The 72,089-nt window shown below is 46.9% G+C and overlaps 1 protein-coding gene across 1 annotated transcript; it reads left to right on the top strand.

Annotated features, from left to right (window-relative positions):
* The first annotated feature begins 16,058 nt into the window (after window positions 1–16,058).
* OLFML2A (olfactomedin like 2A) lies at window positions 16,059–50,594 on the top strand. The gene is made up of 8 exons (XM_038745174.1): window positions 16,059–16,214; window positions 29,297–29,560; window positions 31,700–31,807; window positions 36,760–36,957; window positions 38,275–38,533; window positions 41,095–41,367; window positions 42,172–42,357; window positions 46,337–50,594. Exons 1-8 carry the CDS (start codon window positions 16,113–16,115, stop codon window positions 46,936–46,938), a joined length of 1,992 nt encoding a protein of 663 aa, XP_038601102.1. The 5' UTR covers window positions 16,059–16,112; the 3' UTR covers window positions 46,939–50,594.
* The last annotated feature ends 21,495 nt before the right edge of the window (window positions 50,595–72,089 follow it).

Here is a 72,089-nt window from a genome sequence, read left to right as displayed (position 1 = left end):
GTGATTGGGAAGGACAAGTTGGCAACCTATAGAGACAGTCCCTACCCAACAGTTGGCTCACAGTCTAGAAAGGGGAGACAGAGAACAAAGCCAAACATATTAACAAAATAAAATAAATAGAATAGATATGTACAAGTAAAATAAATAAATAAATAGAGTAATCAATCAATCAATCATATTTATTGAGCACTTACTGTGTGCAGAGCGCTGTAGTAACCGCTTGGGAAGGACAAGTTGGCAACCTATAGAGACAGTCCCTACCCAACAGTAGGCTCACAGTCTAGAAGGGGGAGACAGAGAACAAAACCAAACACATTAACAAAATAAAATAAATAGAATAGATATGTACAAGTAAAAGAAATAAAGTAATCAATCAATCAATCAATCATATTTATTGAGCGCTTACTGTGTGCAGAGCACTGTACTAAGCGCTCGGGAAGTGCAAGTTGGCAACACATAGAGACAGTCCCTACCCAGCAGTGGGCTCACAGTCTAGAAGGGGGAGACAGAGAACAAAGCCAAACATATTAACCAAATAAAATAAATAGAATAGATAGGTGCAAGTAAAATAAATAAATAAATAAATAGAGTAATCAATCAATCAATCAATCAATCATATTTATTGAGCACTTACTGTGTGCAGAGCACTGTACTAAGCGCTTGGGAAGTACAAGTTGGCAACATATAGAGACGGTCCCTACCCAACAGTGGGCTCACAGTCTAGAAGGGTGAGACAGACAACAAAACCAAACATATTAACAAAATAAAATAAATAGAATAGATATGTACAAGTAAAATAAATAGAGTAATAAGTACATACAAACATGTACATATATACAGGTGCTGTGGGGAAGGGAAGGAGGTAAGACGGTGGGTATGGAGAGGAGGACGATGGGGAAACGAAGGAGGGGGCTCAGTCTGGGAAGGCCTCCTGGAGGAGGTGAGCTCTCAGTAGGGCCGAGAGGAAAAAAAGAGAGGAAAAAAAAAGACAGATCGACCGAATGAAATAATAATAATAATAATAATAATAATGGCATTTGTTAAGCGCTTACTATGTGCAGAACACTGTTCTAAGCGCTGGGGGGGAGATACAAGATGATCAAGTTGTCCCACGTGGGGCTCACAGTCGTAACCTCCGCTTTACAGATGAGGTCACTGAGGCTCAGAGAAGTGAAGTGACTTGCCCAATGTCACACAGCAGACATGTGACGGAGTCGGCATTCGAACCCATGACCTCTGACTCCAAAGCCCGGGCTCTTGCCACCGAGCCACACTGCTTCTCTAATGGTCTCTAATGGTCTTCATTCATTCAATCGTATTTATTGAGCGCTTACTGTGTGCAGAGCACCGTACTAAGCGCTTGGGAAGGGCAAGTAGGCAACATATAGAGACGGTCCCTACCCAACATTCATTCAATCGTATTTCTTGAGCGCTTACTATGTGCAGAGCACCGTACTAAGCGCTTGGGAAGTACAAGTTGGCAACATATAGAGACGGTCCCTACACAATATTCATTCATTCATTCAATTGTATTTATTGAGCGCTTACTATGTGCAGAGCACCGTACTAAGCGCTTGGGAAGGACAAGTTGGCAACATATAGAGACGGTCCCTACCCAACATTCATTCATTCATTCAATTGTATTTATTGAGCGCTTACTGTGTGCAGAACACCGTACTAAGCGCTTGGGAAGGACAAGTTGGCGACATATAGAGACGGTTCCTACCCAACAGCGGGCTCACAGTCTAGAAGGGGGAGACAGAGAACAAAACAAAACATATTAACAAAATAATGGAAATAGAATAAATATGTACAAATAAAATAAATAAAGAGTAATAAATACGTACAAACATATATACATATATACAGGTGCTGTGGGGAGGGGAAGGAGGTAAGGCGGGGAGATGCAGACGGGGAGGAGGGGGCGAGGGACGAGGGGGCTCAGTCTGGGAAGCCCTCCTGGAGGAGGTGAGCTCTCAGTAATAATAATAATAATGACATTTATTAAGCGCTTACTATGTGCAAAGCACTGTTCTAAGTGCTGGGGAAGTTACAAGGTGATAAAGTTGTCCCACAGTGGGCTCACAGTCTTAATCCCCATTTTACAGATGAGGGAACTGAGGGACAGAGAAGTTAAGTGACTTGCCCAAAGTCCCACAGCTGACAATTGGTGGAGAAGGGATTCGAACCCCTGACCTGTAACTCCAAACCCCGTGCTCTTTCCACTGAGCCACGCTGCTTTGAGATCATTAGGGGGTACAGCCATGTCATGGCAGTGAACTTTTGGCTTTAACCGTGAAAGGACGGAACGAGGGAGCCCTGATTTAAGCAGGCTTTAGGCAACCAGATGTAGGATTATTATGAGTAGTAATAGTAATGAATTAGCAGTAGTAGTAGTAGTAATAATAATAATGATGGCATTTGTTAAGCGCTTACTATGTGCAAAGCACTGTTCTAAGCACTGGGGAGGATACAAGGTGATCAGGTTGCCCCATGGGGAGCTCACAGTCTTCATCCCCATTTTACAGATGAGGTAACTAAGGATGGTATGTGTTAAGCGCTTACTATGTGCAAAGCACTGTTCTAAGCGCTGGGGAGGATACAAGGTGATCAGGTTGCCCCACGTGGGGCTCACAGTCCTCATCCCCATTTTACAGATGAGGTAACTAAGGATGGTATTTGTTAAGCGCTTACTATGTGCAAAGCATTGTTGTAAGCGCTGGGGAGGATACAAGGTGATCAGGTTGCCCCACGGGGGGCTCACAGTCTTCATCCCCATTTTACAGATGAGGTAACTAATGATGGTATTTGTTAAGCACTAACTACTATTAATAATAATAACAATGATGGCATTTATTAAGCGTTTACTATGTGCAAAGCACTGTTCTAAGCGCTGGGGAGGTTACAAGGTGATCGGGTTGTCCCACGGGGGGTTTCACAGTCTTAATCCTACTTCATTAACAAAATTAAATCCATCAGGTCCGACCTCCCCAAAGTCACTCCCCCCACCTTCTCCAACCCCCCCGGCTCTCAACCCTCTCTGCTACTCTCCCATCCTTCCCAGCAGTATCCTCAGAGGAGCTCTCCTCCCTCCTCTCAAGTGCTACTCCAGCCACTTGTGCTTCTGACCCCATTCCCTCTCATCTCATGAAATCTCTCACTCCATCCCTTCTCCGCTCCTTAACTTCCATCTTCAACCGCTCACTCTCCACCGGTTCCTTCCCCTCTGCCTTCAAACATGCCCATGTCTCTCCCATCCTAAAAAAACCCTCTCTTGACCCCACCTCACCTTCTAGTTATCGCCCCATATCCCTCCTACCATTCCTTTCCAAACTCCTTGAACGAGTTGTCTACACGCGCTGCCTCAAATTCCTCAGCACCTACTCTCTCCTCTACCCCCTCCAGTCTGGCTTCCATCCCCTACATGCCGGGGAAACTGCCCTCTCGAAGGTCACCAATGACCTCCTGCTTGCCAAATCCATCGGCTCCTACTCTATCCTAATCCTCCTCGACCTCTCAGCTGCCTTTGACACTGTGGACCACCCCCTTCTCCTCAACACGCTATCCTACCTTGGCTTCACAGACTCCATCCTCTCCTGGTTCTCCTCTTATCTCTCCAGTCGTTCATTCTCAGTCTCTTTTGCAGGCTCCTCCTCCCCTCCCATCCCCTTACTGTAGGGGTTCCTCAAGGGTCAGTTCTCGGACCTCTTCTGTTCTCTGTCTACTACACTCACTCCCTTGGTGACCTCATTCGCTCCCACGGCTTCAACTATCATCTCTACGCTGATGACACCCAGATCTACATCTCTGCCCCTGCTCTCTACCTCCCGCCAGGCTCGCATCTCCTCCTGCCTTCAGGACATCTCCATCTGGATGTCTGCCCGCCACCTAAAACTCAACATGTCCAAGACTGAACTCCTTGTCTTCCCTCCCAAACCCTGCCCTCTCCCTGACTTTCCCATCTCTGTTGACGGCACTACCATCCTTCCCGTCTCACAAGCCCGCAACCTTGGTGTCATCCTCGACTCCGCTCTCTCATTCACCCCTCACATCCAAGCCATCACCAAAACCTGCCGGTCTCAGCTCCGCAACATTGCCAAGATCCGCCCTTTCCTCTCCATCTAGACCACTACCCTGCTCGTTCAAGCTCTCATCCTATCCCGTCTGGACTACTGCACCAGCCTTCTCTCTGATCTCCCATTCTCGTGTCTCTCCCCACTTCAATCCGTACTTCATGCTATTGCCCAGATTGTCTTTGTCCAGAAACGCTCTGGGCATGTTACTCCCCTCCTCAATAATCTCCAGTGGCTACCAATCAATCTGCACATCAGGCAGAAACTCCTCACCCTGGGCTTCCAGGCTGTCCATCACCTCGCCCCCTCCTACCTCACCTCCCTTCTGTCCTTCTCCAGCCCAGCCTGCACCCTCCGCTCCTCTGCTGCTAATCTCCTCACCGTGCCTCGTTCTTGCCTGTTCCTCCATCGACCCCTGGCCCACGTCCTCCCCCGGGCCTGGAATGCCCCCAGTCCCTCTGCCCATCCACCAAGCTAGCTCTCTTCCTCCCTTCAAGGCCCTACTGAGAGCTCACCTCCTCCAGGAGGCCTTCCCAGACTGAGCCCCTTCCTTTCTCTCCCCCTCGTCCCCCTCTCCATCCCCCTCATCTTACCTCCTTCCCTTCCCCATATATATGTATATATGTTTGTACATATTTATTACTCTATTTATTTAACTTGTACATATCTATTCTATTTATTTTATTTTGTTAGTATGTTTGGTTTTGTTCTGTCTCCCCCTTTTAGACTGTGAGCCCTCTGTTGGGTAGGGACTGTCTCTATATGTTGCCAACTTGTACTTCCCAAGCGCTTAGTACAGTGCTCTGCACACAGTAAGCGCTCAATAAATATGATTGACTGATTGATTTGACAGATGAGGTAACTGAGGCACCAAGAAGTGAAGTGACTTGCCCAAAGTCACACAGCTGACAATTGGCAGAGCCGGGATTTGAACCCATGACCTCTGACTCCAAAGCCCATGCTCTTTCCACTGAGCCACGTTGCTTCTCTTCCGCTACTACTCCCAGTAGTAGCATTTGTCAAGCACTTACTATGTGCCAGGATGGATATTAGGGAGAGGTTTTGGGGGTTCCAGAGAGCCGACAGACTTCTGCCTGTGTCCCAGATGCCCACAGCTCTGGGGCCGTCCTCGATTCCTCTCTGTCTTTCATATCTAGTATTCATTCTACTGCCAAATCGTAGTCGTTCTTCCTACATTTCCCAGACCAGCTCCTCCTTTCCACCCAAACAACTCCCAAGCTCTAATCATCTTACAACGAGGCTATTAAATCAGCCTCCCCACTTCGATCTATAGTACTCACTGCCGAGATCACCTTTGAAATGTCGCTTGGCATCTACCTCTCTGCAATTTATTTATTTACATATATATCTGTAATTTATTTAGATTAATGTCTGTCTCCCCTTCTAGCCTGTAGACTCATTGTTGGCAGGAAATATGTCTGTTTATTGTATTGTACTCTCCCGAGCGCTTAGTACTGTGCTCTGCATACAGTAAGCACTCAATAAATATGATTGATTGAACGAATGAGTGAATAACTCTACACTGGCGTTCCATTCTTTTCCCATTTTCCTTCTCAGCAAGCAAAAATTCATCTCCATTTTGCATGTTTACTCTCTTCACCTTCTACTCCCCAGTTCACTCTCTTCATTCCTCCCAAGCTAACCCCGTAACTATACCTCAATCAATACTATTTTGGAGTACCTACTGTGTTCAAGAACACCAATTAAGTGATTGGGAGAGTACATTAGTACTAGTAAACATGATCCCTGCCACCATGGGGCTTTCAGTCTAGTAGGGGAAACCAATTTAGAGGAGAAGAACCTCCCTCTCTACTCTCTTGCCCCCTTCCCTGTACTAATGCTTCTTCCCTAGGCCTGGAACTCCCTCCTTTCCCAAATTGATTCATTCAGTCATATTTATTGAGCACTTACTGTGTGTGGAACACTATACTAAGAGCTTGGGAGAGTAAATGGACAATAAGCGGACATATTCCTTGTCCACAACAAGCTTAAAGTCCGGAGGGGGAGACAGACATTAATACAGATAAATTACAGATATGTACATACATACATATGTTTATTACTGATATGGGGCTGGGAAGGGGAATGAATACCCACTGTTGGGTAGGGACTGTCTCTATATGTTGCCAACTTGTACTTCCCAAGTGCTTAGTACAGTGCTCTGCACACAGTAAGTGCTCAATAAATATGATTGAATGAATGAATGAAATGCATACAGTAAGCGCTCAATAAATACGACTGAATGAATGAATGAATGAATGGGGAGAGCAATCGTTTGCCAGTTATGAAAGGGGAGGAAATTCCAGGCAGGATGCATAGAATGAGCAAGGGGTCAACTGCAGAAGAGGTGAAACTGAGGCACAGTAAGTAGGTTAGTGTCAGAGGAGTGAAGTATCGAGCTGGGTTGTAGTGGGAGATCAAGGATAGAAACAGGAGAGAGAGCTGATGGAGTGCCGCAAAGCTGATGGTGAGGAGTTTTTGCTTGATGCGGAAACGGATGGGCAATTATTGAAGGGTTTTGAGCACTGGTGAAATGTATACAGAAGGATTTTTTAGAAAATGTCCTGTCCTGGGCTGGTTCCTGCCAACTGATATTTTACTTGCACATATCTATTCTATTTATTTGATTTTGTTAGTTTGGTTTTGTTCTCTGTCTCCCCCTTTTAGACTGTGAGCCCACTGTTGGGCAGGGACTGTCTCTATATGTTGCCAATTTGTACTTCCCAAGTGCTTAGTACAGTGCTCTGCACACAGTAAGCGCTCAATAAATACGAAAAAAAAAAGTATCTGGGCAGCAGAGTGTAGAATGAACTGGAAAAGAGAGAGACAGACAGGTAGGTCAGCTAGGAGGCCGATGCATTATTCAAGGTGGGATACAAGTGCTTAGTCCAGCATGGTAGCAGTTTGGATGGAGTAGAAATGTAAAGGTAGAACCAACAGGATTGGGGACAGACTGAATATGCAGGTTGGATGAGAGAGAAGTCAAGGATAATGCCAAGGTTGCAGACTTGTTAACAGGAAGGATGGCATTGTCAACAGTGATGGGAAAATCTGGGGGAGGAGAGGGTTTGGGTGGGAAGATGAGGGGTTCAGTTTTTAGATGAAGAGTTCAGTTAAGTCTTTAAAAGACACCTGTCTACATGGTTTGTTTTGTTGTCTGTCTCCCCCTTCTAGACTGTGAGCCTGTTGTTGGGTAGGGACCGTCTCTATATGTTACCGACTTGTACTTCCCAAACAGTACAGTGCTCTGCACACAGTAAGCGCTCAATAAACACGATTGAATGAATGAATGAATGAATGAAAAGGTTTTTATGGGGAGTATCTGGCTGGAATACTAGTGTAGTATCCAGCCAGATACTATATTTCCTTCGAGTACAGGATAAGAAGAAATGAACCTAAACTGCAGCAAAATGAAGTTGCGGTTATATACAAGAAAGAATTTCAGTGTCAAGGGGATGGAGGTTGGTTGGGGAAATTCCATTAATAGTAGAATTAATAATAGTAGTAGTATTAATAGTAGTAGCAGTAGTGCTACACACTTGTGTGCAGAACCCTGTACTAAATACTGAAGCAGAAGCAACATGGCATAGGGGATAGAGCACGGGCCTCGGAGTCAGAAGGTCATGGATTAGGCTAGGGAAGCAGTGTGGTCTAGAGGAAAGAGAAAGTGCCTGGAGTCAGAAGACCTGATTTCTAATCCCAGCTCTGCCACTTGTCTGCTGGGTGACCTTGGACAAGTCACTTCACTTCTCTGGGCCTGAATTACCTCATCTGTAAAATGGGGATTGAAACAGTGAGCCCCACGTGGAACAGGGACTGTGTCCAGCCTGATTTGCTTTCATCCGCCTCAGTGCTAAGTACAGCGCCTGGCACGTAGTAAGTGCTTAACAAACACCATAATTATTAAATACTGGGAGAAAATGCCTAGGTGGGAATTAGACATGGTTCCTGCCCCTCGGGTGGCTCCCAATTACCAAATGTTTTTAAGAAAATAATAGACTCCCATATGCTCTAAAGGCAGATGACTGGTTGAGATGACCTCTAGAGAGTAATAATAATAATAATGGCATTTATTAAGCACTTACTACGTGCAAAGCACTGTTCTAAGCACTGGGGAGTTTACAAGGTGATCAGGATGTCCCACAGGGGGCTCACAGTCTTAATCCCCCTTTTACAGATGAGGTAACTGAAGAACAGAGAAGTTAAATGACTTGTCCAAAGTCACACAGCTGACAATTGGCAGAGCTGGGATTTGAACCCATGACCTCTGACTCCAAAGCCCGGGCTCTTTCCACTGAGCCACGCTGCTTCTCTAGAGAAGTCCTTTATGGCTTTAAGAATGGAGCATTCTCGGTGCTCTGCACACAGTAAGCGCTCAATAAATACGACTGAAGGAATGAATGAATGAATGAACCATTCACTCCCCTTAAATCAGAGGTAAATCTGCTTAAATCATCTCCTCCAGGAGGCCTCACCTCCTCCAGAAGACCTTCCCAGACTGAGATAAGGCTCAGGCTTGTACTTCTCAGGCGCTTAGTACAGTGCTCTGCACACAGTAAGCGCTCAATAAATACGATTGAATAAGTGAATGAATGAACCACTGTAGATGAGGTGATGCTTGAAGATGACGGCTCCCCCAGGAGCCTCCCAGTTGAGGCCTGGAGCAGTGGCCTGGCCTATTTTGGGTGGGATAAGTTTGGGTAGGGACTGTCTCTATATGTTGCCAATTTGTACTTCCCAAGTGCTCAGTACAGTGCTCTGTACATAGTAAGCGCTCAATAACGATTGATAATGATGATGATAAGGGGGCCACACACAGAATCCAATTGTTCCGACCCTCAGTCTTCAGTTCTGGGCAATACCTGGTCTAAGGTATTCCAGGTCTAATACCTGGGATAAGGGGGAGCCCTTATCCTCTGCTCCTCCTCCCTTCCCCATCACCCCCACTCCCTCCCTCTGCCCTACCCCCTTCCCCTCCCCACAGCACTTGTGTATATTTGTCCATATTTATTACTCTATTTTATTAATGATGTGCACATAGAATTCTATTCATCTATTTTGATGGCCTGTCTACTTAATAATAATAATAATAATAATAATAATAATCATGGCATTTGTTAAGTGCTTACTATGTGCAAAGCACTGTTCTCAGTGCTGGGGAGGTTACAGGATGACCAGGCTGTCCCACAGGGGGCTCGCAGTTTTAATCCCCATTTTCCAGAGGAGGTCACTGAGGCCCAGAGAAGTGAAGTGGCTTGCCCAAAGTCACACAGCTGACAGTTGGCGGAGCCGGGATTTGAACCCATGAAGTCTGACTCCCGAGCCCGGGCTCTTTCCACTGAGCCACGCCGCTTCTCCGGCCTTGGTCTTGTTGTCTGTCTCCCCCTGCTAGACTGTGAGCCCGCTGTTGGGTGGGGACCGTCTCCGCATGTTGCCGACTTGTCCTTCCCAAGCGCTTACTACAGTGCTCTGCACACAGTCAGCGCTCAATAAATACTCTGTGGCTTGGTTGAAGTGCCTGCTTAGTAAACAGGAGGTCTTGGGTTCCAATGCCAGTGAGGTCTTCCGTTTCCCAGCGCTTAGAACAGTGCTTTGCACATAGTAAGCGCTTAACAAATGCCATCATTATTAAATACGGTTGAATGAATGAATGAATGATTGAATGAATGAATGAACTACGCAAACTGCTTCTTTACTAGCGTCACCGGATGGCGCTCGCTCACCAACAACACGGGGCAAGGGACTCAGGCCTTTTTCAGCTAATAATAGAAAAAAGAATGTAGTTTTGAAACGCTGAGCACTGTACTAACTGCTGAGCTAGACACAAGAGAAACAGGTAGGACACAGTCCCCTGCCCCACGTGGGGCTCACAGTCTAAGAAGGAGGGAGAACAGGTACTTAATCCCCATTTTATAGGTGAGGAAACTGAGGCACAGAGGAGTTAAGTGACTAGCTTCAGGTCACACAGCAGGCAATTGGCAAAAACGGCATTAGAACCCAGGTCATTCATTCAGTCGTATTTATTGAGCGCTTACGGTGTGCAGAGCACTGGACTAAGCGCTTGGGAAGTCCAAGTTGGCAACATATATTCATTCATTCATTCAATCGTATTTATTGAGCGCTTACGGTGTGCAGAACACTGGACTAAGCGCTTGGGGAGTCCAAGTTGGCAACATATATTCATTCATTCATTCATTCAATCGTATTTATTGAGCGCTTACGGTGTGCAGAGCACTGGACTAGGCGCTTGGGAAGTCCAAGTTGGCAACATATATTCATTCATTCATTCAATCAATCGTATTTATTGAGCGCTTACGGTGTGCAGAGCACTGGACTAAGCGCTTGGGAAGTCCAAGTTGGCAACATATATTCATTCATTCATTTATTCATTCAATCGTATTTATTGAGCGCTTACGGTGTGCAGAGCACTGGACTAAGCGCTTGGAAAGTCCAAGTTGGCAAAATATATTCATTCATTCATTCAATCAATCGTATTTATTGAGCGCTTACGGTGTGCAGAGCACTGGACTAAGCGCTTGGGAAGTCCAAGTTGGCAACATATACTCATTCATTCATTCATTCAATCGTATTTATTGAGCACTTACGGTGTGCAGAGCCCTGGACTAAGCGCTTGGGAAGTCCAAGTTGGCAACATATATTCATTCATTCATTCATTCAATCGTATTTATTGAGCGCTTACGGTGTGCAGAACACTGGACTAAGCGCTTGGGAAGTCCAAGTTGGCAACATATATTCATTCATTCATTCATTCAATCGTATTTATTGAGCGCTTACGGTGTGCAGAGCACTGGACTAAGCGCTTGGGAAGTCCAAGTTGGCAACATATATTCATTCATTCATTCATTCAATTGTATTTATTGAGCGCTTACGGTGTGCAGAGCACTGGACTAAGCGCTTGGGAAGTCCAAGTTGGCAACATATATTCATTCATTCATTCATTCATTCAATCGTATTTATTGAGCGCTTACGGTGTGCAGAGCACTGGACTAAGCACTTGGGAAGTCCAAGTTGGCAACATATATTCATTCATTCATTCATTCAATCGTATTTATTGAGCGCTTACGGTGTGCAGAGCACAGGACTAAGCGCTTGGGAAGTCCAAGTTGGCAACATATATTCATTCATTCATTTATTCATTCAATCGTATTTATTGAGCGCTTACGGTGTGCAGAGCACTGGACTAAGCGCTTGGGAAGTCCAAGTTGGCAAAATATATTCATTCATTCATTCAATCAATCGTATTTATTGAGCGCTTACGGTGTGCAGAGCACTGGACTAAGCGCTTGGGAAGTCCAAGTTGGCAACATATACTCATTCATTCATTCATTCAATCGTATTTATTGAGCACTTACGCTGTGCAGAACACTGGACTAAGCGCTTGGGAAGTCCAAGTTGGCAACATATATTCATTCATTCATTCATTCAATCGTATTTATTGAGCGCTTACGGTGTGCAGAGCACTGGACTAAGCGCTTGGGAAGTCCAAGTTGGCAACATATATTCATTCATTCACTCATTCATTCAATCGTATTTATTGAGTGCTTACGGTGTGCAGAGCACTGGACTAAGCGCTTGGGAAGTCCAAGTTGGCAACATAGAGAGGCGGTCCCTACGCAACAGCGGGCTCACAGTCTAGGAGGGGGAGACAGACAACAAAACGAAACATATTAACAAAATAAAATAAATAGAATAAATATGTACAAATAAAATAGAGTGATAAATACGTACAAACATATATACATATATATACAGGTGCTGTGGGGAGGGGAAGGAGGTAAGGCGGGGGGGATGGGGAGGAGGGGAGGCCCCTGCTCTTTCCATTAGGCCGCACTGCTTCCATAGCCTAATCCAAAAATAATCTCCATCCTGCCTCTTTTTCCCTTTCCCTTTGTCTCACAACTGGGAGAGGCAGAGGTAATCTTTCCTGTCCTCAAAGGTCTGGGCAGGCAGGGAACAAAAAATCGAATCATACATCGTGAGGAAGGGAAAGGGGGTAAGAGGGGAGGGAACTCTGGTGGGAATAATACAACCCGGAATACCTGCAGAGGCCTGTCGAGTGGCCACCACGGCCCCAGTAATCCTCCCTCCTGCGGCTCCCGGAAGAGTTTCAGCAGTCTCCAACATCTTGCAGTTCCTGAGTCCATCTCTTCCTACAGATCTGGTCAAGAAGTTAGTTAAGGGAAGGCACACACAGGGTCTCTACCTTTTATTTACTCAGAGGACAGATGGGATGAACAAGGGTGGGTACGACATAGGAAAATGGGAGTCTAGGTATGTGATTTTTCTCCCCTTCTCCTTTAAAGACCTTAATAAAACCTATGTTGCTTCGTACAGAAGTCTAATCTTCAGACCTGAATGGCAATTGAAGCTCTGTGCTCCATGATTATCTCTAGGGAAATTACTAGAATTCCAGGGACCCCACAATATGGGTTTAACGGGAGAGAATGTGAGATTTTTTTTGTCCTAAAAACCGAGGGTGTGAAAATTTGGCAAGGAAAACCAAGTCTCACTGGTGACAAGCAGGCCCGCGCTAGGTAGGGGCACAAGGCCCCTGGGCCCCAGGATCATCATCAATCGTATTTACTGAGCGCTTACCGTGTGCAGAGCACTGTACTAAGCGCTTGGGAAGTACAAGTTGGCAACATATAGAGACAGTCCCTATCCAACAGTGGGCTCACAGTTTAAAAGACTGTCTAAAAGTCTAAAAGACTCCCCAGGATGGGGAGGTAAGAGTCTCCTAGCTGGCCCCTGTCATTCAATCATATTTATTGAGTGCTTACTGCGTGCAGAGCACTGTACTAAGCGCTTGGGTGGAGACCTTTGGTGTCGGACTAGATATTGCCCAGAACAGAAGGCTAAGGGTCGGAACAATTGGATTCTCAGTGTGGCTCTCTTATCCCACCCAAGATAGGCCGGGCCACTGCTCCAGGCCTCAACTGGGGTGCTCCTGGGGGAGCTGTCATCTTCAGCATCACCTCATCTTCAGTGGTTATTGAGCATCTATGGGGTGTAGAGCTTTGCACTCATTCTTAGAAACACTTGATGATGGGATCTCTCGAAGACCGATGGAATCAATCAGTCAACAGTATTTATTGAGTGCTTACTGTGTGCAGAGCCCTGTACTAAGCTTTTCGGAGAGTAAAGTCCAATACAGTAGATGGAGAGAAGCAGTGTGGCTCAGTGGAAAGAGCACAGGCTTTGGAGTCAGAGGTTGTGGGTTCAAATCCCAGCTCTGCCACTTATAAGCTGTGTGACTTTGGGCAAGTCACTTAACTTCTCTGTGCCTCAGTTCCCTCATCTGTAAAACGGGGATGAAGACTGTGAGCCCCACGTGGGACAACCTGATCACCTTGTATCCTCCCCAGCGCTTAGAACAGTGCTTTGCACATAGTAAGCTCTTAACAAATGCTATTGTTATTCTTCTTCTTCTTCTTCCCCACAAGGAGCTTACAGATTATGGGGGGGAGACAGATATTAAAATGAATTATAGCTGAATATGTACATAGGTGCTGTGGAGGTGAGGTGAAAATTAAAGTGCCTAAGGATTACAAACCTAAATGCATAGGTAATGCAGAAGTGAGGGTTAATAAGTGAAGGCTGAGTCAGGGAAAGCCTCTTGGAGGAGATATGATTTTCATAGGGCTTTGAATATGGGGAAAATGGTGGTGGGCAAGGGGTGGGTGGTGAGGCAGAAGAGACTGAGGTACAGTACAGCGGTTGGTGTTAGGGGAGTGAAATGTGTGGGCTGGGATGTAGTAGAATATGAGTGTGGTGAGATAGAAAGGGGAGAGGTGATTGAGTGCCTTAAAGCGGACAGACAGGAGCTGTCAATATTACAAGGTGGTTTACGCAGTGCCACTCACACTCTTGCCCCTCCACAAAATGGTCTTTAACCGGAAGAGCTGAGGACGGGAAAGAGAGAGGTAGAGGGAAGGTGAGAGGGATGGAGGGAGTAAGAAAGGGGGAAGGAGGGTGATGAAGACCAATGGAATCGATCAGTCAACAGTATTTATTGAGTGCTTACTGTGTGCAGAGACCTGTACTAAGCTTTTGGGAGAGTAAAGTACAATACAGTAGATGGAGAGAAGCAGCGTGGCTCAGTGGAAAGAGCCCGGGCTTTGGAGTCAGAGGTCATGGGTTCCAATCCCGGCTCTGCCAATTGTCAGCTGTGTGACTCTGGGCAAGTCACTTCACTTCTCTGTGCCTCAGTTACCTCATCTGTAAAATGGGGATTAAGACTGTGAGCCACCTGTGGGACAACCTGATCGCCTTGTAACCTCCCCAGCACTTAGAACAGTGCTTTGCGCATGGTAAGTGCTTAATAAATGCCATCATATAAAAGGAGGGGGAGGGAGGGAGGGAGAGAATATGGGAGGGAGAGTCAGGGGAGGGAGGGAGAGAGAAAGGGAGAGACAGACTGTGACCCTTTTAGACTGTGAGCCCACTGTTGGGTAGGGACTGTATTTATATGTTGCCAATTTGTACTTCCCAAGAGCTTAGTACAGTGCTCTGCACATAGTAAGCGCTCAATAAATACGATTGATGATGATGATGACAGGGAGGGAGGGAGAAAGGGAGAGAAAGAGGGAGGGAGAGAGAAAGAGAAAGAGGGAGGGGGAAAGGGAGAGACAGAGGGAGGGAGAGAGAGAGAGGAAGGGAGGGAGAAAGAGGGAAGGAGGGAAAGGGAGAGACAGAGGGAGGGAGAGAAAGAGAGAGAGAGGAAGGGAGGGAGAAAGAGGGAAGGAGGGAAAGGGAGAGGGAGAAGGAGAGAGACACAGAGGGAGGAAGGGAGGAAAGAAGGAGGGAGGAAAAGGGAGAGAGACAGAGGGAGGGAGGGAAGAAGAGAGGGAGGAAAAGGGAGGAGGGAGAGAAAGACAGAGGTAGGGAGGGAAGAAGAGAGGGAGAATGAGGGAGAGGGAGGGAGGGAGAAAAGGGGAGATAAAGAGAGAGGAAAGGGAAGAGGGAGAGGGAGAAGGAGGGGGGAGGAAAAGAGGGGGGAGAGAGGGAGGGAGGGAGAAAGAGGGAAGGAGGGAAAGGGAGAGGGAGAAGGAGAGACAGAGGGAGGAAGGGAGGAAAGAAGGAGGGAGGAAAAGGGAGAGAGACAGAGGAAGGGAGGGAAGAAGAGAGGGAGGAAAAGGGAGGACGGAGAGAGAGACAGAGGTAGGGAGGGAAGAAAGAAGGAGGGAGGGAAGAAGAGAGGGAGAATGAGGGAGAGAGAGGGAGGGAGAAAAGGGGAGGTAAAAAGAGAGGAAAGGGAAGAGGGAGAGGGAGAAGGAGAGGGGGGAGGAAAAGAGAGGGGAGAGAGGGAGGGAGAGAGCGGGGGAGGGAAAGAGGGAGGGGGAGAGGGGCAGAGGGAGAGAGTGGGAGGGAGGGAGAAAAGGGGAGATAAAGAGAGAGGAAAGGGAAGAGGGAGAGGGAGAAGGAGGGGGGGAGGAAAAGAGGGGGGAGAGAGGGAGGGAGAGAGCAGGGGAGGGAAAGAGGGAGGGGGAGAGGGGCAGAGGGAGAGAGTGGGAGGGAGGGAGAAAAGGGGAGATAAAGAGAGAGGAAAGGGAAGAGGGAGAGGGAGAAGGAGGGGGGGAGGAAAAGAGGGGGGAGAGAGGGAGGGAGAGAGCAGGGGAGGGAAAGAGGGAGGGGGAGAGGGGCAGAGGGAGAGAGTGGGAGGGAGGGAGAAAAGGGGAGATAAAGAGAGAGGAAAGGGAAGAGGGAGAGGGAGAAGGAGGGGGGGAGGAAAAGAGGGGGGAGAGAGGGAGGGAGAGAGCAGGGGAGGGAAAGAGGGAGGGGGAGAGGGGCAGAGGGCGAGAGTGGGAGGGGAGATGGGGTGTCCGGTGGGGCCGTTGGTCCCGCCCCCCCAGCCCTGGCTGGGCTTCCCCGCCGGCGCGGCCCAGGCTGCAGCCCCTCGGGGACGGAGAGCCGGCCCTCTCCGGCCTCCTCCGCAGCCGGCCCTCCTCTCCGCACTCGGCCTGAGCCGCTGGCCCGACGGCCCGGCCTGCCAGGGCCATGCCCGGCCCGGGGCTGCTGCTGGCCCTGCTGCTGCTGCTGCTGCTGCTGATGATGATGACGACGGTGATGGGCGCCTCCCCCGTGCCAGGCCACGGCAAGGTGAGGACCGGCGCGGGCCGGGGGGGGCTGGGCAATAGAATAATAATAATACTAATAATGGCATTTATTAAGCGCTTACTATGTGCAAAGCACTGTTCTAAGCGCTGGGGAGTTACAAGGTGATCAGGTTGTTCCCACGGGGGGCTCACAGTCTTCATCCCCATTAAGGGAGGCACAGAGAAGTGAAGTGACCTGCCCAGAGTCACACAGCTGACAGTTGGCAGAGCCGGGATTGGAACCCACGACCTCTGACTCCAAAGCCCACGTTCTTACCACTGAGCCACGCTGCTTCTCCAGTACCGAACAACACTGTTCAGTATTCGGGCCCAGGAGAGGTGCGAGAGGGAGCCAGGCACCTGGGTCCCAACTCCAGTCCAATGCCTTCACATCCCGGCTCCGCCACACGTCTGCTGTGTGACCTTGGGCAAGTCACTTAAACCTCTCTGAGCCTCAGTTCCCTCATCTGTAAAATGGGGACTAAGACTGGGAGCCCCACGTGGGACAACCTGATGACCTTGTAGCCCCCCAGCGCTTAGAACAGTGCTTTGCACAAATGCCATCAGTATTATTATTATCCTGGGCCGCAGTCTCCCTGTCTTCGAAATTGGCTGAACCAGCCCGGGCGGGCTCCACTGACATGGGGCAGAGGGCACAGGGCAAAATAACAATAATAACAACAATGATGATGGTATTTGTTAAGCGCTTACTATGTGCCAAGCACTGTTCTAAGCGCTGGGGGAGATACAAGGTCATCAGGTTGTCCCACATGGGGCTCACAGTCTTCATCCCCATTTTACAGATGAGGTGACTGAGGCACAGAGAATAATAGTAATGATGGCACTTATTAAGCACTTACTATGTGCAAACCACTGTTCAAGTGACTTGCCCAAGGTCACACAGCTGACAAGCGGCATGGCCGGGATTAGGACCCCCGTCCTTCGACTCCCAAGCCTGGGCTCTTGCCACTGAGCCGCACTGCTTCTCCGCTCTCCCGACTTGAGCTAGAAAGGTGATTGGTTCAAAGTTCAGGGGAGGTGATTTTCCAAAGTGTCTGCAGTTTCCCATTCCTGCTTTTTAAAGTGATTGGAAAACCCTATCCAAGAAGCACCTCTCCCTCTGCCCTCACCTCCCACATCATCCAGGCTGGAAAACCATCTCGATGTGTCGTGTGTCGGTCCAATCCTGCGGCTGGGCCTGGGGAGGAGCAAGAAACCTCCGTTTTAGTGAACCCCTGGGAAACACCAATTGGTACTTAAAAGTCTGAAACTTTGTTAAACTAAAACCAGGTCCTGAGCTTCCATCCGCACAGTAGAATGATCGTTAAAATTAAGTTTACTCTTGTGGGGTTTGTTCAAAAGAGAGTCAGTGGGACTTAGGAAAGGGTTTTTGCAGTTCTCCCCCAAGACCGCTTCACAAAAATCCTCTCCACCGCCTATCCCCTTCAGTAGCCAAAAGAGAACGGATGATCTAATTTCTGCTCCACCACTCTTCTGTCAACACTGGGCAATCACTTCACTTCTCTGTGCCTCAGCTCCGTCATCTGGAAAATGGGGTTTAAGACTGTGAGCCCTTTATGGGACATGGACTGTGTCTAACCTGATTACCTGGCATCTCTCCTGACACTTAGTACAGTGCCTGGCACCTAGTAAGCACTTAACAAATACCATTAGAAAAATCATCCAGGGAGGGAAACTGAAACTGATAAGGACCTGGAGTCTTTTCCCGGTTGATTGTCTGAGGAGGTAGCAGGGGGTGGGAATGGGACAACCAGATCTTTTCCCATCTCCCAGGCTGTTTTCCACTCTGAGAATCAGCCCTGGTCAGCCGCCAGTGATCTAAAGCTGGGTAGAAAGGGAAGGAAAGAAATCTAGCTAATGGAAAGTTTACAAAGAGGCAGATCACGACCTCTTACAGAATAAACTCCTTTTTGGTCTAATTTTTACTTTTATTTCACTCTGGTTTTCTTGTTTATAACAGAACCTCTAATTCCCAGATACTGGGGAGGAGAGGAGGGGGGAGAGGGGCTCTAAAGGAGGAGACTAGTCCTGCTGACATGCCCTAACAAGGCACTTTTGCCTCCATGGTGCTTCCCTGACTTTTCACCCTACAGCTGCTCTATTTTCTAGCGAAGGGAGAGCTGGGCTCCGGCAGCCTCCCCTCAACCCAACAAATACAAGCGTGAAGAAGATTCAGCTTGAGTCCAGAGCTGAGAGTTAGGAGGCTCTTCCCCTCCCAGCCGGGTGACAATGGGAGAGACGCTCAACTCCTCTGCGTCTCAGTCTCCCGTTTCTGTTCAAAGCAACCTCCAAAACTACCCGAAAGGGTGGCCACGGCAATTACGCAAGGGTCCGGTTTAGAGAAGCCTGGGATTTTTATGAGTCACTGCAAATGTGAAAGAAATATCAGCTATGCTATCTAATAACATTAATTATAGTATTTGTTAAATAATAATAATGATGGGATTTGTTAAGCACTTACTATGTGCAAAGCACTGTTCTAAGCGCTAGGGAGGTTACAAAGTGATCAGGTTGTCCCTCGGGGGACTCACAGTTTTCATCCCCATTTTACAGATGAAGTAACTGAGCCACAGAGAAGTGAAGTGACTTGCCCAAAGTCACACAGCTGACAGTTGGCGGAGCTGGGATTTGAACCCATGACCTGCGACTCCAAAGCCTGTGCTCTTTCCACCGAGCCATGCTGCTTCTCCAGTAAATTAAGTGCTTACTATGCGCCAGGCACTGTACTAAGAACTGGGGTGGAAACAAGCAAGTTGGGTTGGACACAGTCCCTGTCCCACGTGAGGCTTACAGTTTCAATCCCCCTTTTACAGATGAGGCGACTGAGGCTCAGAGAAGTGAAGTGACTTGTCCAAGGTCACACAGCAGACAAGTGGCAGAGCTGAGATTAGAACACTTGACCTTCTGACTCCCATGCCTGTGCTCTATCCATTAGGCAATGCTGCTTCTTTGCAGCAGCATGACCTGATTTCAGATAAGACCTTTGGTCCATCCATCTGTCTGCCTCAGTGGCAACAAGATGTTGCTTTGTCGCCTTGAACAAGCCACTTAACTCCTCTGTGCCTCAGTTATTTCATCTGTAAAATGGGGATTAAGATTGTGAGCCCCATGTGGGACATGGACTGTGTCCAACCTGATTAGCTTGTATCTGCCCCAGCACTTAGTACAGTGCCTGGCATCTGGTAAGCACTTAACAAATACCATTAAAAAAAAGATGTTGGAAGGACAGAGTGATGGTTGTCCTTCCTGACATCCGATGTCTGGGAGCTTGTACTGAGGGATTTAGAGGTTAGGAGAGCTTCCGATACTCCTGCTTAAGTCCCAGGAGGTGCCCCCAGTAACAAAATGATCATAATAATCATAATAATCATAATGGTAATAGTAGTGGTATATGCTAAGCACTTACTATATATCAGGCACTGTGCTAAGTCTTGGGGTAGATACAAGATCATCAGGTTATCAAAGTCTTGATCAGGAAACTGAGGCACAGAGAAGTTAAGTGCTTTGCCCACGGTCATGCAGCAGGCAAGTAATAATAATAATAATGGTATCTGTTAAGCACTTACAATGTGCAGAGCACTGTTCTAAGCCCTGGGGAGGTTACAAGGTGATCGGGTTGTCCCACATGGGGCTCACAGTCTTCATTCCCATTTTACAGATGAGGTAACTGAGGCACCAAGAAGTGAAGTGACTTGCCCAGAGTCACACAGCTGACAATTGGCAGAGCCGGGATTTGAACCCAAGACCTCTGACTCCAAAGCCCGGGTTCTTTCCACTGAGGCATGCTGCTTCTCTAGCAGCACAAGTCACGTATTTAACAGTGATGTTGGGTTACCTGGGAGAGAGAGAAGCAGCGTGGCCTAATGGATAGAGCATGCGGAGTCAGTGGAAGTCAGAAGGACCAGGGTAATAATGCCACCTCTGCCATTTGTCTGCTGTGTGACCTTGGACAAGTCACTTAATTTATCTACACCTCAGTTATCTCATCTGTAAAATGGAGATATGATTTGGAAGCCCTACGGGGGACATGGACTGTAACCAACCTGATTAACTTGTGTCTACCCCGGTGCTTAGAACAGTGCCTGGCGTGTAGTAAGCACTTAACAAATACCATAAAAAAGACGAAGAGTGCAATGTGAAATTTCCTAGCCCGTGGCCCTGAATCAATTTATTCTGCCCTGCTGGCTCCGGCCCCCTCCCTTCCTCATGCTGGGGCACAGAAAAGCAGTTGAGTGACTCAGGCCTCCCAAACTGAGCGCCCTTTTTCCTCTCCTCCTCCCCATCCCCCCTGCCCTACCTCCTTCCCCTCCCCACAGCACCTGTATATATGTTTGTACAGATTTATTACTCTATTTTACTTGTACATATTTACTATTCTATTTATTTTGTTAATGATGTGCATCTATATTTCTATTTGTTCTGACGACTTGACACCTGTCCACATGTTTTGTTTTGTTGTCTGTCTCCCCCTTCTAGATTGTGAGCCCGTTGTTGGGTAGGGACCGTCTCTATATGTTGCCAACTCGTACTTCCCGATAATTATAATAATAAAGATGGCATCTATTAAGCGCTTACTCTGCACACAGTAAGCGCTCAATAAATACGATTGAATGAATGAATGGGAATGAATGAACTCAGAGGAGACAAGCAGAGGTAGAAATTGGAGAGCCCCTGTCCGGAAGCCATTTGATGAGAAAAAAAGAGCCTCACTGTGGGTAGGGAATGGGCAGGGAGGAGGTGGGAACTGATCGGGAATAGGATTGGAGGAAGCAGCTGGTGGAGAATGGGCTGGGCAGCCACTGGCGAGATTGGCCCCTAAGGGAGTGAATGGCTCATGCTAAATCCTTTACCTTCCGTTTCCATCCTCCCCCTCTCCCGCTTCCCCTCTCCACTGTGCACCTCCACCCTCAGCTGGCAAGAGGCAGCCTACACGGTTCACAAGTTCCAGGCTTGTCTCCGGGGCTTAGGTGTTGCTCCTTGCTGCACTTGATGAGTTTCCGCCCGGCCAGGCCGGGGGTGGAATTGGAAAAAGGAGGAGCTGGGAGTTGGGACCCAGGAGCCGGCAAATTAATTTCCAGTTTCCACCCCTCTCCTCCTGGCCAGGGAGTACAGAGACTAGGCCAGACTGGTTAGTCCTGGATGCAGGAAGGCGGGGGGGATGTGTGTGTTCCTGGAGCATGCGTGTGCATATGCGTGGGTGTGTGTGGGTGTGTTTTTCTGTAAGAGGGTAAACCTTTTGGATCAGATTTTTGCTTACTCCTCCGTACCACTATGCCCCACTTTCTCACTGCCTAGGAGGCAGCAAGGGCTGAAATGAGCTCCAAGAATCACTGGACCTGCGTCCTCCGGCTGGAGGGCTGAGGCCTGGGTATTCTGACTCAAACTGCCTTGGGGAGGAGAGGAGAGCTCCGAGATTGCCTGTAACTTTACTAGGCCTCCTAGGTTGGTTGCCCGGAGCCTCAGGTGGCTTGTCTTTAAAAGATCTGATACTGGGGGATAGAATGTCAGAGGTAACGTGGTCCAACTCCAACCGCTAAACAGGTGAAGAACTTAGCCTCCAGAGGTGGAGACTTCACACTGGCTCAGTGGAAAGAGCCCGGGCCTTCTAGACTGTGAGCCCACTCTTCTAGACTGTGAGCCCACTGTTGGGTAGGGACTGTCTCTATATGTTGCCAACTTGTACTTCCCAAGCTGTTAGTACAGTGCTCTGCACACAATAAGCGCTCAATAAATTCGATTGATTGATTGATTGGGTGTCAGAGGTCAAGGGTTCTAATCCCGACTCCACCACTTGCAGCTGTGTGACTTTGGGGAAGTCACTTAACTTCTCTGTGCCTCAGTTTCCTCATCTGTAAAATGGGGATGAAGACTGTGAGCCCCATGTGGGACAACCTTGATTACCTTATATCCCCGCCCCCAGCGCTTAGAACAGTGCTTGGCACATAGTAAGCGCTTAACAAATACCAACATTATTGTTATTATCATTAGTCTCCTGGACCAGATTTTAGTCTCCATGGCAGTCTTTCTCCTCCCTTTTCCTGCCCCACTTGGCCTACGATTCCAAGGGCGGGGGCTCTGAGCGGGGAGCTTGGCATGAGACAGGAGCTCATGGGCTCTTCTTGGGGGCAGGGAAGGATCTTCATGGACACTGAAGATAAAGCTCAGTCTGGATCTTCTGAATCCTCCACCCTGACCCTCCACCTTCTGAATCCTCCAGCTGCCCTGGACCAGAGCTGGCCGAGCTGGTCCTTCAAAGAGTCGGACTCCCAGAAGTGGGCCGCTCCATCCCCTTCCTTTTAAAGTCTTGCTCCATTCTCATCCTCCCTTCTTCCCACCCCCAGCTTCCTGCTTTCCAACACTGCTGTGGCTTCCAGACGCCTCTCATTTAGTAAAGCTCTTCCCCTTTCTCGCAGATAACTTCCAGCTGAGGTGGGTGGCTGCCAAGAGCAGTCCTTGACTGTCGCCCACTCCCCCTAACCCTCTTTCAGCCTGCTTAGGGGATTTTTTTGTTTTGAATCTGTCCTGATGTGTATTCAGTTTCCAGATTCGTGTCTCCCTTGTCCCTTTCACTGGCTCTTCAGAGCATGGTCGATTCTTACTATTCACGGAAGTGATGGAGGGGAGAGGTGAAGATAGATCGAATCCACTTTAGTTTGTTATCATCGGCCTCTCCTCTCAGCAACCCTTTTCGTAGAGGTACTCACTGGGAGCAAATGGATGGATCCCTCCCACCCTGGGAGAAAGCAGGGAAGAGAAGGAAGCGGTGCAGCTTAGTAGAAAGAGCACGGGCCCAGGTGTCAGAGGCCTGGGGTTGTAATCCTGGCTCCACGACTTGCCTGCTGTGTGACCGTGGGCAAGTCACTTAACTTTTCTGTGCCTTTGTTTCCTCAACTGCAAAGTGGGGATTCAATAACTGTTCTCCCTCCTACTTAGACTGTGAGCCCCAGGTGGGACAGGCACTGTACCCAACCTGATTAACTTGTGTCTACCCCAGTGCTTAGAACAGTGCACAACAAATACCATGAAGAAAAAGGAGGGAGAGAGGAAGTAAGTACTAGTGAGCAGCAAAATGACAGAAGGAGAAATTCGGAAATCTGGATAATCCATACACTGGTTGATTTGGCTGAATGAATTGACATCCCATGTTCCCTCATCCCTCTTCCTCAAGCCTCCCCCTGCTCTTGGTTACTCCATTTATCCTCCTCCTCTTCCTCTTCCCCCACTCCTCATCCCTTTCAGGCTTTCCTGACTCTCCACCCAGCTTCTCCAGCCAACAGACCAACAACCTCACCTTCAAGGAATGAAGGGTGGGACAAGTTAGCTATCAAATTCGCTGGTGAACACCCCCCAAAAGAGAGAGCTGCCCCTCTCTCCAGAGGATCAGGTTGGGGAGGGGAGACGGACCTGAGCTGCTAATTCCCCTGGGGCGGGGCGGGGATGATCAGGCAGGGCAGTTGGGTACGGGCAGGGAAAAAGGTAGGGATCCGAGCAGCGCGGTTCCTAGGTCAGTCACCATGGAAGCAGCAGAGAGAGCATTGTCCCAGGAGATTAAGTTCTGGGGAGGGCAACCCCCACTCTGCCAAGGGGGCAGGCGGATAATCCTCCTTGGCCTTGATACTTGCTACATTTTTGTGTGGACTGGGCTGCAGGGGAAGGGGAAGCCCAGGGTGGGTAGGTAGGGAGGGGGCCAGAAGCCTAGTTTAGGACCTCTTTTCGTCTTAATTCCCCAAAGCCAGATGCATCTAGGGAGAACCCACTGTTGGGTAGGGACTGTCTCTATATTTTGCCAACTTGTACTTCCCAAGCGCTTAGTACAGTGCTCTGCATACAGTAAGCGCTCAATAAATACGATTGATTGATTGATAGGGGCTGGAGGACCCAGAGGCTAGGAGCCGGGGGCGGGGAGAAGGCACTAAGGCATTGCAGGATTAAGGCAAGGTGGGGTAAGGGGAACAGAGGGCACTGAAAGAAAATTGAATGAGCAAGATGTCATTAGCCTTGGGAGTTTTGAATCAACAGCTCAGGCACTTTGAATTCCAGGCCTGGTAAGCTTTTCTCTCACCCCTCCAAACCGAGGCTCTGCCACTATGGCTGGGGAACTGCTAATAATGGTGCTATTTAATAATAATAATAATAATGGCATCTATTAAGCGCTTACTATGTGCAAAGCACTGTTCTAAGCACTATTTGTTAAGTGCTTACTATGTGCTAGGCACTGTATTAAGTGCTGGGACCGATACAAGCAACTCAGGTGAGATACAGTCCCTGTCCCACATGGGGCTTACAATCTTAATACCCATTTGACAGATGTGGTAACTGAGGCACAGAGAAGTGAAGTGACTTGCCCAAGGTCACACAGCAGACAAGTGACGGAGCCGGGATCAGAGCCCAGGTCCTTCTGACTCCCAAGACCGTACTCTATCCCCTAGGCTATGCTGTGGGGCAAGCTTGCCTATTTTTAATGATAATCATTCAGCACTTACTATGTGCCAAGCGCTGTGCTAGGTACAAGATAATCAAGTCAGACACAGTCCCGGTCCCTCATGGGGTTCACAGACTAAAAAGGAGAGAGAACAGGTATTTTATGCCCATTTTACAGATGAGGAAACCGAGGCACAGAGCATTTAAGTGGACTTGCTCATGGTCACCCGGCAGGCAAGTGACTAAGCCAGGACTAGAACCCAGGGCTCCTGACCCCTTGTCACACGTTATTCCCACTAGGTTCCTCCCTCCTTTCCTCCCACCAAAGCTTTCTGGGTTAGCCAAAGCAGGACAAGAAGCCTCTCCTAGACCAGAGGAGGAAGAGGAGGAGACAACAATTCCGGCGAGCATTACACAACTCCATCTCTCCCTAGGCTCGATGTATTTAATTTCAGAAAAACCACAGACTCATCCCTTGGCAGTCCAGGAATTCAGTTATTTTTTAAATTTATTTACCATTTTTTTTTTTTGCAAGAGTCCGGGGGCTTGTTTTTTGCAGAACTCACCCAAAAACTTGGGCAGGCAGTACAGAGGATGGTGGGGCGGGGTACACCAGATCTGAGTCTTGGGGGAAACACCCTCTCCAGCTGGCCCTAGAAGCACTGTGAGGGACAGAGCCCCCTTGACGTAGCTGGAGCTCCATCTCAGACAGCAGCCGAGCTGCCGACTCCCTTCTGCTCCTAAATCTCAGAAGCCCCTAACCAGACCCCCAAACCATGGTCGTGAAGCAGTGCTTCAGCTAATCTATCAATAATCAGTAAATCAATCAATCAATGGTATTTATCGAGCGCTTACTGTGTGCGGAGCACCATACTAAATGCTTGGGAGAGAACAGTGAAGCAGAGTTTGCAGTCGTGTACCTGCCCGCAGCAAGCTTACAGTCTAAAGGTGCACTCACAACTGCTATTTAGAAGTGATTATTTAAGAAAAAGCAGCGTGGTTTAGTGGATAGAGAAGCAGCGTGGCTCAGTGGAAAGAGCCCAGGCTTTGGAGTCAGAGGTCATGGGTTCGAATCCTGGCTCCACCACATGTCTGCTGTGTGACCTTGGGAAGTCACTTAACTTCTCGGAGCCTCAGTTACCTCATCTGTAAAATGGGGATGGAGCCCCATGCGGGACAATCTGATCACCTTGTATCCCCCCCAGCGCTTAGAACAGTGCTTTGCACATAGTAAGCGCTTAACAAATGCCATCATCATTATTATTATTAATATAGAGCATGAGCCTGGGAGTTAGAAGGACCTAGATTCTAATCCTGGCTCTGCCACCTGCCTGCTATGAGACTTAACTTCTCTGGGCCTCGGCTACCTCATCTGTAAAATGGAGATTAAGAATGTGAGCCCCATGTGAGACAGGGACTGAGTCCAATCTGATTAATTTGTATCGACCCCAGTGCTTAGAACAGTGCTTGGCACATAGTAAGTACTTAACATTATCATTACTATTATTATTATTAAGTGATGCCTCTAAAAATCAGCTGAATGGGGCTGGGATGGCCAGAGGCAATGGGAAGCGAGATAATTGGAGCGGGATTTAGTGGGGCCCCTGAAGGGACAGGTTGCTTGTATAATATTCCTTGGAGCAGACCCCGCTGGCTGACAGCCAAGCCAGGCGCCTCTGAGCACTTTTGGAGGCAGCGTCCAGCTGCCGAGACACGCGGGACTCGTCACTGGCTTAGCCAGGATTGAGGCCTGGAACCTCTAGGCCTTCCGATCACTTTCCATGACTACACCTTCCTAATTATGCCATCAGCCACCTCCACATTCATGGCTGCATCTTGCTTTCTTGTTTCTTGAATTGCTCATTTTTGTTTTTAATAACTTGTATCCACGCTCTTAGTCTGTAAGCTCATTGTGGGCAGGGAGTGTGTCTATTTATTGTTGTATTGTACTCTCCCAAGTGCTTAGTACAGTGCTCGGCACATATTAAGAGCTCAGACTATCATGCTGTTACTCTTTTATCTCTTGTGATTGTGGTGATTGGTGTCTGCTTGTGTGCCCGATTGAATGTAAGCTCTTTAAAGGCAGGGACTGTGTCATTAATTCTGTTGTAAACTGCCAAGACCCCCAGTACAATGTTCTGTACTAAGCAGGCTTGCAGTGAATGCTGAGGATGATGAAGCTCTTGAGCTGCTGTTCAGATAAGCCCCGATAGCTTTTTTTTTTCACCACTTCAGCACAAGGGGTTTTTCTTAATAGCCTTTCCTCACCCTCCTTACCTCCTGTTCCGTGCACCTGCCAACTGGGAGCAGCTGCATCATTTTCAGGCAGAGTTACTAGTACTATACAAAGCCCTGCTGCATCCAGCCCATCCTGTGAGCAGCCAGTCCAGTAAGCACTCAATAAATACGATTGAATGAATGAATGAATGAATGGTGGAGGGAGTATTTCAATCCACTAATAGTATTTATTGAGCATTTACTGGGTGCAGAGTGCTGTGCTAAGCGCTTGGGAGGGTACAATAAAATTTGTAGATATCATCTCTACTCTCAATCGATCAATCACATTTATTGAGTGCTAATTGTGGGCATAGTGCTGAACTAAGCCCTTGGGAGAGTACAATATAATAGAATTGGTAAACATGTTCCCTGCCCACCATGAGTTTACAGTCTAGAGGATTCAAGGATCTGATAAGCTAGAAGGGGAGACAGGCACTAAAATAAATTACAGGTAGAAGGAAACATTAGAGTAAAAAGATAATAACTATGGTATTTGCTAAGCATTATGTGCCAGGCACTGTACTAAGCACTGGGGTAGACACAAGGCAATTGGGTGGACACAGTCCCTGTCCCACACTGGGCTCACTGTCTTAATCCCCATTTTATAGATGAGGTAACTGAGGCACAAAGAAGTGAAGTGACTTGACCAAGGTCATACAGCAGACAAGTGGCGGAGCCAGAATTAGAACCAACGCCCAGTCCCATGTTCTAGCCACTGTGTCACGCAGAGTTCAGGTTATTCGGTTGGATGGGGGTATTGAGTTATAAAGCATTTTGTCTCTGTGACCTAGGAAACCAACACTGACTGACTGTTCAACTCAGGCTCAAAGGCTGGACCAAGATGAGGTGATCAGGGCAAAGGACTGGGGGACTAGGATGACTAGGGTATTTTCCCACCCTGGCCAGCAATGGGCAGGATGATCTCATCCGGGTGGTACTGGTCTTGCTGGGAGGTACACCCAATCATCAATCAATCAATCAATCAGTCATATTTATTACGCACTTACTGTGTACAGAAGCAATATACTGAGCACTTGGGAGAGTTCAATTACAACAGAGTTGGGAGAAACCTTCCCTGCCCACAAGGAACAGCCCGTGGTGGACGGGGATTGTCTCTCTTCATTGCTGAATTGTACTTTCCAAGCGCTTAGTACAGTGCTGTGCACACAGTAAGCGCTCAATAAATACAACTGACTGAATGAATGAGGGATTAAATGGAGCTGCAAGTGAGCCAGTCAGGGGCAGGAACGATGAGCCGAAACTGCTGGTCGCTGGAGAACCGCACCTTTAGGCCATATTGAATTCTCTCCCCATGAGGCCTCTTGTCAGTCAGGGTTGGAATGTTGCAGGACACTGCAGCTTGAGAAGGTGAGTGAAATGGCTTCTCAAACCCCCTCATCCCCCTGGAGCCCCTAGGCCCTATTTGTTTAGTTTTTAACCACGTGAGTGCACACGTTCCCCTAAACTAGGGGGGCAGGGAAGTCTTGTTCAAGGGACAGGGATTGGGGCTCTCCCTGAACCTGGGAGACTGAGTGTTCTGGGTACTGGATCTGCCTGGTGGGAAATGGACTTGGGGCAGAACAGGGTCTATCTCTTTCAGCCATTGGAATTGGCTGAAAGGCACAGTCCAGTCAAGATAACTAACAAGAGGGTGATAACTACCTTGGACAAGAAGTCCTTCCTTCCTGACTGCTCCTCCCACTACCCCGAAAGGACGGTGTCCCCATCTCCTCCACTGCCTGTGATTCCCTAAGTTCATCCGAAGCATTGCACGGCTAGGAGCGTGGATAGGATGGGACAGGGACTGGGTCCAACTGGGTTCGCTTGTTTCCACCCCAGCATTTTAGTACAGTGCCTGGCACCTAGTAAGCGTTCATTATTATTACTATTTTGTATGACTTTGGACAAGTCACTTCACTTCTCTGTACCTCGGTTACCTCGTCTGTAAAATGGGGATTAAGACTGTAACTCTCGACATGGGACAACACCTGCATCCAACCTGATCAGGTTGTATCTATCCCAGTCCTTAATATAGTGCCTGGTACAATGTAAGTGCTTAACAAGTACCATAAAAAAATCAGGTTTAGAAATCCATCTAGGGCTAAAAGAACTTGGACTGAGGCAAGTAGGCTTCTTTGTTGTACGTGGGTTCCTTCAGCATTCTAATGCTCCCATTCCCCAGATACCTCATTGGTGTGCCCTGGGCCAGGGGAAAAAGAGAAACTAAAGGGCCTGCTGGGGATAGATCTGCTCTCAAATCCTCTTCCTCCTCCTCCTTTCTCTCTCCCACTACTCCTCTTGCTCCTCCTCCTTCCCCCAGCCTGCTTTCTGATATCCTGTGCTCTTCCCCCTTCCATCCCTCTGCAGGTGTTTGGCGACGTGGACCAGGTCAGGATGACATCCGAAGGCTCTGACTGCCGCTGCAAGTGCATCCTGCGGCCCCTGAGCAAGGACGCCTGCAGCCGCGTCCGCAACGGCAGCATGAGGGTGGAGGACTTCTACACAGTGGAGACCGTGAGCTCGGGACCGGACTGCCGTTGCTCCTGCACCGCGCCCCCTTCCTCTCTCAACCCTTGTGAGAATGAGTGGAAGATGGAGAAGCTCAAGAAGCAAGCTCCGGAGCTCTTCAAGGTTCCCGGGCCTGGGGCGGGGCAGGGGTGGCGGGCAGGGACACCCGTCGCGGGATGCGAGACCCCACTGGTCCCAGAGGAATAGAGGGAGGGTTAAAGGAGAGACGTTCTGCCCTTAAATCTCACTCTTCCCCAGACTGGTGCTGCTCACTCTACCTCTCTGCATCACCTGGCAAGTGGGCCTTTTGGAGGGGCCTGCGAGGCCTCAGCAGATCCTCAGTCCCAGAGGCCCAGAAACTCTGCCCTTCCACCTTCCCCACAACACAGGCTGACGCTCGTTTGTCGCCTGCCCTCCTTCGTGTCTGACGGCTTGGGGCCTCTCGCTGTAGGAAGCCCCACCTCTCCTGTGCCACTGAACAAGTGGGCAGGCTGGGGCATGCAGGAACGCCGGACACTTGAGTGGGCGGCCTCTCCCGCCTTCCCCTGTATGCCCCTGTGGCATCCTGATCACTGGGTGGAGTGGGAAAGGGGACATGCAGCCCCATGGTGTGTGAGATTTGGTGGGCGCGGGGGGAAGGATGGATCCAGGTAGAGCCTCATTCCTGAACCCCAAAGACTCACCCCAGGATATGGACAAGTTCCTAAGATCTTGGAGGGTCTTGGAGGGTAAGGGATGGGGTTCTGAATAGCTCCGTTCTGCATTCCTAGAAAAAAAGCCTTTATTCTTGGTCCAGAAAGCCTCAGGGGGATCCGGGTGGCTTTGTCTGGTCATGGTAACGAGGCGAGTACAGGGGGCATCGACCTCCTCCGAAGACAACATGATCAAAGGTCTGAGGGAGGCTTTGCCCGTCGGGGCCGACACTGTACCACATTTCAGAAGCGGCAGGGAATGTAGCAAATGTCACGAATTAATGAGTGGAAAATGCGGGTGGTGTCTCCCCAGCCCCATCATTGCCCCCATTGTTAGCTAGGGATGGGGCTGGTGGGGCGGGGGGGAGAGGGAAGGAAGAAGGAAGGACCAGGGGATCGGATCAGAGCAGATGACTAAGTGACTGAGGAATCCAGGGGCCCCAGTGAGGGAGAGAGGGAGGGGGAGAAAAGGGGAGAGAAAGGGGGATGAGGAGCGGAGAGAGAGAAAAGAGGAAAGGAAAGGGTAGCGGGTGGGCTCTTTCTGCAGACCTGGGTTTTGATGTCTTGTGATAAGGACCATCTGTGCCTCGGGCTCAGGGTGCCTCCCTCCTGGATGGGCCTGTCTCTCTCTGCATCTTCCCATGGTTGCGCAGGGTCAGGTGAGGAGGCTGGGCATCAAAGCTCAGCCCCCACGCCCAGCTCTGACCCCCACAAACAGTGGGAATGTCTGGCTTCCCAAACTCTGGGCCTGAATATAGTAATAATAAGGATGGTATTTGTATAGCGCTTACTATGTGCAAAGCACTGTTCTAAGCACTGGGGGGATACACGATGATCAGGTTGTCCCACGTGGGGCTCACAGTCTTCATCCCCATTTTACAGATGAGGAAACTGAGGCACAGAAAAGTTAAGTGACTTCTCCAAAGTCACACAGCTGACAAGTGGTGGAGCCGGGATTAAAACCCTTGACCTCTGACACCCAAGCCCGGGCTCTTTCCACTGAGCCACGATGCTTCTCTAATATACATATATATATATATATATATATATATATATATATATATATATATATATATATATATCTAGGCATTTATTAAGCGCTTACTATGTGCAAAGCACTGTTCTAAGCACTGAGCACTGTTCTAAGCACTGGCACTGTCCTAAGCACTGAATGAATGAGGAACCACCCCAGCCCACCATCCTGACATCATCCAATGCCTGACAAAAAGGCATCCCCTGGCCTCTTTTCACTGGGCATGTAAGGTCCCACCAGATCCCGTAAGATCCTATCCAGGCTCCGCCTTGTTTCTGAGGAAAAGCACCCAGGACAGGGAATCTCAATTTGAGTTCCGGGATACAGAAATTCCTGCCTCTTTCCATGGCCCCGGTGTGGCGGAGCCAAGGACTTTGAGGGTCAGAATGGGGGAGTAGGGGATCCCCTCAGATGAGCCAGCCCTAACTGTGTCAGAGGCTGCCATCCTTCCCTTGTCCCAGCTCCATCTCAGTGGCCGTGGACAGCCAGGGGTGGTGGGGGGGCTTGGGACTAACCCCTGGCCATTTTGCCGCATAGCTTCAGTCCATGGTGGACCTGCTAGAGGGCACGCTCTACAGCATGGATCTAATGAAGGTGCACGCCTACATCAACAAGGTGGCTTCCCAGATGAACAGCCTTGAAGAGGTATGTGAAGGAGAAACAGCTCCATGGGGAAAGCGGTGGGGGGGCCCATTCATTCATTCATTCATTCATTCAATCAACCGTATTTATTGAGCACTTACTGTGTGCAGACCACTGTACTAAGCGCTTGGGAAGTACAAGTTGGCAACATATAGAGACGGTCCCTACCCAACAACGGGCTCACAGTCTAGAAGATCAAAGATGATGATGATTATGGGATTTGTTACGCATTTACTTCGTGTCAAGCACTGTTCTAAGCCCTGGGTCCCTGTACTACACAAGACTCACAGTCTAAGTAGGAGGGAGAACAGGTATGGAATCCCCATTTTGCAGCTGAAGAAACTGAAGTACAGAGAAGTTAAGTGACTTGCCCAGGGCTGTCCAGCAGGCAAGTAAGTGGTGGAACCCAGGTTCTCTGACTCCCAGCAATCAGTCAATCAATCAATCGTATTTATTGAGCGCTTACTGTGTGCAGAGCACTGTACTAAGCGCTTGGGAAGTACAAGTTGGCAACATATAGAGACAGTCCCTACCCAACAGTGGGCTTACAGTCTAAAAGACTGTGCTCTTTACACTAGGCCACACTACTTCAAGTACGATTGGGCTGGAACAGACAGAGGACTAGAGAAGGAGGGGCTGAGGGGCAGGGGCAGAAGTGTCACGGGGCCACGGGATCTTAGCAGGGCAGAGGAGGCTGCGTCTTCATGACGGTAGTCCTTGCACCCGGAAGGATGGTGGGTCGGCCTTACCGAAAAAAGTAGCATGGCTTAAGGGAAAGAGCATGTGACTGGCAGTCGGACGATCCGGGTTCTAATCCCAGCTGTGTCACTAATAATGATAATAATTATGGTATTTGTTAAGTGCTTACTATGTGCCAAGCACTGTTCTAAGCCCTGGGGTAGGATCAAGGTAATCAGGTTGTCCCACGGGGGGCTCACAGTCTTAATCCTCATTTTACAGATGAGTTAACTGAGGCACAGAGAAGTTAAGTGGCTTGCCCAAGGTCACACAGCAGACAAGTGATGGATCCGGGATTAGAACCCATGTCCTCTGACTCCCAAGCCCGTGTTCTTGCCACTAAGCCACACAGTTTCTCTGGGCTGCTTCTCTAGCCTGCTGGGTGACCTTGAGTAAATCCCTGGGCCTTAGTTTTCTGTCTGTAATATGGGGGTAAAATACCTGCTCTTCCTATAAGGTAATAATAGTAGTGGTATTTATTGGGCACCCACTGAATGCAATGTAGTGCATTAAATGCTCAGGAAAGTATAACAGAAAGAAGTAACAAATTCCGTGTCCACGAGGAGCATACACTCTAAAATTGTGCTCTCCATGTGGGACTGTATTTAATCTGGTTACCTTGGGCCTGCTCCAAAGTTTAGTACAATACTTGGAACATAATAAGTGCTTAATAAATAATAATTATGGTATTTGTTAAGTCCTTACTATGTGCCAAGCCCGGTTCTAAACTCATAGTCTTAATCCCCATCTTTCAGATGAGGTAACTGAGGAACAGAGAAGTTAAGTGGTTTGCCCGAGGTCACACAGCAGACAAGTGGCAGAGCCGGGATTAGAACCCACATCCTCCGACTCCCAAATCCGTGCTCTTTCCACATTGCTTCAGTCAATAAATAGGGGTTGGTGTGGCTGCAAAAGTGAATGGACTTTCAGGGTTAGAACTCAGAGCAGGCACTTATTAGCTGAAGGAACTCCTCACACTCCTACTTTCTTTTTGGGACTTCTAGTCCCTGGAATGGGAGAACAGGAAAAAGAGGTGAGGGAAAAGGAGAAGGAAACAGCCTGGCCTAGTGGAAAGTGCATGAGCCTGGGAATCAGAGGACTTGGGTTCTAATCCCAGCTGTGCCACTTGCCTGCTGTGTGATTTCAACTTCTCTGTGACTCAGTTACTTCATCTGTAAAATGGGAATTAAATCTTCCTCCCTCCAATTGAAAATGTGAGTCCCGTGTGGGATGGGGACTTTGTCCAATCTGATTATACTGTATCAACTCCAGTGCCTAGCACTGTACATAGAAAACAAATTGAAGCACTTTAAGTACCATTAAAAAGAAAAAGAAAGGGAAGGAGCCAGGGAGTGGAGTCCCTGGAAATCGCTTACCATTACTGAGTCTAGTAAAAATAAGATTATCCAAACTCAGTGGATCCCTGGGCTAAATCAGACCATCCAAAATTCAGATCATTAAGAAGTATTGGGTTGGGATTTCTGGGGCCGACGCTGCCCGGTTGTGCTGGTTTATTCACGTTAAATGATTTAAATGAGATGTGGGGCTAGGGGAGGGGGATGGGGGCACTAAAAGGGGGCCATTATTGGTGGGCAAGGGCACCTAGTGGGAAGTCAGATGGAGAGAAGACACCCGATCCTAGTCTCTCCACCCCAGATGCCCTGCAAGTGGCAACCACGTGCCCCCACTCGCACGCTGGGAACCGCCAGACCACACATCTGTGGGCGTTGAGGTTTAGCTTGGGGCTGAGGCCAGGAATTGTTCCCCTTCCCGTTCCCATGGCGCTTGTGAGCCCACCCCCATCAGGGACCAGACCCGCACAACCAACTCCGTTGTGCCCTGACCCGGCACCCATGAAAGTTGAATTTTTCTAGTTGCTCCCCATTGTTAGCTGGACCTTCTGTGCCCCATTCATTTGCCTCCTGTTTTTGTCCTTGTCCTCCCGAGTGGGTAAACATTGGATTTATTCTGCTCTCCCCTCCCTATTTTCTCAGGAGGGAGGGAACCAATGAGACCGTTTTGCTTACTTCCCATTGCTCTACCAGGGCCCCCTCCCTCCCTTAGGAGATGACTGTGTTTGAGTCTGGGATGGAAGGAAAGCTTGGTGGGAAGGTTGTGGGGTGGGTTAGGGGAGAGGAAAGGAAAAGGTAAGGTGGAGAGGTGATTCTGCTGTGGGGGGGGTGGCGGGGGGAGAGAGAGAGAGAGAGGGTATGTGTGTGTGAGAGGTGTATTTTAATCCTGGAAAAGTTCTGGGATGGGCCTATTAACTCCTCCAAGTGCTGGGACAACCCCTGTGTCCCTGTTTCCTAACGCCCTGCCTGGAAAGCCCTTGGATGACCTTGGAGGGAAGAAATGAGGTGTTGTTATTGTTGTCTCAGAGAAGGAATGTGCAGGGAGGGTAAACTGGGTTTTCTGCAGCTGGTTAAGGAGGCTGAACTGTGTTGCTCCAGAGGGAGAAATTCCAGGGGTCTGAACAATGCATATAGTCCCAGTTCCCTCTTTGCTATGGCCCTCTGCATATCTTTTTCATCCAGAAGAGTGGTATTGCCATAATGTCGCTTAAGGGGACGTACCTCACGGTAAGAGTCAGCAAAAATGAGTCTGGCTGGCCAGGGGGCCTGGAATGTAGGGGACATTCTGGTTTCCAAAACCACCTCCACAGTAGTGTCTCACATGGTCCTTATCTTTGCTGTCACTTCTGCCCTGGGATTTATTATTCTATTAGTTTTATTAATGATGTGTATATATCTATAATTCTGTGTATTTATATTGATGCTAATAATAATAACAATGGCATTTGTTAAGCGCTTACTATATGCAAAGCACTGTTCTGATGCCTATCTAGTTGTTTTGGTTTGTTGTCTCTCTCCCCACTTCTAGACTGTGAACCCATTGTTGGGTACTGACTGTCTCTTTTTGTTGCCAAATTGTACTTTCCAAGTGCCTAGTACAGTGCTCTGCACACAGTAAGCGCTCAACAAATATGATTGAATGAATGAATGAATGAATGCAGGGCAAGAGAAGCAGCAATAATTCCTACCCATTGTGTAGAAAAAGAAAACAGGGCTCAGAATGGGAAAGTGATTTTCTCAAGGTTCCACTGTAGGGCAAGCCTAGTGGATTAAGGTTGGCTGGTCCTGGTCCGACAGCCAGACTGATTCAGGAAGTTTACGGATTTTATTTGGGAAATTCGAGATCACATGCCAGGACTCCAGGTCACCCTGAAATTCATACCAGACAGAAGTTCAGTGTTTCAGTTCAGGTGGTTTTTCTAATATTTAATTAAACAACTCTAAACACATGAGGCGGGAAAAGTCAGTTGGTCATTCGATCATATTTACTGAATGCTTACTGTGTGCAAAGCACTATACTAAGCTTTGGGAGAGTACAATATAACAATAAACAGACACATTCCCTGCCCATAATGAGTTTACAGTCTAGGGATGAGTTTACAGTCTAGAGAAGATATCCAGGTCATCTACACCACTGCTCCAGCCTCCAAGTAAAGTTGCAACTCACCCAGCCCTGACACAATGCAGAGTCCCCCTTGTAAAAATTACTGTGAAAGAAGGTTCTGTAAGAAAGAGGTTCCTTATCTCTAACATTGGGTCTTCCTACTGCAAACTGGAAAAACTCTCTTTTTGGAGATTTTGATGGGGTCAGGGAGACAGATTTTTTTTATGGGATTCGTTAAGCACTTATTTTGTGCCAGGAACTGTACTAAGCACAGGAGTAGATACAAGATAATCAGGTTGGACACAGCCCATGTCCCACTTGGGGCTCACAGTCTTAATCCCCACTGTACAGATGAGACCTCCCAGTACTCTGCAAATATTAAGCGCTCAATAAATATGATTGATTGATTGATTGATGAAGCAACTGATACACAGAGACGTTATGTGACTTGCCCAAGGTCGCACAGCAGACACTGTGAGCCCGTTGTTGGGTAGGGACCGCCTCTATATGTTGCCAACTTGTACTTCCCAAGCGCTTAGCGCTCAATAAATACAATTGAATGAGTGAATGTAGCTGGAGCGGGATTAAAACCCAGGTCCTCAGTCTTGTGGAAACTAGGCCAAGCTGCTTCTCGATCTGTGTGGGTGAAGGGAAAGGGCATACTGTTGGGCTGAGGGCAGGTGACTGAGGCAGAAGAATTCACTAAGACCTTTCCTCACCTACCCTTTCTTGCCCCACCTTTCCCCCCTCCATTCCCACAGGCCATTAAGACAAACCTCAGTCGGGAGAACGACTTCATGAAGGAAAGCGTCATGCAGCTGACCAACCAGATGAAACACTACGAGAACTACTCTGACATTATGGTCAGCATCAAGAAGGAAATCTCCAGCCTGGGCTATCAGCTGCTGCAGAAGGATGCCGCCGCCGCCGCCGCCGCCGCCCCTTCGGGCAAAGCCCAGGTGACTTTCCCGCCCAGATCCTGAAATGAGCGGCTTCCTTGCGGGGTCTGGTGGAGCGGGGGTCCCTGTTGGCATATTGAATTTCCCCGGCCTGGGAAAAAGGTTCGTGCCATGAGAGACCTGGAAAATGGCCCAAGTTCCTTGGAGGAATGTGGGCTGTTGGTGTGAATCGTAGTGATGGGCATTAATCATGTCACAGTAATATAAGGGCTATAAGGGAGAAGAGAGATTGCTTTCTCCTCCCCTCAGCTTAGAGGACCAAAGGGGTTTCAGATGGAAAGGACAGAAACACATTAATGAAAGGAATAATAACTCCCTGTTCACCAATATAAGGGTCCACTGTACTTTGGGGGCTGATTTCTAAGCTCACACCAAAGATGTGGAGTGTTTCTAAAGTGAATATTGCAGCTTTCAACACCAGGTCTAGAGGAAGAAATTATTTGCAGGCATAATGTTTGCCATAGCACTAGTCCTCTCCTACCGGTCCTAATAGACCCCCATTCCGCTTATCCTAGACTAGATCGGAAAGGCCAAAAGGGGCATAGGTCTTTCTACCATTCAGTCTGATCCCATCCATGTGGAGATCACTGTGAGTACAGCCCTGAAGATATAGTCCCTGCCCTTGAGGGACTGACAATCTTCCAATGGATAGACAGGATGGACACAGACTTCCCGCGCCTGGGGTCCCTGACACTCAGGGGGATACTTTTTCCTGGGTGTTGGAGGGAGGAGAAACTACTGTCCCACAATCAAGGAGCTGAAAATCTGATGGGACAGTTGAGACTGACCCAGATATAAACAGACATTTCAGTAAGTGATAGTGACAGAATTCCTTTCATCCCCCAAAAGAAACATCACTTCAGTCTCTGTCATCCGCTCTGCACTTGGGTGTGCATTCTGATATTCACCCCACCCACAGCCCACATGTATATAGACTTATACTCTGCCATTTCCCCTATCTGTAATGAAGTTCTATGTCTATCTCCTCTTTAGACTGTAAGCTCCTTGTGGGCAGGGATCATGTCTACTAACTCTGTTGTATTCTACTCTCCCAGGCATTCATTTATTCATTCAATCATATTTATTGAGAGCTTACTGTGTGCAGAGCACTGTACTAAGGACTTAATAAGAGTGCTCTGCACACAGTAAGCGCTCAATAGATATGATTGACTGATCGACTGATTGATTGACTGGTGTACCCCAGTGCCAGGAGAAGCGGGAAGGAGGACAGAGCTCAGACCTTCCCCAACCCTCCACCTGCAAAGGGATCTCCCTTGCCCCCACAGACACCTGAACCCTCATAACTTTCCTTCCTAGAACACAGCTGAAAGTAAAGGCAAGGAAACAAACAAGTACCCCAGTGTCCGAAAGAGTTTTGGGGACAAGGCGACTCCTAAGGTGTCCAAGGAGAAGCTGTTGAAGGCAGAGAAACTGAAGAAGGAGACCGGGAAGGGGAGACCCCTCCAGCCCACCTCCAAGCCTCGGCCCTCCCTCCATCAGCAGGCGGTGATTCGGGGCATCACCTACTACAAATCCGGAAAGCAAGAAGAGGCTGAGAATGGGGCTGGTGGCCGTGGTGAGTCCCCAGAGCCCGCAAAGAGACGTTTCCAGCCATTTCCTTCGTGCATTACCCCCATCCCAAGGACCATCCAGCCGGTACCTGAATGGCAGTGTAAAGGGGTTGGAGCTTTGTTAGGTTACGTTTCATTTGACTGGGAGGGAATGTTTGGGATGTCTGGGGAATTCATTTAGGAAGCTCTGGAAATACATCTGGGAAGTTCGTATAGACAGTTGGGAAGTGAGGATAGAGCGGAGGAGAAGTTTTTTAAGATGTTTCCCCCAGTTGACCTGGGGGTGAATTTTTTTTATGATATTTAATAATAATAATGGCATTTATTAAGCACTTACTATGTGCAAAGCACTGTTCTAAGCGCTGGGGAGGTTACAAGGTGATCAGGTTGTCCCACAGGGGGCTCACAGTTTTAATCCCCATTGTACAGATGAGGTAACTGAGGCCCAGAGAATAATAATAATAATAATAATAATAATAATGGCATTTATTAAGTGCTTACTATGTGCAAAGCACTGTTCTCAGCACTGGGGAGATTACAAGGTGATCAGGTTGTCCCTCGTGGGGCTCACAGTCTTAATTCTCATTTTACAGATGAGGTAACTGAGGCACAGAAAAGTTAAGTGACTTGCCCAAAGTCACACAGCTGACAGTTGGCGGAGCCGGGATTGGAACCCATGACCTCTGACTCCCAAGCCCGGGCTCTTTCCACTGAGCCACGCTGCTTCTTGTGCCTGGCACTGTACTAAGCTAATCAGGTTGGACGCAGTCCATGTCCCACATGGAACTCAGAAGTCTTAAATCCCCATTTTACAGATGAGGGAACTGAAGCACAGAGAAGTGAAGTGACTTGCCCAAGGCCGCACAGCAGACAAGTGGAGGAGCTGGGATTAAAACCCAGGTCCTTCTGAGTCCCCAACCCGTGCTCTAGCCACTAAGCCACGCTGCTTCTCATTAGGAGGCCTTCCCAGACTGAGCCCCCTCCTTCCTCTCCCCGTCCTCCCCCTCCCCATCCCCCGGCCTTACCTCCTTCCCCTCCCCACAGCACCTGTATATATGTATATATGTTTGGACGTATTTATCACTCTATTTTATTTGTACATATTTATTCTATTTATTTTATTTTGTTAATTTGTTTTGTTCTGTTGTCTGTCTCCCCCTTCTACACTGTGAGCCCGCTGTTGGGTAGGGACTGTCTCTATATGTCGCCAAGTTGTACTTCCCAAGCGCTTAGTACAGTGCTCTGCACACAGTAAGCGCTCAACAAATACGATTGATTGAATGAATGAATGAATTGCCATAAATTGCCCTAAGCAGAGCAGGGTGGTTCATCTGAGAGTTTAGACCTAGAGACAGAGCTGTTCTCTGCATTGGTCCAGCTAAAGGGGCCGAAGGACAGAGCAGAGAACAGCTGTAGGAATCTGGCCTGACCGGAGAACCCTCCGGGAAGATGTGGAGAGAGAGGCAAAAGTGGGGGACTATGGGGTGAGTGCGAAATGGCTTGAGGAAGGAGAGAAATGAGGGAAAGGAAATCACAGTCTGAGAGGAGAAAGAGGGCGAGAGAGTGTGCCCAAAGAAGCAGGAGCTAGAGAGTCAGACACAAATGGCTTTATCCCTCAGAGCTGAGGAGAAGGCCCCAGGTTGTTGGTAGGGGAGGGGGATCTCTTCAGAGGCATCACAAAGCTTGATGCCAAAGGGTTTAGGGACCACCTTGGAGAGTTTGGAATGGAATCCGTGGGGCTCGGGACTGGTAGCCCCCAGAGACCCTGGCCTGGGGGAATTTCCCTCACCTGTGCCCTCCATTCAGATCTCTCCATCTTGGAGCCTTCCAACAGCCTCCATAGCCCTTTGGCTTTCATGAGGACCTCCACCTCCCTCTTCAGGTTCCAAACTCATCCCATCCCGGATCGCCCCCATTCCCCACGTGGGGAAACTGAGGCCTGCAGGGGTGGAAGGGCTTTCTGTGACTTCAATAAGAGGGTTCCAGGGGTGCAGGCTGGAATAAGACTTAAATATATCAAGGAAAACCACCGTCAGAGAATGTAGGGCTTCAGCTCTTGCTGAAGCAGAGAAGCAGCGTGGCTCAGTGGATAGAGCACGGGCTTTGGAGTCAGAGGTCATGGGTTCGAATCCCGACTCTGCCACATGTCTGCTGTGTGATCTTGGGCAAGTCACTTAACTTCTCTGGGCCTCAGTTACCTCATCTGTAAAATGGGGATTAAGACTGTGAGCCCTGCGTGGGACAACCTGATCACCCTGTATCCTCCCCAGCGCTTAAAACAGTGCTCTGCACATAGTAAGCACTTAACAAATGCCAATTATTATTATTATTATATCTCCTTGCCTCATCCTCAATCCCCCAACTTCTTCTTGTCCTACAGGTGGACCCTTGGAAGGAACCTGGTTCAATACCTAGGGATAGCTCCCCTCAACGGCTAGCTGCAGCTCTAGCCAAGGGGCCAGAGAGGGGCATCACCCAGAGTCAGAGCAATTGGAGGGTTCAGGAGAGGTGGTGGAGGGCACTGGGAATCAGAAAGGGGTTGTAAGATCTTGACTCCTATTCCCAGAAAACACCCTCCGAGATGGGTCCCGGGCAGAGCGGCAGGAAAACCTACTGGAGGCAAGGAAAGCCGAACCAAACTCTGCAGAGCACCGTGAAGAGAGGACCGAGAGCAGAGCGGGCCCCGGGCCTGAGACTACTGCTGACCCCATCGTCCAACCTTCCAGTACCGGCACGGCGGCCACTTCCACTTCTGCCTCTTCCCCTCCACCCACCACCACCGCCCTGTCCATCAGACACAACTCTGAAGTCTCTGTGCATCCAGAAGCTCCAAACCAAGGTACCCATCAGTGGAAGAGATGTTAAGAGGTAGCATGGTCTTGGGAAAAGGAGGTGTAGTGGGGAATCAAGAGACCTGGTGAGAGGGCCGTCTAGCCCTGGCTCTGCCACTGACTTGACAAGTTACTTTAGCTGGGCCCCATGTTCCCCTCTGCCAAATGGGGAAGGTAATATCTCCTACTCATTCCTTGCCTTCCAGGGATGTGGAGATGATGGGTGGAAAAGTTCTCTGTCGTATCATTCATGATTATGAGTTTTATTATTATTATTATTAACAATAACAATAATGATGGCATTTATTAAGCACTTACTATGTGCAAAGCACTGTTCTAAGCGCTGGGGAGGTTGCAAGGTGATCAGGTTGTCCCACGGGGGGCTCACAGTCTTAATCCTCATTTTCCAGATGAGGTAACTGAGGCACAGAGAAGTGAAGTGACTTGCCCAAAGTCACACAGCTGACAAGTGGCGGAGCCGGGATTTGAACCCATGACCTCTGACTCCAAAGCCTGTGCTCTTTCCACCGAGCCACGCTGCTTCTCCAATTATTACTGTTGTTGTCGATGATAGTAATAATATGAATTATAACCTTTTGTGGTTCTTTTCCGTTCTGAAACCTATGTCAGGTCGAATTTAATTCATGTAAATCGAAGGAAGAATTAGGAATTCCCAAAATACAAACTGTAAAAAAACCAGTGAGAAGGTACTGAACCTCCAGCCACAGCGAGGAGGGAGAGGAGGGTCTACATCCAAGGAATCTGGGTCACTGGAATTTGGTAACTGAGCAGACGCACCCTTCTCCCCGCAGTTAGAGAGATGGTGTGTGAGGGCACCATCCGGTCTGTGGATGCCCCCATGAAGCAGCACAGCTACGGGCGGAACGAGGGAGCGTGGATGAAGGACCCCACGGCCAGGGACGACAAGATCTATGTCACAAACTACTATTATGGAAACAATCTGGTGGAGTTCCGGAACCTGGACAACTTCAAGCAAGGTACGAGCCTAGTGAGCCTAGTGGGGAAATTCTAGGGTGGGGTGAAGTGGGGCACACCCGGGGCAAAGGAGGTATTGGCCACAAAGACAGAAAAAACAAAACCCGAGCTCCAAGTGGGCTGGGGACTGTCTAATCTGCTTATATTTTATCTAGCCCAGGGCTTAATACAGTTCTTGGCTATCATTCAATCACATTTATTGAGTGCTTACTGTGTGCAGAGCACACTACTAAGCATTTGAGTGAGTACGGTATAACAGATTTGATAGACACCTCGTAAATACTTCTTAATACTATTATCATCATCATCCTCCTCCTCCTTTGGGTATCCGACATGGATGCCCAGGGAACACCAAGAGCCACACTTCTAGAAACATGCATCACTGTGCTGTAGATAATAATTAAGGTATATGTTAAGTGCTTACTAATCAGTCAGCCAGTCAGTTGTATTTATTGTGCACTTACAGTGTGCACAGCACTGTACTAAGCACTTGGGAGAGTACACTATAAAAATATAACAGACACATTCCCTGCCCACACGAGCTTACAGTCTAGAAGGGGAGACAGATAGTAATATAAATAAATACAATTACGGATATGTTTAAGTGCTGTGGGGCTGGGAGAGGGGATGAATAAAAGGCTTGGGAGAAAAGGAAAGGAGGCTTAGTCAGAGAAGGCCTTTTGGAGGAGATGTGCCTTCAGTAAGGCTTTGAAGGCGGGGAGAGTAATTGTCAGATTTGTGGAGGGAGGGCATTCCAGGTCAGAGGCAAGGTGTAGGTGAGCGATAGAGATAGATGAGATCGAGATATAGTGAGAAGGTTAGCATGAGAGAAGCGCAGTGTGTTTTGTTCTCTGTCTCCCCCTTCTAGACTGTGAGCCCACTGTTGGGTAGGGACCGTCTCTATATGTTGCCAACTTGTACTTCCCAAGCGCTTAGTACAGTGCTCTGCACACCGTAAGCGCTCAATAAATACGATTGAATGAATGAATGAATAGTGAGGTGAGATAGGAAGGGGCAAGGTGATCGAGTGCTGCTTTAAAGCCAATAGTGAAGAGTTCCTGTTTGATGTGGAGGTGGATGAGCAACCACTGGAAGTACTTTTGGAATGGGGAAACATGGCCTGAATGTTTCTGTAGAAAAATGATCCGGGCAGGAGAGTGAAGCATGGACTAGAGTGGGGAGAGACAGGAGGCTGGGAGGTCAGTAGGAGGCTGACAGTCAAGATGGGATAAGTAAGTGGATTAACAAGGTAGCAGTTTGGAAGGAGAGGAAAGGAGTAGAAAATAGGTTACTAGGTCCAACACAGTCCCTGTGCACATGGGGCTTGCAGTCTAAGTAGGGGGCAGAACAGGTATTAAATCTCCATTTTACAGATGAGGAAACTGAGGCACAGAGAAATTAAGTGACTTGCCCAAGCCACACAGCAGGCAAGGGGAAGAGGCAGGAACAGAACCCAGGTACTCCCAGGCCTGTGATATTTCCACTAGGACACAGTGCTTTCCTCCTGCTGCTGTAGATCTATAGCAAAGCTCTTGATTCAAAATCGATAGGTGCACACTATTTTTGCATGCAGTAATATAGTTCGTTTGTAGTTGAAATGTGCAGATACCACCCCTGTTGTGTAGGGGCGGGCTGGCTTAGCCCAGAAAAATGGTCGGGTGGACTCCGTCTTCGTGCCCTCTCTCCATGCAACACTGCTTGGCGGTTGGACTTTCTGCAGAGTCAAGCCCTGTTGCTGGCCAGTGTGTAGCCACTGGGGAAAAGTGGGCCACACTGCATGGTACTAGCACCACAGAGTCGGAAATCCAGGCTCGTCTTTAAAGAATCAGCCGTCTCCTTCTCCAAATGCCAGGAATTCACCAGATGAGGTTTTCCTGCCAGGAGCTTTGCCCCTGGGGCCCAGCGGGAGTGTCAAGACTTCCAAAATGCAGTTGCTTTTTTAACCAGGAGAGAAAAATAAAACCTGCTCTCATTTCCAAATTTGGAAAGATGAGCTGGATAAATAGAAGGAACATGCCCTATAGGAGCTGGGGGAGGGCAGAGAGCTGCAGGTGGTGGGGGGAAGCCCCAGTGTGCTCCTTAATGCAATCCGTGTGTGTAAACAAGATAAAAGAGGGGTTGATGCTTTTTCAAAAGCTCAGGAGTGGGGGAAACCTCAGATTGGATCTTTGCCCTGAAATGGGAAGATCTTGGAACCCGAAGGAGCAGCCGGGCATTGTGCCGGAAATATTTAGCTGTTTGCCGCAATGGAAGTGAGAGTCCAGGACTGCACCCGGAAACCTGGAGAAACCCCTCCTGACCTTCAACCTCAGGGCTGCTTAACAGGCCCAAAAATAAACCAACCCTCTTTCCGGGACATTAGTGTTCTTTTGCACTGAATGTCTGTCTGGAGTCTACAGCAAAGCTAACTGCTTGAATCTACTGGAGAAGGAAAATCCAGTCCAAAGAGACCCAGAGACAAGGACTGTGTCTGACCTGATGACCTTGTATCTAACCCAGCGCTTAGAATAGTGGTTGACACATAGTAAGCACTTAGCTAATAATAATAATGCTATTTGTTAAGCACTTATTATGTGCCAGGCACAAATACTGGGCTAGATACAAGCAAATCAAGTTGAACACAGTCCCTATCTCATGTGGGGCTCACAGTCTTGATCCCCACCTTACAGATGAGGTAATTGAGGAACAGAGAAGGTCCTGTGCGAAGAGATAATAATTGTGGTATTTGTGAAGTGCTTACTGTGTGCCAAGGACTGAGAAGCAGCATGGCCCAGTGGATAGAGCACAGTCCTGGGAATCAAAGGGACCTGGGTTCTAATTCCCGCTTTGCCACCTGTCACCCTGGGCCAGTCACTTCACTTCTCTTTTACTTAACTTCATTTGGAAGATGGAAATGAAGACTGTGAGCCCCATGTGGGACGGGGATTGTGTCCAACCTGATTAGCTTGTATCAACCCCAGGGCTCAGAAGAGTGCTTAATACATAGTAAGCACTTAATAAATACCATCTCTCCCAGACACTAAGATAAGTTTTTTGAGGGTAAGTGGGGGAAACAGTCCTATACTTCTCTTCTCTGAGAAGGTTCTCGTGCGCAAGGTCACGTAGCAGAGGCAGGATTAAAGTTCAGGTCCTCCAACTCCCAGGACTGGGTTCTTTCCACTTAAATCACACTCCTCCTCTAGATATTACAGATATTTTTATTCAATTTCAAACTGAAAAATCAGACTGCTAGTCTTCCTTTCTGTGGTGCTTTTCAGCATTCTCAAAGGTTGATAGCAGAGTCCTGGAGCTGAGTAGTTTATTCTGAGGTAGGGAAATCTAGGAAGAAGGGATTATGGAACAAGCAAGGAGGCAGAGATGGAAAATGAGGCCCAGAATAGTGGGACTGATCTGTGCTCACCTTCTATATATAGATAGGAGCTATCATCTTTCTTGTGGCCTTGGCATCTGGTAGCTTATTGGATCAGGCTCTTCTTTGGGCCTGAAGGGTTTCAAATCTCCTCCCCTTTTTCCCTTGGAGAGCTGGGAGTGAGCTGCGGTTTTGCACCGGGTCCCTGAGGGAGAGAGTCTTCGGGTCCAGGAGTGGATGCATTGTAAATAGGCCTGTGGTGCGGCAGCTGGTATTGCTACTCTGTGCCAGGGAAGTTGTGGGATCAAGTTGTGGCAATACCAGAGAGATGAGTTTTCAACTAGGAGGGGCCTAAAGGAAGTACATTTGGAGAAGAAGACTAGCTGCCGACTCTGCCCTGCCCTTGAATTGGGAGGTTTTAGGGGCTCTCTGGCTGGCTTTAATTTCATCAGTAAGGCTGGGGTTGGGGTTGTGAGGGGGCAGGGAGGGGGAAGCAACTACAGATTTTCAGCCATTCTAGCTCATTTCCAGGATATCTTGACTCTTCACCTTTGCCCATTTGGGTCCTGGCTTCTCAGGGCTTCCGTTGAGGGTCGGGTCAATTAACCGGGACCCTTGGTTTTCTTCCCCAGGTCGCTGGAGCAATCTGTACAAGCTCCCGTATAATTGGATCGGGACAGGCCACGTGGTTTTCCGGGGGGCTTTCTACTACAACCGCGCCTTCACCAAGAACATCATCAAGTACGACCTCCGGCAGCGCTTCGTGGCCGCCTGGACCCAGCTGCCGGACGTGGTGTACGAGGACACCACCCCTTGGAAGTGGCGGGGCCACTCGGACATCGACTTCGCCGTGGACGAGAGCGGGCTGTGGGTCATCTACCCCTCCGTAGACTATGATTTCTCGCAGCAGGAGGTGATTGTCCTGAGCCGGCTGGACCCAGCCGACCTCTCCGTCCGGCGGGAGACCACGTGGAAGACCAGGCTGCGGCGGAACTCCTATGGCAACTGCTTCCTCGTCTGCGGGATCCTGTACGCCGTGGACGTGTACAACCGGCGGGAGGGGCAGATCTCCTACGCCTTTGATACCCACACCAATACCGAAGTCAACCCCAAGCTGCCCTTCCTCAACGAGCACGCTTACACCACCCAGATTGACTACAACCCCAAGGAGAAGGTCCTCTACGCCTGGGACAATGGGCACCAGGTCACCTACAATCTCCATTTCGTGGTCTGAGGGCCGAACCCCTCTTTCCACCGACCCCCTTGTCGGGAAGCGTCTTTTTTGTTTTTTTTGTTTGAGTGGTCGCAGGATATGGCCCCCTAAGATGGCCTGCAGCAGTACCCCTAGTCACTCGCCCCAGCCAGGCTGCAGACCCAGGGTGGATCTGGGTGTTGTTTTGAATGTGGAGGGTCAGGATGGCGGAAGAGCCCAATTCCCCAAGGCCTTCACCGAGACCAGTGCCTTTCAGGAAAAGATAGAGAGCCACTGCATCCTTGAAAATAGGAGGACCGAGCGAAGAAATGGCCACTCCTTAAAGGGCCTCCAGTGGAGCACAATCCCTCCCCCTTCCAGTTTCCATGTGTTCCCTCCTTTGGCCCTGATGCTTCTTGCTGCCATTCTAGCAGCTTCCTGCCACTAACACACACCAAAAATCGGTAGAGGTCAGAGCAAGGAGACATGAACCCTTGGCCAATAATCCCCAGCTAGGTCTTTTGTGAGATGCATTGGACAAAAAGGTATCTTTTCCAGAAATCCAGGGCTAACGTACTACATGGAAAATAAATATGTATGATCATATATGTATTACATATACATATATATATATATATTTAATAGTAAGATACAGGCAAGTGAGAGATAAAGTTTCCATTTAGTTGTACCTCAGGTCACTAGGGGCCAATCTCTCTAACCTGCATTGTTTCACAGCCTGAGCAATTAACATTTTCCCCTGCCTATCACCAAAATACTTGTGCTCTGCTGCTTCTTCACCTGCTGGATTAACAATCAATTAATGGTATTTACTGGGCGCTTGCTGCATGCAGAGCACTGTACGAAGCGCTTGAGATAGTACAATCCAACAGTTGCAGACGCAATCCCTGCCCATACAGTGCTTACAGCCAGATGAGTTTAAGCCACTCCTGGGCCAGTATACTACTCGTTTCTCTCTGTCTCTCTGTCCTCTGTCTCTGTCTCTCTCTCTCTCAACTCAGGGAGGTGCCTGGTCCAGCACCCATTCCAAACCTCTAGGGTCACCCGCAGAAATCACACTCCAAAACACAAAAACATAAAAACCAGTTCCAAGGTCCTCTCCCTTTTTCTACATATATCTTTTTTTTTTTTTTACTGTATTCATAAATGTCATCATCTGTTTCTGCTGCCCAGGGGCCAAGAATTTTTCAGGCGAATCAGTACAAAAAAATGTCCAGGCTGGCCAGTTGAGTGTGAAGGCCTGATTTCGAAGACTGATTGGACCTGAGTTTTCTACTCAGACTATCACTACCACTGTAAGTCCAGCATCTTGTGATTCCCAGGATCAGATCTAGTCATTCCTGGGGCCAGACCTGGTCAACTTCCCAGTTTTCCTGCCCCAGCCCCTGGCGTCTTCTTCTACTTGGGGGAAGGGAGGGCACAAGCGAAGGAGTAAGACAGTCCAGCTTTACAGACACACTAAAAGAGCAACTGAGTCTCATCGTATGCCCCTGTCCTAGGCAGAATTCTTTCTTCATCAGGTGTCCCCAAGTGATTTCCCCCAGAAAACCCCAATCCAGGTTCTGCTTTTCACTTCCTCACTGGAGGTCTTTAATCAGTGCAGCTTTTTCACACTGGAGTGTTTTGAGGGATGGGGCTGTGGCAGGAATCCTGCCACTTTCCCTCCCTGTGCTCCTCAAAAGAGTTCTCCTATGGGTGGGAACAGAGTCTCTGTCAGCCAGTGTGGGGCTTGACTATGCCCAAACTCTACCCACTTGGCAAACCTCTGCTCCTCTCCCAGGAGAAAGCCTATCTATCCTTCCCGGCCCTCTCTCCAGTCTCCCCAGCCCCACCCGAAGTCAAATGCAGACCACCTTGCTTTCCTCCCCACCCAAGAATCGTAAAACTTGGAGGTTTCAGATTTCAGAATCTTGGATCCTACCGCCATCCACATTTCCTGCCGGACCTGGCTCATCTTCCTTGGGAGTGAAGTCTCAGAGTAGCCAGGGAGGAATTCTGCCTCATTCAGCACCCAAGGGCTCCTCTAAGTAGCTGGGAGAATGGGGCAAAAAATGGGGCTATGACCCATGGGCCTCTCCAGTACAGGGGAAAGCTTTTCGTTGGGCCCCTCGGTGGGCAAGGGGAACAATTGGCCCATCCCAAACAGTCCCCCACGAATGCCACTTGCACACCAGTGGGGCCAATCAATTGTCTCATTCTTTAATTTCTGCCCTGAGACCATCCCCCAAATCCCTCATAGGTTAGCATGCCTACATTTCATGTGTTTGCTCCCCTGGGTTCCCTGTTTTCTTGCATTGCAGAGTCCCAGAGCACTTCAGGGAGAAGCTTCTTTGTGGCACGTACCCTGACCTACATCACTAAGGGCATTTAAACAGACCAACAACACACTCAGGGAAACTTTTAGTCCATCGAATCATCTGCCGAAAGCACTATTAAAACTTTCAAATGCTCCCTCTTGCCAATTGCTTGGACATTGGAATATACATTTAAGGAGCTGCTTTTTCCTTTGTAACCACCTCCCACCCTTGTTCTTCTGGATTCAATCAGAAATACCCGCTCCAGCCCTAGTGACAGAATATATCCCAGCCATAATGATGGCTGCTATCCCAGACTTGACAGCCCCCTCCTAGCAGACGTGTCCCACTCCACAACACTACCTTACTACCAGCACCCGGTAGCCCTGGGAAAGGCAATGCAGGAGAAAAAAAATAGTGACGCAGGATGAAGTGTGTCAGGGGAAGCATCATCATCATCGTCATCAGATTTAGTGAGGCTCAACTGTATCCGGAGCACTGTTTCAAGCACTTGGGAACGCACAATAGAAGTAAAGACACAGCCCCAAACTTGGAGAGCAGGAAGGGTTTGAGCATTGGACTAGCTTGGGTGCGGTTGGGAAAATCTGTGTGGGAATGCCGACCCTGTGGGCACTGCCCACTGCATGGTATATGCCGGGGAGAACCCAACCCGCTTCTCCCCTAGACTTGCTGCATGATTCCTTTTCAGGAAGAACACAGCTTCACACTGCTCTTTCAGCTACAAGGAAAGTCGGCTAGGAATGTCAGAAACTCCTGGGACCACTAAAGGGCATGTATTCTCGTATTCCTGATTCTTAAAACCTTTGCTTGTGGGCCCTGACCTAGTTTGGGCACACTTTGCAGCCAAGGGGTGGGAGAGAGCCAGTGCCGTAGTTTTAAGTTGAGTTGCTGGAGTGCCAGGATGGAAAGCAACTGTCCAACAATCTGGGGCATTTGGATAACTGATCAAAACCCCGGAAGATTGGGGCTGAACACTAGCTTGGCATTTATAACCACAGGGGAACAGCCCAAATGGCCACCTCAGGATCATTCTGAGGGTCCAGGTGGGTCCATGGAGTAATAGGCACCTAGGTTCTTTTTTCCTCCTTTTAATTCTGTAATCCAGGGTTCCCAGAATCTGAACCTTAGTGGTCTGACCTCTGGAGCTGGTACATCTGCCCTGATTGCTGCTTCGGATACCTGCCAGTTAAGTTATATCGGAGACTAACTTTGCCTTAAAAAGGAAGGGTTTCAAGGGAAATCGGTATATTTTGTTGAAAAACTTTCTAGCAATTGTTTGTGGATGTAATGCGGTTGGAGGGTGGGGAAAGAGGGTTGTATATAATCAGCCTTTGAAATAAAGGGGAAAATATATCTAAAAATCAAGAAGTGGAGTCAGTTAATTTCAAAATTCATTATTTCCAAAATGGAGACAGAGGACCTGGGTTCTAATCACAGCTCCATCATTAGCTTGCTGTGTAACCTTGGCAAGTCACTTAACTTCTCTGTACCTCTGTTTCCTCATCTGCAAAATGGGGATATAATGCCTGTTCCCCCTCTTATTTAGACTGTGAGCCCCATGTAGGACCTGATGATCTTGTATCTACCCCAGCACTTCATACAGTGCCTAGCATCTGATAAGCACTTAACAAATACCATTATTACTATTATTATTATTTATGGTATTATCGTTAATATTATTAAGAATGAGCAAATTACCAAAACCCACATGGGTCTGTCTACAGGACCCACAGTAAAGTGTCACTGTTTGGTTAATTTCTAAATCAAAAAAATAAAACTGTGTCTTGTGATATCACGGCACAACCACAACCTCGCTGCTTAGAGAAGCAGCGTGGCTCAGTGGAAAGAGCACGGGCTTTGGAGTCAGAGGTCATGGGTTCAAATCCCGGCTCTGCTACTTGTCAGCTGTGTGACTTTGGGCAAGTCACTTAACTTCTCTGTGCCTCAGTTACCTCATCTGTAAAATGGGGATTAAGACTGTGAGCCTCCCGTGGGACAACCTGATCACCTAGTAACCACCCCAGTGCTTAGAACAGTACTTTGCACATAGTAAGTGCTTAATAAATGTCATTATTATTATATGTGGAGTATTTAGTGCCCCCTTTTTTAGTTCATAAATATGAGCCCCTTTGGAATAAACAAAAGGAGTAAATGGGATACTTTCCAAGATAGAGTTTCTTTCTCTCTCTCTCTCACACACACACACCCTCCACTGACCTTCCCTACCTCCCACCAAACTGGGGGGACTGTAGAGGTCATAGCCCCACCCTCCTTCCCAGCACAGTCAGGAGGGGTGCAGCATCTTAGTAAACATCCCTTTGGTCCATTGCTACTGTCACTTGAGAGAGAAGGCATTGAGCTCCACGCCAGGAGCCCCGGAGATCCCTGGAATCCATATGAGGTCATTTCTGGAGCCCAGCTGATGCAGCAGCAACTGGGCGGTGCCTAACCCAACATACAGGATTTCAGATGCTCTCTCTGGGGGGACTGACCTCAGTAAGCTGACTTCATTTTCCAAGGGGCTGTGGGTTGAACTTGGCATTGAGACTTGATGACAACAAAATCTGAGGTTGGGGGGCCTTCGATTCCTCCTCCAGCCTATCCGCCTCCACCCGACCCTCCCAATCCATTGCCACAGTGAGAGAGGATACCCTGAGGATGGCCTCTAAATGAGCATTGTCCCTCACAAGAGGACCTCAAGGACTTAAGTAGCTCATACCACACCTCTACATAGGACTACAGTGGGCCCATATCCTCACCAAAACCCAGGAACACAGAATCCTCTTTCCCTTATTATTCCAGATCAATGTCCTGCCATTATTCATCAGAAGGAATCATCCCAAGCCTTCCAGGACTCCAAACAGCTCTCCATCCCCACCCAACTCATAGGTCCAGATGGGAGATCTTCTCATGTTTCTGGCATCACCAAATTCAGTCACTGCCTCTCTCCCCCCAAAATAAGAAATCATTCAAAAGCCCCAAGCACTGGAAAATGTAAGGGGGGCTTTGTTTTGGATGGAGGCCTGCTGATCTAATTGACCTTCCCTGCTTACCTCCACGGATGGCATTAATGGGAAGTGCTGCTAAAGGACAAGCAGGAAGAGCTTGGAAGTCTGGAAGTCAGCAGGGCTGGATTCCTAAGGTAAGCAAGAGAGGCAGCATCTTTGGGGCACACCATCCTGGGAACAGCAGGGGCCTGGTGGCAGGACCACCTTACAATTCTGGAGATTTGATTCGTGTGGGTTTTCTACTCAGAACTTTTGAAACCTGGCAGTTTTGAAATCCCCATTAGTGATGAACCGCGGAGAGGTGGCAAGCCCAGGGGAACATGTTTGGAATAAGTTTAGGTAAGTGAAAAATAAGCTAGGGCAGGCTCAGTCAGACTTCTGAAAAATGTTCCATAAGACATCATTATGGTATACACTGTGTGCCTGGCTTAATGCTCTCGGCATCACATACTATCCCAGGCCATTCTAGGAAAGGGATGGCAATTTTATTGTGATGCTGTGGCCTTCGGGATCCCTCAGAACTCCTGAGGGAGCTTTCTTGTTCTTCCTTTCTGCTGCCCACGTGAAGAGGCTCTGCTTAGAGCTTACAAGTCTGGCCACTTGTCAGCTGTGTGACTTTGGGCAAGTCACTTAACTTCTCTCTGCCTGTTACCTCATCTATAAAATGGGGATTAAGTCTGTGAACCCCACGTGGGACAACTTGATTACCTTGTATCTACCCCAGTGCTTACAGCAGTGCTTTGCACATAGTCAATGCTTAATAAATGCCATTATTATTATTATTATCTTGATTTTCTTAATTCTACCCCCTAGAATGCCAGGGAAGGGGACAAATAGGGAAGGTCTTGGAATAGGCTGCCTTCTAAGAAGTGGCACGGGACACTGTATCTTATAAGTGTGGTATTTTTTAAGCCTTACTATAGGCCGAGCATTGTAGCTAAGCACTGGGGAAAGTACAATGCAATCAGCTCCGACACAATCTCGGTCCCATATGGAACTCACAATTTAATGGAGAGAGAGAACGGGTATTTAATCCAATTTACAGATTAGGAAACTGAGGGCCAAATAAATCAAATGACTTGCCCAAGATCACACACAGGTAAGTGACGGAGCTGGGATTAGAATGCAGATGTCCTTTCTCTCAGTCCTGAGCTCTTTTCACTAAGCCATCTCAGTGTCTGGGGTGTGGGGATTAAAAAAGAAGGATAAGAGCACAGCTAGGCTGTTGCTAGGAAAAGGGCAAACCTATTTGAGCAGAGGCATGCAATTCCAGACCCTTTTCATCTCTAAGGGCCTGCAGTTGATAGCTACAGGGGGATATAGGATCTGTGAGAATGCAGAAAGTTTAAGGTGGGAGTTTATCTGGATGGTGTATGGGGAACCAGTGGGTAATCATTCAGTTCAGCCTGCAAAACAGCCTGGGGCCAGTTCTTGCTGCCCTTCACTTTCTGCGCCACCCCATCCTCACACTCTTCCCCACAAAGCTGGAGACAGGCCTCCACTCGGGCCCCAGACCCCTGGGGTATGGGGAAATCATCTCAGAGGCTGCACAGCCAAGGAAAACACAAACCGCTGAGGCCAAAAAATGCGGCCGCAGCAAGGAACGCCGGGGTCTGGGGGTTCTGCAGCCCCTTATAAAGAGAGGGTGAGGCCTGGGTTTGAGAAGTCCCAGCTAACAAGGTCACAGAAAAATATCCCCACAGTTCCTGAGCAGAAAGAGGAGGGTTTGTGAGAGAGGATCCGAGGCTCTTGACTTTAGATGGTCGGCGTCTCCATTATACAGATTCTGGCCCATGTAAGAGGGGCACAGCTGGGGAAGAACCAGCAGGAAATAGGAGAAGCAGGAAGCCCCGAGGAGAAGCTGATTTGGCTAAGGGAGAGCACCACAGGGCTCATGGTCTGGCTAGAACTGAAGAAAATAAAAAAAATCCCCAAGCCTGGTAGAATAAGGTCCCATAGCTTGACGGTCCTAAGGGGTTAGGAGAGGGCAGAAGGGAAAGAGGGAGAAGGGGGATTTGTACTGAGGACTGGCAGCAACTTGAATAAAACATTTTGTTAGACAACGTACCTAGTAGGGTTTCACCTTCATTTACTATCACGTAACATCAAGAGACAGAGTTGAGCCAAGTTCATTTAGATAGCTAAGGAAGTGTCTCTGGATGAGGCTGGATCTTGAGGAAACTACTTCAACTACCTCAAGCAGGCACATTTTCCACATCTTATGGAAGACATATCAGAGCTGGGAAAGATACAAGGAAGGGCAACCAAGATGATTAGCGGAATGGGGCAGCTTCTGTGTAAGAACAGACTGGAAAAGATCAACAGGCTTTACCCTGGAAAGATTAAATCCGAGAGACGACCCCATAATGAAGTTGACAAAATCATGAAGGGTGTGTCAAGGCCAAAATATAAGTGTTGTTCATTAAATCCCACATTAACATGATTGGTGGCACTTATTGAAGCATGACGGTGACAGGTTCAAAACAAACAAAAGGAAACATTTTTTCACAGAGCGGGTGGTTACCATATGGTATTCGTTGCCGCATGAAGTTGTGTAAGCTTAAAATACCAGTAGGTTCAAAAGGAGTTCAATAAAATACATGGATGAGGCATCCATAAAGGATTTTAGGGGAAATTAAGTAGAAAAGTGAGGGATGTTGAGGGTCCATTAGTCTAATCCAGTAATTGCACTCTCCTTATGGTTTGATGGTTTGATTTAACTTGGCCGAATCCTCCACCTACTCTTACTCTTACTAACCCCAGAATGGAGGATTCTAACTAGTACCAATGAAAAAGGTATGCAGAAAACATGCAGACTACTGCAGGGTCTTAGTGACATTGGGGCACCTGTGATCTGTTAATTATAAAAGAGTTATCAATCAATCGTATTTATTGAGTGCTTACTGTGTGCAGAGCACTTACTAAGCGCTTGGGAAGTACAAGTTGGCAACATATAGAGATGGTACCTACCCAACAATGGGCTCAGAGTCTAGAGTTATTGAGGGAAAGGAAATGTCTTTGGCATAGGCTAGGGAAAGTGGTTAAGAACTTTCATCAGAATGCTGGGAATATTCTTTCACTCTCTCTTTCTCTTGTATGCATATGCATGTGCGCTCTCTCTCTCTCTCAGACCAGAAAGAAAAGAAAATGCTAAAGTAATGCTCAGAGTGTTGCTTAGAACTGGCACAGACAAGTCGTCCCCCAGTGCACATGAAGACAGCTTGGAGAGGAAGGACAGAAAACACCAAGCTGTGTTTGTGAAACGCTCTCAGATGCCGTTATGAATGAAAAGAATATTGTCATCACTTCTTTGAACAAAAACTTCAAAAGTCTCAAGAGCCAGAAATCCAGTCCTAAGATAAACACCCAGGGGACTGGCTGGGCCTGTACCCCTTGACAGAGGTGGGGTCATGCAGAGAACACGTGGAGAGAGCCAAGGATCCTTTACCTGGTAGAGAGGAACTGCTGGTGACCCCTCTTTTCCCCTGCCCAGGCTTGTCCCCTGCTGAGGACTGAGAGGAGAAGGCTGTGAAACAAAAAGGTGAATCTTGGCCAAGTACATGTTTTCATATTCAAGTGCTTGAGCTCAGAGGCCTGGTACAGGCCCCCTCTGACTGGTGTAACAGTGGATGTGCAGGGGGAGGGAGGAATCAAGCAAGGAGACTCGGGGAGTAAGACGATTCTCCAAATCATATGGGTGGGTCACACTATTTGGGGTTCTGTCCTACCAACTGTAAAAGCCTAAGGGAGGCCCATTAGGGTGTCCTTAGTCATAGCGGTGACAGCTGCAACAGAGAGGAGAGGAGAAAGATGAGATGAGGCAGAGATGTAGCAGCCTTTTCCTCCTTCTCTTCCTCCTCTATAGCGAGGACAGCTGAAATCACCACTGCTTCTGCTGCCACTTTCACTGCAGCAGCTGAACTGACCTTTCCAAGCTACTTTATTTGAAAAAAAATGGCATTTGTTAAACACTATGTGTTACGCACTACACCAAGCTCTGGACATTGCCAGTTCAGGGAGAAACCCATCTTCTGGCCATACCACAAATGCCTATTCACAGCCCAAAATCAATCAATCAATCAATTGTATTTATTGAGCGCTTACTGTGTGCAGAGCACTGTAGTAAGCACTTGGGAAGTACAAGTTGGCAACATATAGAGACAGTCCCTACCCAACAGTGGGCTCACAGTCTAGAAGGGCCCATTCTGACACAGCCTGGGAGTTGCCTTTGCCACTGCCTCTGGCCTAGAGTTGCTGCCCAGTACCAATAAACCTACTGAAGACAGACAACAAGAGTGGCAGTGATGGTGGGTAGAGAAGCAGGACAAGGTAAAGATGGGGGCAACATGTTGCTAAGTCCCTCTCCTTGTCCCTATTTTTCCACCTCCCCTTTTTACCTCTTTCCCTCTCTTTCCCTCTCTTTCTCCCTCTTTGCTTCACTCTTTCTCTCTCTCCATGCTTTTCCTCTTCTGTATCTGTCCTCTCCCTCTCTCTGGTTTCTTCCTTTTGTCTCACCCACCTCTGTTTGCTCCCTTCTCTCTCTTTCAGTCCCTCATTCTTTCTCTTTCTTTCTGTCTGCCACTTTTTTTTTGCCCTGCCCCTTGGAGGATCCACTCCAATAACAATTCAATCAATCAGTAATATTTATTAAGCCCTTGTTGGGTGCAGAACTCTTTACTAAGTGCTTCCGAGAGTACAATAGGGTCAGAAGACATGATTTTTGACCTTATTACCTACCTCTTGGGTCTGGGGATGGATCTCAGCAACTAGCTGGTTTGGAGGGCAGACCACAATAGAAAGACCCACCAAAGGACCAGTGAGGTTCCTTTCAACCCTTAGAAGGACCCTCCAGGGAGCTGTCTTCTGATGACCATGTGCAATTTAATGTTTTCCAATTAAATTATTTCATTCTGAATTTGCTCTCTAAGATCTCAAGGAATGACACCCTTTGTAAGTGTTCTCCAGTTAATTTCTCAATTAACAACAGTCATTACTGTGTCATACTGGCTGAATGCCTGCAGAATGTCAGTGGTTCCTTCACCCTGATTCTCCCCATTCAATACAAAAGACTCCTATGGATTACTAGTTGGAACGAACCTAATCAGGAGAAGGACAGGGTGGGCTCCATGGTTATTTAACCTCTGGTAGCATAAGATGACACGGAATTTGCAGGTCAGGTGAAGGAAAAGAGAAAGACCCTGGCAGAAATTAGGCAAAGGGCAGAAATCCCATTCTTGTAAGAGACACTGGTCTTTGCAAACCCCAGGCCCCAAACTCAGAATTCATATATATGCCCTTTGCCCATGTGTAAACAGACCACCCCCCTCCGGCTCCCACCAAAATAAAAATCTTCCCAGAGAAAGTAGAACCCACCTGTAACTCTTAAGCTATAGATTAATCCAACCATACACACTTTTCTCTTTTTACATTTTGGGATTTTAGAGTTTTGAATAACTGATTCATTAATTCATTCCTCTTTTAATTTTCCTTTCTATTCTCCTTTCTCTCACTAAGTAGACTCCACTAGCTACTTCTGGAGAGACCAAATAGCTGGGGTGGTTTTTAGACAGAACCAGCCTCTCCAGGGATGAGATTTGTTCTGAAGCTGAGGAAAGAGGGAGAGGGGTGGCATGGCAGACAAGATATGGAAGTCATTCTATGGACTTTGTTAACTTGAATGAAGCAGGAAAAGCTAGGTTTTGAATTCTAAGTCATTGATGTCCAAATCTTCAAATAATATATCATTAATTATTATTTTATATTAATGACTATTTCCCCCTCTACATTGTAAACTCACTGTGGGAAGGGAACACGTCTGCTAACTCTGTTGTACTGTATTCTCCCAAATACATAGTACAGTGCTCTGTGTACAGTAAGCGCTCAATAAATACTATTGATTGATTGATAAATCTTAGCACATCAAGTTACGTTCAGGACTAATAGTCAACTGTAGTTTGAAGTACAATATGAGTCAATAACACTTTCCACAGATCACTGGTCTCAAAATTTGGGACTCCAATTATACTTATGAGATGCAGCATGGCTCAGTGGAAACAGCCCGGGCTTGGGAGTCAGAGGTCATGGGTTCTAATCCCGGCTCCGCCACATGTCTACTGTGTGATCTTGAGCAAGTCATTTAACTTCTCTGAGCCTCAGTTCCCTCATCTGTAAAATGGAGATTAAGACTGTAAGCCCCCCATGGGACAACCTGATCACCTTGTATCCCCCCAGCACTTAGAACAGTGCTTCGCACATAGTAAGTGCTTAACAAATGTCATTATTATTATTATTATTATTGTTACTGCATATGTTCTGTATAAACTCGCCCAGGACATAAAAACAGACAAAAGTCCATAGGAGAGTAAATAGTAATAATCTTAATGATGGCATTTATTAAGCACTTACTAGGTGCAAAGCACTGTTCTAAGCGCTGGGGAGGTTACAAGATGAGAGTTAAGCTCAGTAAAGCAGAGTCAAGCTGCTTTAGCCGGCATTTAATGAGCACAAATGTGAAATATGCCACAAAGACTTAATGGATCAGTGGGTCGTGGGGATAAACAATGAATAGTAAGATTTTAAACTAGAACCCAGCAAGGTTTAAGAAAAATACAGTGTGCCTCTCTCTTCCTTACAATTTCTAAGACCCATGTCGAGATGATGATGACGTGGAGTCCCCCTTCAAGAACAATGGATGTGGCTAGGACCAAAACCCTAGAGGAATTGATTACAGTACTAGCAGCTTGTGTGATCAATCAATTGATCATATTGTACCGCCTCACATGTGCAATTTCGTCCTTGCTAATCATATTCCAGCTAGGAAAGGTACGTGTATCCTAACTGTGAGCCTGCTGTTGGGTAGGGACCATCTCTATATGTTGCCGACTTGTACGTCCCAAGCGCTTAGTACAGTACTCTGCACGTAGTAAGCACTCAATAAATACGATTGAATTAATGAATGTATCCTTCAATCTATCTCAAAAATTGCTATCCATGGCAACAATTACCTCTCAAAAAATATAGGTCTAGGTGTTCAATAAATATGATTGATGATGACTTGACATCACTTTTCCCTTTCTCGACTGTTTTTCAGGCGTTAAAAGAAAAAAGCAACTTCTCCGAGCTATTTCCCAATAACATTACTCATATGACGACTGAAAAATGAAGACTTTTGTTTTCAGAATTACAGCACATGTTCATCTGGTCTTCTCTTGATAAGCCAAGTATTGCATTGATTTGGACAATCAGTTAATTTGTCTTCAAGATTCCTGATATTCTCTACTTTTTGGAGCACAAAATTCATTCCTTCTCCAAACTGCCGCTTTTTATGAGTGAAGGATTGAAAGGAGGAATAAATTGGCACCCCATAACTGCTCTTTGTGAGAGAGTGAGGGGGAGAGAGAGAGAGAGCAGCAACAACAACAGAACAGACAGAGGAAAAAAGAAACCATATCAGGAAGAGAGCATTCTTTGAAAGAGAGAGTCGGGCCAAAAGAGGGGCAGCGTGGAAGAAATTCAGTCTGAAAGACGTTTTTAGTCTCACAAATTCTGCAATTTGGGAAGGTATTAATTTTGTGCCCTGAAAGGATTTATTCATCCAGCCCCGGAGAAGGGTATGGCTTTTAATGCCTTTGTTGACATACAGTTATAGAGAGGCATATTAATTCCTTCCAGAAGAAGAAGAGGGAGTAAAACACTGCATTAGCAGAGAAGCAGCATGGTTGAGTGGAAAGAGCTTGGGCCTGGAATTTAGAGGCATGGGTTCTAATCCCGACTCTGACAACCGGTTGCTGTGTGGCCTCGGGCAAATCAATTAACTTCTCTGTGCTTCAGTTTTCTTTATGTAAAATGGGGATTAAATGCCTGTTCTCCCTCCTACTTAGACTGTGAGCTCCATATGGGACAGGGACTATGCCCAACCTAATTAACTTGTATCTACACCAGTGCTTAGTATAATACATAGTAAGCATTGAACAAATGCCATCATCATCAACATCATCATCATCATCATCATCAGACTTATCATCATCCTCATCATCTCTACCCTGGTGTCACAGGTACCCAGGCTGACATCTTATCAAAACACTCCAAGGAGATTCAGGCTGGACAAAGCTGGCTGGATGACAAGGGAAAGAGAGAGCTAAATCAAGCAAAACCCCACATGACACCTATGGGCCCCCCACTGTTAGAAAATGAGGGCAGAATTAATGTTGCTTGCAAATGTTTAATAATATGAATGTTCATGCTCTTTAAGGAAATTCTTGAATTTTTTTACATCTGAAACAATTTCCCGAAGCAGAGTTATTTCCTAGATAAAAGAGTATTTAATACAGGGCTCTGCACAAAGTGAGTGTTCAGTAAAATTTCCCTAAACCATGCTGAATGCAAGAGAACTTTAAAAATATTTAATTAACTTCAGAAGTACAGTTATTTTTAGAGGACGGGACTGTTATCAATGATTCAATTTTTTAAAACTCAACAATTTATTGTGTAATATAAGAGGCTTTATAGTAATTTTCAATAATTGAAGGTAGAATATAATTTAACTTAAATTAGAAGTAGAAAACTTGAATATAATTATTTTATTAAGGATATTTGTACTGCAAGCCTCCAGCTAAAAAGGATGAAGCATACACAGAACATAATATGGGACTGATCTGATTTTTTAAAAAAATTCTACCCCTTTCAGGCAATTATGTGAATATTCCAGAAAAACATTCACCAACGTCATCTTTTCTGTTCTTTTTTAGACAGGCAATTAATTTAATTAAAATGTTCCTCACCAGAAATTTCCTTAAAGTAATGTTTAATGGTGTTAAAAATGTTTATAAACCTGAAACATAATCCTTAATATAAACACATATAACCCCCAAAAGAATTATCAGTGATTCAAGATAGAGCGAAATGAGGTTAAATGAAGTGAGGTAAAGAAAAAAATAATGTTGGCCAAATACCTTTGGAAAAAAAATGATCCCTGGGGTACAGGACTTTCCTATATTAAAGAACTCTAATGGGGGGATAAGCTTATCAATCAAATCAATCAGTGGTATTTATTGAGCACTTACTATGTGCAGAGCACTGTACTAAGCTCTTGGGAGAGTAAAATAGAACAGAATTAGAGCACATGTTCCATGTCTATAATGAACTTACAGTCTAAAGGACTGCATTATTATTAATGCTAAATTTAAAGATCTGGGAATGCCAATGCCATGTAGTACAACTAAGGAATGCGGTAGAGTTCAGGGGAACTCTGAAGATCCGAGGAGACTAGAACATGCTGAGATTAGAAAAAGAGTTGTCAAAAAAGATTGTCTTCAGTCTTACTAGTGTTAAAGGAAATTATATAATTTTACTATCCACATATGCTGTAAATCAATCAATCAATCAATTATATTCATTATTTAGACTGTGAGCCCACTGTTGGGTAGGGACTGTCTCTATATGTTGCCAACTTGTCCTTCTCAGGAGCTTAGTACAGTGCTCTGCACACAGTAAGCGCTCAATAAATACAATTGATTGATTGATTGATTGACTGAGCACTTACTGTGTGCAGAGCACTGTACTAAGAACTTGTAAAAGTAATTTTTGCAACTATTTGAATATTTTACCTCAGAAATAGTTCCGTTTTGTATCCAGAAAAATAGAAAATTATTCTTTTTTCCCCCTATAAAATATTTCCCCAACCAGCTTTCAGGGAAAAGCTAAACGGCAATTTGCATGCCTCTCTATGCCTTAAAAATTCACTCAGGGCAAGACACCTATAGTCAGTTTGAGGATAGTTACCAGTTAGGAAAAAAAAACTGAGACACCAGTGTGGTTTAGTGGAATGAACAGAGGGCCGGGAGCCAGGAGACGTGAGCCAATGGCCTTCTGCGTGACCTTGGGCAAGTCACTTAACCTCTCTGGGCACATGGGTCACATACGGGCAGTGGCAGAGCTGTTTTTCCAAAATAACTTCTAAGTGCTATTTGTTTCAGGGCTCATTCCCAGCCCTGTGCTCTTTCCACATGAGGCCACGCTGTAGAACACTCCCCTTTCTAAGAGTGCATTTCTTAATCAGTGCAATGGAAGGAATGCTTTTCTAAACTAACTTCCAGATATTATTTGTTTCTTTTTACCTGTCATTCCTTGAGAGAGAAGAAACATGTCCTACTGGTAGGCATGTGGGCCCGAGAGTCAAAGGACCTGGGTTGTAATCCCAGCTCTGCCACTTTGCTCTATGACTGAGCAAGTCACTTATTTTCTCTGTGCCTCAGTTACTTCATCTGCAAAATGGGGAATAAGACGGTGAGCCCTGTGTGGAACAGGGACTGTGTCCAATCCGATTATCTTGTATCTACCCCAGGACTTAGTATAATGCCTGGCACATAGTAAACACTTAACAAATACCACAAAAACAGAACTCCGCCAATTATTTCCCTGCGGGAAAAGAGGTATGTCCTCTTTCTAAACATCTGCTCTTTAAAAGGTCATTGCTCACTATTAAATATTATTAAAATAAAATAACATTGCAAAAGAATGCAGTGCAAAGGTGAAACCACACAACTATTTCCACAGTTGTTAGTGGAACATTAATACCTGTTGCTAGGAAATAGGGTGTCTGCCTCTTGGTGGATGCAGACAGACTAAAAATGATTTCCACAAGTACTTCCTAAGATGTACTAATCCTCTCTCGGTTTCAACAATACTTAGCCAAAGGGACAGTGGGGAGGCTCAGGTAGAAATATCCTGGCAGTGGCAAATAAAGACGAAAAAGACGAAAAAGAAAGAAGAGTTTGAAGAGAGGATTAGAGAGGGTGGAGGGTGGGAGGAGATGAAGGGAAAGGCGCAATCAGTGGCTCTGGAGATTAGGGACAATGAGGGCCATTGTCAATTATGATTTTTTCACTGAAATGATGGCTCTTAGGAGAATTCTGTACGGTATTCTTACTTGTTAAAGTCACTGAGAAGAGAATTTCATTCCTTTTTATTATCAGAAGCAAAGTGGAGAAGGAACTTATTTTGGGTAAGGAGAACTACTGAAGGCCCCCAGGGAAATTGAGGGCTCTGGGAGACGAATTCTCAGCTAGACTGACAGGAGGAGTTTAGAACATACTGATTTAATTGTATCGCTTGTGGATTTTTGTTTCAAAGTGGCTTTCTACTTTTTATTTTTGAGCAATGACGTAACTATTGTAAAAAAAAAAGACAGAAAGTTCTGTGCTTTCTTTGTCTTTTGCTGAGAATTAAATTTGGAAATGATTTATTACACTTAATACGTTTAGTCATTACTTTCTGAAAAATGTGCGTTCAACGGAAACCACCGTCTCATCCATTTACAAGCAGTAATTAAATTACTGGTTCTAAAAGTTAAAATCCAAGTAACAAATAATGAAACGCAAAGTAAAGTAAAACAGTTTCTTAATCTTAAAAAATGTGCATATTAAAAGAGAAGAATTTACTCCTATGTCTTCAAACAGAGTTCATATTTGCGGTAGGGTGTTGGGGGGAAGGGGAAGGGTCCCCTTGGTAGTATCAATTTTGCTGCAACATTTAATTTGTTTCTCTCTAAAATTTTTACCAATAAAAATGATCTATTCCCCCAAATGTACGATCTGGAATTCCTGTGCTATTTTTCCACCCATTCTTCAGCAGTTATTTTTAAACGGGAGTGGGAATTGAAGGACAGGGAGAGGGAACATTAATCAAGGGAGCTCTGCAATATTATTCAATCATATTTTCCCCCATTTCCACAGAACATAAACCCTGAGGAGAAACAGGATTTCCCCAAATGCTGTGAAATATGCTGAAATAGAGTTTGAGTACTACGTAATCGAATGACCTCTTCCGCGGGTGCTGTATCCCACTCTCACCATCCTCAGGAGAGCCAGTCCCTTCCGGCACAGACCCATGGAGAGAAAGATGGAGAGGGAAACTCTTAGTGGATTTTGGACAGATTTGGGCTACTCAGCAAGGAAGAGACTGTGTAGATCTATTCTTGGACATGTGGAGGACCAGCTCTTAGAACAGTGCTTTGCACATATTAAGCGCTTAATAAACGCCATCATTATTATTATTAGTATAATTCTAGAAGAGATAGTCTTTCTCCCTCCCTGGCATCACACCATCATTATTATCAGTAGTATAATTCTAGAAGAGATAGTCTTTCTCCCTCCCTGGCATCCCTCTGATACTCGGGGAATTCGGAATAGAGCAGAAGCTTTTTTTCTGGCTCTAAAGTTATTCTGAGGGAGCCATGGGGAACTGCTTACTCCAGTAAAAGTTTCCTATGGGAAGAGATTTCATTTCTATGGGATTCCAGGAGGCGTATCCTTCTAGTTTGTATCCCTCATTATCTGAATCATGCATCTCATCCCCTGCTCAGAAAAGAGGCTACCTGGGAGTTAATGCACCTCTGATTTTACTGCCTCATTTATTCCTGGCTATTCTTCTATTCCCTATCAGTTTTGGGGGTGAAGGAGAGGAGAAGAGTACCATCCGATCACCTCTCAGATGTATCCCTCCCCCAGGCTTCAAAACCCTCTAATGGCTATCTGTTTCTCTCCAGATCAAACAGAAACTCCCAACCATTGCTTTAAGGCTCTCCACCAGTGGCCTCAATCTTGCCTTCATGCTCCTTTCACTTACTGCTGGTATAGCTGGTACTTTTCTCTTCTTCTGATCCAACCTCTAAATTGTACTGTGCTGTCCTGTCTCTGATCCATTGCTCATACCTTTTCCCCTCCCTTTCACCTCAAAATATCAAATCAGGTCCTTACCTACCTTAAAGTCCTCCTGAAAAGTCACCTCCTCCAGAAGGCATGCTTCAACTATTTCCCGCCTCCCTAAACATCAGCCGCCCTTGGCACTTGTGAATGTTTGATTTTTCCTATTGATTCCTTTATTCATTTTTTGCTTACTTTTGTTTTGAATTGGTTTTATCTATCCTGTACCTTGATGTCATCTGTCTTCCCCACTAAACCCTTGCCCACATCCTTCCTCTGACCTGGAATTCCCTCCCTCCACCATATCCAATAGTCTACCACTTTCCCCATATTCAAAGCCCTCCTAAAATTACATCTCCTATCTGCCCTCCCCTCTGGATCGCTTATGCACTTGGATCTGACCCCTCAAATGCTTGATATTCAGCCCACCCCCGGACCCAGTACATACTTAGGTAAATACATATCCTTATACACTCCCATTTCTCCTACCTGTAGTTTATTTTAATGCCTTTCTCCCTCTCTAGACTTCAAGCTCCTTGTGGGCAAGGATCATGCCTACCAACTCTGTTGCACTGTACTCTCCTAAGTGCTTAGAACAGTGCTCTACAAATAGTACTTCAATAAATACCACTGACTAATTGATCATTTAATAATGATGGCATTTATTAAGCGCTTACTATGTGCAAAGCACTGTTCTAAGTGCCAGGGAGGTTACAAGGTGATCAGGTTGTCCCGGGGGGGCTCACAGTCTTCATCCCCATTTTTACAGATGAGGGAACTGAGGCACAGAGAAGTGAAGTGACTGGCAGAGCTGGGATTTGAACCCATGATCTCTGACTCCAAAGCCTGGGCTCTTTCCACTGAGCCACGCTGCTTCTCTAAGATTATTTATACAATTTATGTCTGCCTGCTCCCCACATTAGATTGCTCCTGAACAGCCAGAAAAATATTGAAAATGCTGGTCATATGCGGATACAGAAACAGCAGGGATGAATACGCTTCTGGATTAAACTATAACTTGGGGGAGCTGGTGGGAGACTTTTGGTGAGGGAATTCATTAGAATATATAGCCCTGGAGGAATTCTAAGCCCCATTATAAGTACTCTCTCATAGTTTCCTTTCCTAACACTGCCTAATGATAGGCAAACATGAAATGTCAAAGAGTAGGCAATGTCTGACACGCACATTCAACACACATTCAATATTCACTGAATATTAATTGGGGAAAATTTATGAAGAATGCAGAATTCCAGCTTCCTGTTCTCTGCAAATAACAGTAATGACATTTTTTTTTCTCTAAGGTCACTATAGGACTGCAGTATCAGTTCAAGATTTCCCAACAGCTTCAATTCTTCACTGACAGGAGAATCGAAGAATGAAGACATCAAGGAAGGAAACATTCTATAGATACAGTGGTAGACGATTGGCAGGAGATGTAAAAAGGGGAACTCTTTTAGATCCTGGACTAAACCCCAGAGTCCTGTAGGATCTCTCGGGAAGATGGAAAGAAAAATGACTATTTGAGTTAAAAAAGGAGAAATTAGCTTTATCCTTCCTAAAACCCTACTACTGTTTTCAAAAAAAAAACCTTTCCATATCATTAAGATCTTGTGGCTGGAAAGAGGAATTTGTTTTGAGATCACCTGGAAAATCAACTAGTCTTTGTAGTCTATTTAAGATGGCAAAAATTATTTTCTTTGTCCAAAATATCCCAAAAAGTCTAGTGGTATCACCTTAAGAAAATGACCCCAGATCGTTATGGCTGGGCATTCAGGCTAAGGAAAGAAGAATCTCCCTTCCCATCTTCTCTCTACAAAGTCCAATCCAGGTATTGAGAGAGATGAGAAAAAAAATGAACATTTAAGGTGGAATAAAACTTGATGCTTCTTGCAAAAATTTCCTGTTTTAATTCTCTGCTACTTACTTTCTCCCTGCTCTGAGTCCAGTGGAAAGAACAAGCCTCTGGTAATAATAATAATAATAATAATAATAATAATAATAATAATAATAATAATAATAATAACGATAGCATTTATTAAGTGCTTACTATGTGCAAAGCACTGTTCTAAGTGCTGGGGAGGTTACAAGATGATCAGGTTGTCCCACGGGGGGCTCACAGTCTTAATCCCCATTTTACAGATGAGGGAACTGAGGTAATCAGGTGTCCTGGGTTATAGGCCCAGTTCTGCAAATAGGGACAGATCCATTAGGACTATGCCATTAGTGATTAAGTTTTTTGACTGAAGAACTACCTGAGACATTCCACAGGTTGGACATGCCCAGGAGGAATCAATCAATCAATCAATCAATTGAGAGCTTACTGTGTACAGAGCATTCATTCATTCATTCAATCACATTTATTGAGCGCTTACTGTGTGCAGGGCACTGTACTAAGCATTTGGGAAGTACAAGTTGGCAACATATAGAGACGGTCCCTACCCAACAGTGGGCTCACAGTCTAGAAGAGTGGGTTCACAGTCTAGAAGGGGAAAAAGACATTAATATAAATAAATTATGGATATGTAAATAAGTGCTGTGGGGCTGAGGGAGGGGTGAGTAAAGGGAGCAAATCAGAGCAATGCAGAAAGGAGTGAGAAAGAAGGAAATGAGGGCTTAGTCAGGGAAGGCCCCTTGGAGAATGTGTGCCTTCAATAAGGCTTTGAAAGTAGAGAGAGTAATTGTCGGATATGAAGAGGGAGGGCATTCCAGTCCACAGTCAGGATGTGGACAAGAGGTCAGCGGCAAGATAGATGAGCTCGAGGCACAGTGAGAAGGTTAGCCTTAGAGGAGCAAAATGTGCGACCTGGGTTGTGGTAGGAGAGCAGCGATGGAAGGTAGGAGGCGGCAAGTTGATTGAATGCTTTAAAGCCGATGTTAAGGAGCTTCTGTTTGATGAGGAGGTGGGTGGGCAACCACTAGAGGTTCTTGAGGAGTGGGGAAACATGGACTGAACGTCCTGAAATGACCCCAATCAATCCGTCAATCATGTTTATTGAGTGCTTACTGTGTCCAGAGCACTGGCTCTGAGAAAATATAAATATACAATCTCCAGTGGCTACCAATCAATCAGCGCATCAGGCAGAAACTCCTCACCCTGGGCTTCAAGGCTCTCCATCACCTCGCCCCCTCCTACCTCACCTCCCTTCTCTCCTTCTACAGCCCAGTCTGCACCCTCCGCTCCTCCACCGCTGATCTCCTCACCGTACCTCGCTCTCGCCTGTCCCGCCATCGACCCCCGGCCCACGTCATCCCCCGGGCCTGGAATGCCCTCCCTCTGCCCATCCGCCAAGCTAGCTCTCTTCCTCTCTTCAAGGCCCTGCTGAGAACTCACCTCCTCCAGGAGGCCTTCCCAGACTGAGCCCCTTCCTTCCTCTCCCCCTCGTCCCCCTCTCCATCCCCCTCATCTTACCCCCTTCCCTTCCCCACAGCACCTGTATATATGTATATATGTTTGTACATATTTTTTACTCTATTTATTTATTTATTTAATTTGTACATATCTATTCTATTTATTTTATTTTGTTAGTATGTTTGGTTTTGTTCTCTGTCTCCCCCTTTTAGACTGTGAGCCCACTGTTGGGTAGGGACTGTCTCTATATGTTGCCAATTTGTACTTCCCAAGCGCTTAGTACAGTGCTCTGCACATAGTAAGCGCTCAATAAATACGATTGATGATGATGATGATGATGACACAATATATACATATATTAGATGCAATAAATAAACTGGACACAATTCCTGTCCTCAAAGACCTCACAATCTAATGCAGCTGGTTGGCACTAAAATCAATTACAGATAGGAAGAAGTAATTGAGTATCAAGAAATGTATAATAACAATAATAATGGTGTTTGTTAAGCACTTAGTGTGTGCCAAGCACTGTTCTAAGCGCTGGGGGAATACAAGGTAATCAGGTTGTCCCACATGGGGCTCAAAGTCTTAATCCCCATTTTACAGATGAGGTAATGAGGCACAGAGAAGTTAAATGACTTGTCCAAAGTCACACAGCTGACAAGTGGTGGAGTCAGGATTAGAACCCATGACCTCTGACTCTCAAGCCCATGCTCTTTCCACTGAGCCATGCTGCTTCTTATCAGGGCTATTGGGGGGCGGGGGGGGGGCATGAGTATACAAGTACTTAGGTGTCATGTAAATGCTGAATGGGTAATAGTGGGTATATAGCAATAGTGATGGAATTTGTTAAGCACTTTGTTAAGCACTTACTATGTGCCAGGCACTGTATTAAGCAAACTCAGCTGGACACAGTCCCTGTCCCACCTGGGGCTCACAGTCTCAGTCCCCATTTTACAGATGAGGTAACTCAGGCAAAGAGAATTAAAGTGACTCACCCAAGGTCACACAATAGATAAATGATGGAGCCGGGATTAGACCCCACGACCTTCTGATTCCCAGGCTAGTGCTCTATCCACTAAGCCATGAGAAATTAATCACAGAATTACTCTTGGAGGAAATGTGATTTCAGGAGGGTTTTAAAAGTGGGTGAGAGCAGCATTCTGCTAGATTTAAAGAAAAGAGGGATTTAGGGGCAGAAGGGGAGGGCATGAACACAGGCTGAGGGCAGGTGAGCCAAGGGAGACATGAGTATGTTGGTTTGAGAAGAACAAAGGGTGCGTAAGTGATAAAACCAGGAGAGAGTGGATGGGGAGAGAGTAATAGGGTAGAGAAGGAAAATGAGGACTGATGAAGTGTCAGTGCATTTACCCTTACTTCAAAGTCTGTGGGGAGGACACTTATAATAATAATGATGGTAGTTGTTAAGCACTTACTATGTGCAAAGCACTGTTCTAAGTGCTGGGGAGGTTACAAGGTGATCAGGTTGTCATCATCATCATCATCAATTGTATTTATCGAGCGCTTACTCTGTGCAGAGCACTGTACTAAGCGCTTGGGAAGGACAAATTGGCGACATATAGAGACAGTCCCTACCCAACAGTGGGCTCACAGTCTAAGAGGGGGAATCAAAACCAAACATACTAACAAAATAAAATAAGTAGAATAGATATGTACAAGTAAAATAAATAAATAAATAAATAAATACATAGAGTAATAAATATGCACAAACATATATACATATATACAGGTGCTGTGGGGAAGGGAAGGAGGTAAGATGGAGGTTGTCCCACCAGGGGCTCACAGTCTTCATCCCCATTTTACCGATGAGGTAACTGAGGCACCGATAAGTGACAGCTGGCAGAGCCGGGATTTGAACCCATGACCTCTGACTCCAAAGCCCGTGATCTTTCCACTGAGCCATGCTACGTATGTCTGCAACAGCAAGAGAATCTATGGCAAGAGAGTACCGCCCTTCCTATGCCTGGGCCATTCCCATTGCTGGAAAAATTAAAGTGAAGATACAGCTGAAGCAAGAAATTCTTCTTCCTTAGTGAAAGAATCATTATGCCTACATCAGTGGCAAGCCAGCTCTCCCAGAAACATATGGGGAAAGGGAGGTCCTGGAGTCCAATGAATCACTGCAGCACTGCCATTAAATGCCCCCTGGCAACATGGAAGAGAGGAAGTAATAATAATAATAATAATAATCGTATTTGTTAAGCGCTTACTATGTGCAAAGCACTGTTCTAAGTGCTGGGGGGATACAAGGTGATCAGGTTGTCCCACGCGAGGCTCACAATGTTAATCCCCATTTTACAGATGAGGGAACTGAGGCACGGAGAAGTGAAGTGACTTGCCCAAAGTCACACAGCTGACAAGTGGCGGAGCTGGGATTTGAACTCGTGACCTCTGACTCCAAAGCCCGGGCTCTTTCCACTGAGCCCTGCTGCTCCTCTAAGTACCAAGGGGAAAGAGAATAGCCATCCAGACCTATGATTCTGCCATCTCTCCTCTTCTTGCTTTTCCCTTTTCCTTCTTTCCCTCACATCTCCCCTTCCTTCTCCCCATTTTTCCTCTCTCCCTTCTGCCTTTTGCCCTCCCCCCAAAACTCTCAACCCAGCAGCACCCCCAAATTAGCTTTGCCAAAGGATCTGGCTTCTTCTAGAATCGGTCACTGGACGTGAGCCACCTCAAAATGATCTCAACCTAACAGTGCTTAGTAACTAGTCAAGAAAGGCCCAGTTCAAAGCCTCAGAATTTCCCTGGAGCTGGGGACAGCTCTGCTCAAACCCCAGGTTTACCCTTTGGGTCTTCTCTGAGGGCCTCTGGTTAAATCACACCTAAGGTCACCATTAAAAGGCTTTCCTCTCCCATCAAACTGCTACCATGTTAATCCAAGCACTTATCCTATCCTGCCTTGATTATTGAATCAGCATCCTTGCTGACCTCCTTGCCTTCTGCCTCTCCCCACTCCAGTCAATACTGCACTCTAACAGCCTGGATCATTTTTCTGAAAAAAAAAACCAACAACATTCAGTCCATGTTTCCCCACTCCTCAAGAACCTCCAGTGGTTGTCCATCCACTTGCGCATCCAACGGAAACTCCTTGCCATTCATTCATTCATTCATTCGATCATATTTATTGAGCGCTTACTGTGTGCAGAGCACCGTACTAAGCAATTGGGAAGTACAAGTTGGCAACATTTAGAGACAGTCCCTACCCAACAACAGGCTTACAGTCTAGAAGGGGGAGACAGACAACAAAACAAAACATGTGGACAGGTGTCAAGTCATCAGAATAAATAGAAATAAAGCTAGATTCACATCATTAACAAAATATATAGAATAGTAAATATGTAACAAGTAAAATAGAGTAATAAATCTGACCAGAGAACAATTCTTTTAAACAAGAATTACAGGAAACCACACACTTTATTTGCTTCAAAGTTAGCTCTTCTCATCTTAAGAAGCATTAAACTCTCTAATCATCCAATTCAAACTTGAGGCCCCTGCCTAATCAGAAATGACAAAACTGTCTAACTTGAGCTGCTGATGATCCTTTAAGTCTTCATTCAAAACATCACCTTCCTTTCAGCAATTTGGGGAAAGAAGAATAGCTTAGACTATGAGAAGCAGCGTGGCTTAGTGGCAAGAGCCTGAGCTTGGGAGTCAATGGTCGTGGGTTCTAATTCCGACTCCGCCACTTGTCAGCTGTGTGACTTTGGGCAAGTCACTTAACTTCTCTGGGCCTCAGTTCCCTCAACTGTAAAATGGGGATGAACACTGTGAGCCCCACATG

This window comes from Tachyglossus aculeatus, chromosome 4 (assembly GCF_015852505.1).
Source record: "Tachyglossus aculeatus isolate mTacAcu1 chromosome 4, mTacAcu1.pri, whole genome shotgun sequence".
Lineage (NCBI taxonomy): Eukaryota > Metazoa > Chordata > Mammalia > Monotremata > Tachyglossidae > Tachyglossus > Tachyglossus aculeatus.
This window is presented reverse-complemented; position numbering and strand designations above follow the sequence as displayed.

Excerpts from the sequence above, each read along its gene's own strand:
- OLFML2A (XM_038745174.1), top strand. The coding sequence starts at position 16,113 with ATGCCCGGCCCGGGGCTGCTGCTGGCCCTGCTGCTGCTGCTGCTGCTG. Across the intron at positions 16,215-29,296 it reads CCGTGCCAGGCCACGGCAAG|GTGTTTGGCGACGTGGACCA; the intron begins GTGAGGACCGGC and ends ATCCCTCTGCAG. Across the intron at positions 36,958-38,274 it reads CCCCTTCGGGCAAAGCCCAG|AACACAGCTGAAAGTAAAGG; the intron begins GTGACTTTCCCG and ends TTTCCTTCCTAG.